The sequence below is a fragment of the Spinacia oleracea genome, chromosome 6, assembly GCF_020520425.1.
Source record: "Spinacia oleracea cultivar Varoflay chromosome 6, BTI_SOV_V1, whole genome shotgun sequence".
Taxonomy (NCBI): Eukaryota; Viridiplantae; Streptophyta; class Magnoliopsida; order Caryophyllales; family Amaranthaceae; genus Spinacia; species Spinacia oleracea.
In genome coordinates this window covers 51,300,503-51,372,591 of record NC_079492.1, presented here as the reverse complement: position 1 = coordinate 51,372,591, position 72,089 = coordinate 51,300,503, and the positions used below count along the sequence as shown (strand labels likewise).

The 72,089-nt window shown below is 39.3% G+C and overlaps 2 protein-coding genes across 3 annotated transcripts; both read right to left on the bottom strand.

Annotated features, from left to right (window-relative positions):
* Positions 1–30,922: 30,922 nt before the first annotated feature.
* LOC110775806 (uncharacterized) lies at positions 30,923–32,612 on the bottom strand. Its single transcript, XM_021980405.2, has one exon. The coding sequence runs from the start codon at positions 32,423–32,425 to the stop codon at positions 31,091–31,093; it is 1,335 nt and encodes a 444-aa protein (XP_021836097.1). The 5' UTR covers positions 32,426–32,612; the 3' UTR covers positions 30,923–31,090.
* A 4,062-nt stretch (positions 32,613–36,674) lies between these two features.
* Positions 36,675–44,849, bottom strand: LOC110775805 (protein STRUBBELIG-RECEPTOR FAMILY 3). 2 transcript variants are annotated; one of them, XM_021980403.2, is made up of 17 exons: positions 44,423–44,849; positions 43,622–43,757; positions 43,356–43,485; positions 43,184–43,255; positions 43,004–43,069; positions 42,836–42,904; positions 42,654–42,725; positions 42,489–42,560; positions 42,332–42,397; positions 42,191–42,256; positions 41,108–41,496; positions 40,636–40,997; positions 39,097–39,368; positions 38,878–39,016; positions 38,357–38,475; positions 38,086–38,242; positions 36,675–37,190 (listed from the first exon to the last, which is right to left on the bottom strand). In XM_021980403.2, exons 2-17 carry the CDS (start codon positions 43,725–43,727, stop codon positions 37,110–37,112), a joined length of 2,238 nt encoding a protein of 745 aa, XP_021836095.1. In that variant the 5' UTR covers positions 43,728–43,757; positions 44,423–44,849; the 3' UTR covers positions 36,675–37,109. The 2 variants fall into 2 exon arrangements, with proteins under 2 accessions (XP_021836095.1, XP_021836096.1); XM_021980404.2 differs by having other exon boundaries at positions 44,576–44,820.
* Positions 44,850–72,089: the final 27,240 nt, after the last annotated feature.

The window sequence follows — 72,089 nt, the reverse complement described above, 5'->3', positions numbered from 1 at the left end:
TTCTCCTTCCCGAACGAACATCCCGTTAAGGGTTCTTTGATATGGGGAAGGAGGGTGGTTTGTTTGGCCTTATTAAGGCGTAGCCTAGACAGGCGGTCAGCAATATCTTCCTCCGTTGGTTCATAGCCTAAGACAAAGGGAGTAGATTTGTTGGGTAAAGGATGGAATGTGCATCCCTTCTTCCTTATGCCCAATGGGGTTCCAGGGAAATAACCTTGAGCTAACAGCATTCTAGGGATGACTCGGGATGCATGCGGGTCTAGGAATGCTGGATCATAATCTACGATGAACTGGATTGTTTCTTCCATTTAAAACCCGTAAAGGTCGTCTGCAGTTTCGGTCGTTCCAACCATAGTACAACTGACATCGAGAGGAGGGGCGCGGATTTCTAGTATTACCCCGTTATGGTTAAGTTTAACCATTTGGTGCAAGGTAGAAGCCACACCTCCTATGTCATGGAGCCAAGGTCGCCCCAAGAGGAGGTTGAAAGTGGGTTTGATGTCAATTATTTGAAACTCTGTGGTGCGTGCCACAGGCCCGGTTTGTATGGTGAGGTTGATTTTTCCCAACACAGGCCTTCGGGAGTTATCATAAGCTCGTACCCCTTGCGTGGAGGTTTGGAAGTCATCATTTCCTAGCCCCAAGCAATGGGCGGTTCGTAATGGGCAAACATTGACCGCCGAACCGTTATCTACGAGCGCTAGGGGGATTTTTTGTCCTTTGCATCCAACCACTAGATAAAGGGCTTTGTTGTGAGCACCCCCCTCTTTGGGCAAGTCTTTGTCAGTGAAAACTATGGCCTTGTCTCCGGCATCTCTCGTGACATGGCTAACCAGTGAGTCAGGTGTGATATCTGTAGGTACTGAGATGAGGTCGAGTGAGCGAATAAGCTTTTCGCGATGTTCCTTTGAAGTACACATGAGATCCCAGATGGTAATTTCGGCTTTGGTTCTTTTTAGTTGTTTCAAGAGAGGATTTTCAATAACTTCCGCGACGGTGGTGTGCCGTCCATTCTCAGGAGTTTTCCTAACTGGGATATCGCCCATAGGAGGTGGGTGAATATCCGGTTGGTATATCCTTCCGGATCGGGTGAGGTTGTCGACCTCGGGCTCCTGAGGGGTGGTGTCAATGAGAGCATACCCGGGCCAAGTTTCAGTAAAGAGGTCCTGGCCCGATGCTTGAGATAGGTAAATATCTTCAGCATCATCATCCCACACACCGCACACTTCTCTCTCGATTCGATCCATAGGGACCACAGCGGGTGGTGCACCTTGGGGCGTAATGTACACCGTAGGGTCGAAGTTCTCATTTTCTGGTTGGTCGAGAGAGATGTGACAAGAGCCGAGTGGGCTCTTGTTTTTGTTGGGTTTGCCAATGTTAGGGAGAGGTATCACTTCATCCTCTATCATGTCCTGGATCGTATGTTTTAGATTCCAGTAGTTTTCGGTGTCATGCCCATTTCCTTGATGGAATTTGCAGTAAGTACCTTCGACCCAATATTTGTTCTTGACAGGAGGGTCACGGGTGGGGCCTATAGGTCTCAACTTTCCTTGATTGGTTAGTCTTTCAAAGGCTTGTACCAAAGTCGACCCGAGTGGGGCAAACTTTCGGTCTCGGACCCATCTTCCAGGGCTTCTTCGGGCGGGAGTCTCCTCTACAGCATGGACTTCTTGGGCTTGGGATGTGTTTCCCCTGTTGTAGGTATTGCTTTTGTATGCGGGTTTACTTTGTATTGTTTTTGCGAGATCATCCTCGATATTTATTCCCACATCATAAACTCTTTTGAAAGTGTCAAGTCCCATGTACCTAAGGTGCTGTCTGTAGGCCGGGTCCAGATTGTCAATGAATTTTTGGACCAATTCTGTTTCGGGAGGCCTATTGATTAGCTGGGCCGCCTGATCCCTCCATCTAGCAAAGTAGGTTGTGAAACCCTCATTTTTCTTTTGGAAGAAAACTTCCAGCTCACGCATGGTGACTTGAAAATCCATGTTCGACGAGTATTGCTTGATGAAGACATTGACAAAGTCTTCCCAAGTGGGGAAGAGCTTAGGGTCCTGGTGATAGTACCATTTGAGCGGCACAGGTTCCAAGGACAAAGGAAAGGCAGGTAAATACATGGACTTGTCCACGCCTTTCAAGTTCATGGCATTCACAAAGCTCAATAGATGATCATGGGGATCATCCGTAGCTTTAAACTTTGGTAAGTCCGATGAACTAAACTTTTCTGGTAGTTTGCCAGGAAAAGGTTCAGGATCGAGGGAGAAGTACTTGCTCCCCATGGTTTGCTGTAGGACCATTTTTTCAATCCTCTTCTCGTTATCGAGGTCGTTTTTGGCTTGCGCAGCCGCTAAGGCTTCGTTTTCCATTTTCAGTTGGCCCATGAGTTGGGTCATTTGAGCCATCTGCTCTTGCAATTCTTCGATGGACATGTTTGAGGGTGCGAATCGAGGTTGGGGAAGCGGAGATCCTTGAAATGAGGGATGACGGACGGAGCTTGGAGTCACTAAACCTGGTGCTGGCGATGTATCTTCGAGGCGCACTAACCGTTGATTTCCTGATCGGCACCAAGTGGCAGGACCAGTCCTATGCATAAGATAAGCTAAAGTTTAGGTCCCAAAGTTTCAAGTATTACTTAGTCTAGACTTCGACTCTCTCTATTCGTTTTTCACTCTTTCTTTAGTTGGTACACTTTTTAGTTTTTTCTTTTGGTCATTCTTTGGATTTTCGAAACACTTGCCCGTGTGACATTCATAATTATTAGCATGTTCGGTTTTTAGTGCCGAGCATTGTCGTCGTAGGAGGCCTAACAACGACGCAAAGAGTTATTAATTTTTTACGAGTCGCTTTTGAAATCGAGTGCTTTTCTTACGCCCTCGTAGCAATTCTTTTTACGAACGTTTTTTTTTTGTGCTACGTATTTTCCTTTTGCGCGGGCACCGAGGCTGCTGCGCCTGACCAGAAGGCCAGGCAGCAACTTCAGCGCCCATCGATGGGCGTGAGAAATTCTGGCGCCCAGCCAGGGGCGCTGAAAATGCGTCCCTGGCTGGTTCTCGTTTTCTGTTTGCGTCTACTTTTGTTTACGCGACTTCGATTTTAAGTGCTTGCCTAATAACGTCCTTTACGCGTTGTGCAGCGTTTGTGGGATTCGTTACAGGCCATCTCGAGCGTCGCTTATTTTTGTGGCAATCGTTCGGGTTTGCGGAACACGTGTTTCGGTATAACTCTTTGGCAAATTGGTTTATGAATGTTTGGGCAATTTTTAAGATCGTTGGTTTTTCTAGGACAGTTTGTCACACACAATCATATATTTCGCTACACATAACTAACATTCCATCATGGGGCAATAATAATATGTCATGTAGTTTATGATAGGCTTCTATGGGTAGTCATTTGCGCCTGGCTTGGTACCGCTTCTATCGTAGATCCAACACATGCCCCGGTCGAGGTAGTGTCTTCAGCAGACGAATTTCGCTCACGAGGCCAACCCGCAAGTGCAAGCCAAGGGGGCATGCAGGCGAGAGGGACCTAATGGGCGAGCGATTGGGTTTGGGACGGGTGTACTACTAGCGAAAGTGCCGGGTGGACAACATTCGAAGCGTATGCACCCCCCGGTTGGCGATACATATCCTTAGTCCCAACTCCCAAGATGAAACACCAAGGGAGCCAAGATTCGTTATGCGGTTCTGTCCGTTCACATTAATATGCTGATTTTCAGGTCGTCCCAACTTGATTGGGAAATAAACGCGGGGTAGGATCGTTTCACCCTTCGGCTATTTTGATTACCTACAAGCACGAGTATTTCCTTCACTATCCCCAGTGGAGTCGCCACTGTGAGGGGGTCGAAAAAGCACGAGGCTAATGCGTGACCTCGTCCCCCATGGGTGTGACGCTTCTTTTTTGTCAAATCAAGTGTAATTGGATTTCCTGTGAGTTTACACCCAATTGACTAGTAATATAGGAGTCGCCATTCAGTTTTTAACGACAATGAGAAAAACTGACAAAACCCGGTTATCGTGACATAAAGGGAGTGCAATTATGTTTGACCACGACGGCCGTAGATTCCCTTGTGATCCCTGGTGGTGGGGATCGCTCAACGTACACCCGCAGGGTAGAGATTGAGGGTTCGGGGGACTGTAACTACCGAGAGGAGTACTCGCTCTTCGATAACTCCAGAGGCAGGATATCCTTACTAGCTCAGCATAAATAATTAAAGGGACATGCGTTAACTATTAAACTAATCTGAGTTGATTTTATCAATATACAACATATAGTACTAGATCGAACGCGATTATCTGACTTAGATTGTTTTAAGGGACCTAGCATGATAATCAAATTTCCCAAAAATATCATATTTATTAAGCATGATCGAACAATCTGATTTTAGTTAGTTTAACAGTTCATAAAAGGGCGAGGAAAGCAATTAAACCATGGAAAAGGGACACATTACGACGCACCCTTGAGAGGTGCGTCACGGTTCTCAGAAAACTAACCACTTTGACTTTGCTATTTCTCCTTTTATTTAACGAATCTCAAATTATGGGACAGGATACGTTCTGTTCGATTTATGGATCGATTGCGACAGAATGCGTGATCAGTTTTGCAGCGTGAGGCTTAGGCTTAGGGGTTTAGAGTCAATACTCAGAATATAATTGTGTGTTGTTGTCCATTTCACGTCGAACTTAAGGCCCTATTTATAGAAAAGAGTTCGTGGAAAGATAGAATTGCAGAACTCTAATCCACGAGGAATTAGGAAAAAACACGTACCAGGTATTTTCAGCGCCCAAGCCGTTTTTCTTAGTCAGATTCGGATTCCTAGAATCCGGAATATTTGAGATTTAATTGAGTCCTTTAGTGCATATTAACCTTGTGACGGGATGCGTCTGGGCCCGTTACGAACTCTAGGCTCGTTAGGATTTTAATTAATACGTGACTCTTACTTTCGAATCATATTAGGAATAGGATTCTCTCGCAATTTCTATCTCATTTAGGATTTATGTTGGAGTGCAACACCTAATTCTGACAGGTTTCTATCTTTTATGACTTGCCACTTTTAACAACTACCCATTACGGCAGTTACTATTTTTAGCACGTTTCCATAAATAGCAGGTTTCTATAAATAGCAGGTTTCAGGTGAAATGAAAACGGGGAATTGAGATTCGTTATTTTATAGGAGATGCGTTGTCAAGTGGAGATTTACGTTTTCATCATCGAACCTTCCCTTTCGGGAATGGGGACAAAAGTAGGTGTCTACAGCAGGTTTCCATAAATAGCAGGTTTCGGGTGAAATGAAAAGGGGTAATGAGATTCGTTATTTTATAGGAGATGCGTTGTCAAGCGGAGATTTACGTTTTCATCATCGAACCTTTCCCTTTCGGGAATGGGGACAAAAGTAGGTGTCTACAGTTAGCCCCAACTTTGACTGAGTCTCGGGATGAGACGATGGTCAAAGTACTGGACGGAGTGCGCCACACAAGCCATGGTGTATGTGACCTGCTTTGCGAGGGTCTCACGAGCCCCCGAGTGATAACATTTGTCTTAAGGGTCATCACTTGAAATGTCGACATATCTCTCACGTGTCATTGGGATTTGTCAACGGATAGTATAGAATACTCCCTCACTTTGTCATTGGAAGTATCTAAAGAGGCGTAGAAACTCCCTCACTTTGTCATTAGGAGTAGCTACAGATGTTTTCGAAATCAAAGCTATAAAGTGTAATTGGGCCTGGCCAAGCCCAACCATGAGGTAAAAATGTTTTTAAAGATTCTCATTTTCAGGGTTAGCTAAACGAGAAAAACCCCCTTGTTTTTATGGGACGTAAAACGAAGGAAAATCCAGCACATCGTTCTTTTTTGGAAAAACGGAAAACCAATCCTTTAATTTTTGGAAAAAGGGAAAACCGATCCTTTAATTTTTGGAAAAAGGGAAAACCAATCCTTTGATTTTTGGAAAAAGGGAAAACCGATCCTTTAATTTTTGGAAAAAGGGAAAACCGATCCTTTAATTTTTGGAAAAAGGGAAAACCAGAAAAGTTATCGCTGCAGCGACTAAGGACCTGCGCGGTTAGTGACGCAGACCCCGCCGGCTAAAGATGGCGAGCCTGTCCGCTAAGGGTGGACACCCCGTCCGATAGAAGTGGACGAATCTGTTTTTGAAATTTGAAGATAAGGACCTACGCGGTTTGTGACGTAGACCCCGCCGGCTAAATATGGCGTGCCTATTTTGAATTTGAAGACTTTATTTTCCAAAAACTGAGGACCTGCGCGGCTAGTGATGCAGACCCCGCCCGTTGAAGGTGGGCGAGCCCTGTCCGCTAAGGGTGGACGCCCCGCTCGCTGGAGGTGAGCGAACCTGAATTCGTCTTTTTGATTTGGGATTCGCGTGCCGCGGTCTTGCCTGATTGAGGTGGACAAGTCCCTATTTCATTTTTTTTCTTGTGATTTCTCTTGAGAATTTCTTTTCATTCATTCTTGCAGGAGCGAATTCTTTCGAGGGATGCTCGGATTTAGTTGCAACCTGAATGTGGGTTGACAACGTGCTTAGACGGACCATTGTCTTGTGGTCATCTTCTTTCATGGTTTTGAGCTAGTCTTTATGGCTCAATTTTGCCATTACCTGGGTCCTTGATTAAGGGACTATGTATAAGTATCAACGGCAACCTTTGTCTTGAGGTCGTAATCCGGTTTTATCTTTTGAGGTTATCCAAACACGGGACTTCGTACAGTGTAGTCTGGGAATACCGTTTTAACTTTGCACACTTTCTTTTGAAATATATATTTTCTTTCGAGCCCCCAAGCACTCGTGCTTGACGGTCATTGTTTGTCAAAGACGTTCCTACGCATTTTGTAATGTCTTTGATCGTGTTTTGGGATCGTGCTCGTAAGTGCGAGCGATCTTTGTAGTGGTGTGCTACTTTGACAAAGTCGTGAGGTGCGACTTTCGGCAATTTTCAAGTCGAATGAGTATGGCAGGGCCCACTAGAAGTTAGGGCCTTTTTTGAGCCTGGGTACATTTTCGGCGCCCGTGCCTGGGCGTTTAAGATTTCGGCGCCCAGCGCTGGGCGCTGAAAATGATTTCTGGCGAGGTTTCTTGGTGACACAGTGGGCCTCTTGTTCGTTCGCTTTCTTTTTTTCCTTTTCGTCTAGAGATTCTTTTTTGGAACGAACCGTTCATTTGAGATCACCATTGATTGGTGAATAATTATTCCTCGAGAAAACGTAGCCTAATAGTGGACCAACGGTGTTTATTATTTCCTTATTCGTTCGCCATTTCTTAGCTTAGAACGATTGTGGGATTAATCTTCAACGCCCAAAGTCGGGCGTGGGTTTTGGCGTCGGAGTTGATTATTGGGCAGATCTGCCTCTTTTCCGTTCGCTTATTTCACTTGGAGATTCTACGTATTCTCTTCTCTTTTGTTTTTCTTTATTTTTGGAACGTAGAATTTTATTAGAGATCACGATGAGCTGAGTGATCGTGATGATTTCTTGAGAAGCCGTAGCCGATTGGTGGACTACGGTGTTTATCGCTTTGGGGCGATTATTTAAAGGAACTATTGCTCTTAAGGTGTTCAGTTATTGCAATAGTCGGGCGAGTCTATATGGCCCGAGGAACATACCTTGAGGTGTAAGACTTTGATCACTCTTATATTTTTTGAACGTGTTCGTGAATGATGATATGTATGTGCGAACGAGCGTTCATAGAATGGCCGTTGTGTGCGGTCCATTAATCAGTTTGCTTGAATCATTTTTTGAGCAATGACTGATTTTGAATAGTTTGCTTAGAAGCTTGATAGGGGTCAGGCGCATTCATGAAGTGGGCTCAAGCATCGTGCCCTTCTTGATCGTTCAAACATTTGCTTCAAGATTTTTATTTTGCTATGGTCATTTCGTAGCTTGGAGCCCTCAAGTATGCACATTGGGATGCTTCCTTTTGGCGTACGATTTTTGTAGGTTCTTTTGAGAAAGATGCCTTGGGGTTCCGCTCGTGTAGGTGCGAGCTATCCCTTCCGTGGTAGGTAATGTTTTGCTACTTTTAATCCTTAATGTAGAAGTAGTGTGGCTTGCATTTTGAATTTGGGCGATAAGTAGTTTTTCCCTCTTTTACACGTGCTCTTGGTCGTGCCTGCATTAGTGCAATATGCCTTACTCTCTTTTTTTTAGACTTGCACCGTGGGATGGCTGAACTTATGGTGCGACGTAGGCTTGTGTGGCCTAACCGCATGGATTAGAACATTTCTCCAGGTGTTGGGATATAACATTAATTTTTTTTGCATTGGAGTACTTCATCACGCCTCGTTCAGGTGTTCGAACAATTGTAGCACCTTCTGTGTGGGTTTGCACGGCTTATTACTTCGTTCGATGCGAGGATTCATAGGTGTTTCTTTCTTATTTTTATATTTGGGCAAAACTTGGCTAGCAGAAAGATTCAGTGCCCAGGCTGGGGCGTTAAAGATATCGGCGCCCAGCTCTGGGCGTTGAAAATGTTTTCTGGGCAGAATTTGACAGTTTTTTTTTTATCCTTGATTTTTCTTTTGCTTTTGCTTTGGAACGACGTAGACTGTGTAACGAGTGCTTGTAGGGCGAGCGTTATGTGCAGTAGTTTGATCGGAGTTTTGATGACTCGCGATTTTCAGTTACCCTTGTTAGTGGGGTGACTTTATATATTCTAAGTAGCGCTTAGAATTCGGGAGGGGTTGTAGCCATTCTAAGGTTCGTTTTACACGATTAAAGCTTAGGATTGTGCCCCTATGTATGTATAGCATTAGCGTCGAGAATTTGCGATAAAATCGTCATTTCGAGCATTTTTAGAGTGTTTTTCTCAAGCCCCCAATTGTAGCTACGGGATTGGCTTGGTGCTATAATGCTTTGCATACGTTTTTATGCATTCATGGTGACACGGATCATGAATAATTTGAACCAGACTCGTTTAGTGCGAGGTATGTTCGAGTAGTGATTTGCTACTTCTCTTGTAAATGTCGTATTGTGCGACATTGCCATGGTCAAGGTAATCACATGTTGAAGTGTGCCTTGACCAAAAGCTAGGTGCCTTTCTTTACCCATAATCATATTTAGAAATATATTTGACTCACTTGCAAAACGCATACTTAGATTAAACCAATGACACTTTATTATGTTCGAAGAAGCCTTTGAAAATTATTTGAAATCTGAGTCCTACTGTATACAATCCGAGGTGTCCTAAGTAGGTTGACTTATAGAAGGGTTCGTACAGGATTACATGAGTGAATCAAAATACTGTTACGATTTTGGAATGCTGTCTAAGGATTTGTTGGAAGCCAGGGTGCAGGCGTCAAGATATTACTTGTGCCCGTGTGGCACATGCTTTGGGCTTTTAGGGCCATCTTTTCCAGAATTGCGGGAGTATAAACCGTTTTCAAATTGACTTAGATTTACTTGGTGTATGTCTGCACAAAAGGTCAAGGTATACTTAGCTCTTTCCCTAGCTCTTTTATTTCAATTTTTAGCCCCCAGTTGCTATTATGTCTTCTCATTAATGATGCTTTCAGATTTCGATTTGAGGTGCCCGTGCTACATGTCTGAGTAGGGTGAGCCTTGGTTAAGTGCCAAGTCCTATTGACAATGTCTGGTTTTTTTTCAAAGGGGATTTGCAAACATTTGAATTACTATGAACGGGTGCCCTGAGTTCGAAGGAACGATGGGGCGATGTCGTAGAACAATCCTCTTTTTTTGCAAGCTTATTGCCTTTACTACTTGCTGGCTATTGTGACTGTGTCTAGTGGTGAAAGAAGGTCTTTAAGTGAGTTAGTTCGCTTTAGGGAGGGTCAAGTCGGGTACTTTAGAGGTCATGGGCGCTTGCGCTAGCCCCCATCCAATTGAGGCAAAGCGATCTTTTGAGTCTTGGCTAAGTGCCTAGGAGTGTGAGTGCTCCTTCTGGCAAGGGTATGTGCCCTTATTATTTTTCGATGTGTGCTCATTAATTTTGGCATCTTGATGACTTGGATTCTTCCTTTGACTTAAATTTTTCTTTCGACTTGGATTGCAAGTAATTAAATTTCAATAAGGGACTTCTATTTTTTATTCTTGTTTTTCTATAGGCTTTAATATTTTGCGAATTGGTTGGACCGAATCATGGATTGCCTACGTATCCGCCTTAAATAGATTTAATTTGGAATCAGGTCTTGCGTAGTTCTTAGCCTAGAAAATGGTTTCTTAGAATGCCGAATTCGATAAGTATGTTCTGAGATGGAAACATATTATTTGAAACGGTAGGATAAGTGAAGTTTATTATTATTTTAATCTGCTGCTTTGCCGTAAGCCAAAAATTTGTTTTATATTATTTTTTCGATTGAGTACATGTATCTCTTTGGTGGTACGTATATCGTGCTGTACCCCCCCAAGTGTTCGTTATTGTTCCGTGTATGTGCGGATAAAATGACGAGCACTTCTGGACAAATTTTAGCAAGCAGAGAGAATCAGCGCCCAGGCTGGGGCGTTAAAGATTTCGGCGCCCAGCTGGGCGCTGAAAATTATTTCTGGGCGGATCTTTTTTTTTGGTGCGCTAAATGCTCCTTTTTCTTTTAGACTAACTTTAGAGGCGCTTTGCAAAGTTCCTTTTTTTATTATTTATTACTTTTTTGTACTTTTCATTTGTCTTCTTTTTTTTTATTCGTGACTCAAGACGGTTTGAAAGACGGGTTGAATGAGATAGGATAAGTTGTATAGGTATTAGTCGAGCACGAGGATTACATCAACCAAGGCCAATGAATAGCATGGGGACAGCTCAAGGGTATAGGATGTATCCACACAAGTTATATGGTCATTATGCTAATGGTGGCGTAAGAACAGGTTTGAGCTTTGGAAATAATGGGTATGACGCACGTGTCAATGGCCGTGCGTGGTTTGCGGTTTGACAACAAGTTCAAGAACAAGAGTCGAGGTAATGGTTTCTTGGGTTATGGCAATGAGAACATGGATGGGTTAAATGAGCTGAACAGGGCCCCCCAGAGCGAAGACGTCTAAGAACATAAGGATTGGAAAGCGTAGACATCAAAGAACTTTATGTAGTTTTTGTGGCATGGTTTGGATTGGTTGACTCAATTCTTTTTCTTTGTTTACTTGGGTAAATTTTGCACTTTGGGAGGTACGGGCTAAGTATTTCATGGCTCGCTCTTTTTGCTTTCCCTTTTCTCTTTCTATTTTTTCCTCTTTTGCTCGGGATTTCTCCCCAACATAAATCCTTCAAATTTTGTTTTATTTGGGCTAAAAGGTAGATGGTTGAGGTCTTTGAGTCACGAGGCGAGACTGAGTGAGCCTCGTTTGGTAGGCCTATAGTGGACCTTTAACTTTAGTAGGCCTAGGGTGGACCTTTAGCTTTAGTAAGCCTAGGGTGGACCTTTTAAATTGTCTTACTTTGCAAGCGTATTTAGTCGTTTCTTAAAATGTGCAAATAGTGTAGATTCAAAATGTTATTTTTACCTTATTGAAATTTAACGAAAGAATTACATCGAAAATATTTTTTTTTTTTTTGCTTCTTTTCAGATTCCAGTTTCTGGGATTTAATTGGAAGTTGTGATTTAGACTCGAACTTTCATTAATCTTTCTGATTATAACCCGCGTAGGAATATAAGGAGGTGGCCTAGACTCAAAATAATGACGTGGCATAAGCCTATAATACTTGACCAAGCGACTCTCAAACTTAGGCTAATTGGACCATAACTTTCGTTGGTTGACACTTTAGATTTTAACCCTTGGGTGTTCATTTTTCATGCGCCATTTTGCTTAATGTTGGTAAGGTAGTTAATTGGGGAGATCGAATTTTCATTTTTGCAAGACTAGAATCATTAGTGCGGCTTCTCTCTTAGTGTGTATTGCTTTTACCCCAATGGTAGTCTTATGGCATGCCGATTTGGGTATTTTCATGGTTCGTCATGTTGTATTCATGGAAAATCTTTTAGTCCGTACTTAGGAGCACTTCAAGGAGCGAGTGGCTCGAGAGGACTATGATAGTCGTGACCCAATGTGATCATAAGCCTTGAGGCCATTAATTTTTTGCCAATGGTATTGATACCTTAGGTTCACTTTGGGAGTTGTGCGACTATGGGGGAATGATTTTCAGAATGTGACTGTTTCCATTTTGCAAATACATAACATATTCTTTTTGTGGGTGAGAGAGAGTATTGAGGCCGTAGACTCTTAGCAAGGGATGACAATTACATATGGGTGCTTATTGATTTAAATGTTAGGAAGGGAGACTCAATATGGTTTAACCTTTTGACTTGCAGAACAACACCAAGCATTAGGACCGATTCTATGGATAAGACAACTAAGACTTAGGATTTAGATTGTACTTTTGGCATAGCCTAGTCTAGACTCGGATTTATTTTTTTATTCGAACATTATTTTTCTTTAAAGGTTCTATTGGAACATTATTTTTTTTGAATACTTTGCCCATGTGACATCCAAGGTTATTTCGATTAGCGTGCTCGGTTTTGGAGCCGAGCATTGTCGTCGTAGGAGGCCTAACAACGACACAAAGAGTTATTAATTTTTTATAAGTCGCTTTTAGAATCGAGTGCTTTTTCATACGCCCTCGTAGCAATTTTTTTCACGAATTTTTTTTTTTTTTGCTACGTATTTTCTTCATGCGTGGGCACCGAGGCTGCTGTGCCTGACCAAAAGGCCAGGCAGCAACTTCAGCGCCCATCGATGGGCGTGAGAAATTTCGGCGCCCAGCCAGGGGCGTTGAAAATGCGTCCCTGGCTGGTTCTCGTTTTCTGTTTGCGTCTACTTTTTGTTTATGCGACTTCGATTTTGCGTGCTTGCCTAATAACGTCCTTTACGCGTTGTGCAGCGTTTGTGGGATTCGTTACAGGCCATCCCGAGCGTCGCTTATTTTTGTGGCGATCGTTCGGGTTTGCGGAACACGTATTTTGGTATAACTCTTTGGCAAATTGGTTTATGAATGTTTGGGCAATTTTTAAGTTCGTTGGTTTTTCTAGGATAGTTTGTCACACACAATCATATATTTCGCTACACATAACTAACATTCCATCATGAGGCAATAATAACATGTCATGTAGTTTATGATAGGCTTCTATGGGTAGTTATTTGCTCCTGGCTTGGTACCGCTTCTATCGTAGATCCAACACATGCCCCGGTCGAGGTAGTGTCTTCAGCAGACGAATTTCGCTCACGAGGCCAACCCGCAAGTGCAAGCCAAGGGGGCATGCAGGCGAGAGGGACCTAATGGGCGAGCGATTGGGTTTGGGACGGGTGTACTACTAGCGAAAGTGCCGAGTGGACAACATTCGAAGCGTATGCACCCCCCGGTTGGCGATGGGTATCCTTAGTCCCAACTCCCAAGATGAAACACCAAGGGAGCCAAGATTCGTTATGCGGTTCTGTCCGTTCACATTAATATGCTGATTTTCAGGTCGTCCCAACTTGATTGGGAAATAAACGCGGGGTAGGATCGTTTCACCCTTCGGCTATTTTGATTACCTACAAGCACGAGTATTTCCTTCACTATCCCCAGTGGAGTCGCCATTGTGAGGGGGTCGAAAAAGCACGAGGCTAATGCGTGACCTCGTCCCTCGTGGGTGTGACGCTTCTTTTTGTCAAATCAAGTGTAATTGGATTTCCTGTGAGTTTACACCCAATTGACTAGTAATATAGGAGTCGCCATTCAGTTTTTAACGACAACGAGAAAAACTGACAAAACCCGGTTATCGTGACATAAAGGGAGTGCAATTATGTTTGACCACGACGGCCGTAGGTTCCCTTGTGATCCCTGGTGGTGGGGATCGCTCAACGTACACCCGCAGGGTAGAGATTGAGGGTTCGGGGGACTGTAACTACCGAGAGGAGTACTCGCTCTTCGATAACTCCAGAGGCAGGATATCCTTACTAGCTCAGCATAAATAATTGAAGGGACATGCGTTAACTATTAAACTAATCTGAGTTGATTTTATCAATATGCAACATATAGTACTAGATCAAACGCGATTATCTGATTTAGATTGTTTTAAGGGACCTAGCATGATAATCCAATTTCCCAAAAATATCATATTTATTAAGCGTGATCGAACAATCAGATTTTAGTTAGTTTAACAGTTCATAAAAGGGCGAGGAAAGCAATTAAACCATGGAAAAGGGACACATTACGACGCACCCTTGAGAGGTGCGTCACGGTTCTCAGAAAACTAACCACTTTGACTTTGCTATTTCTCCTTTTATTTAACGAATCTCAAATTATGGGACGGGATACGTTCTGTTCGATTTATGGATCGATTGCGACAGAACGCGTGATCAGTTTTGCAGCGTGAGGCTTAGGCTTAGGGGTTTAGAGTCAATACTCAGAATATAATTGTGTGTTGTTGTGTGTTCTTTTCACGTCGAACTTAAGGCCCTATTTATAGAAAAGAGTTCGTGGAAAGATAGAATTGCAGAACTCTAATCCACGAGGAATTAGGAAAAAACACGTACCAGGTATTTTCAGCGCCCAGGCCTGGGCGCCGATGGTTTCGGCGCCCAGGCCTGGGCGCCGATGGTTTCGGCGCCCAGAGCCACGCGTTGAAAATAGGGTCTGGGCTGTTTTTCTTAGTCAGATTCGGATTCCAAGAATCCGGAGTATTTGAGATTTAATTGAGTCCTTTAGTGCGTATTAACCTTGTGACGGGATGCGTCTGGGCCCGTTACAAACTCTAGGCTCGTTAGGATTTTAATTAATACGTGACTCTTACTTTCGAATCATATTAGGAATAGGATTCTCTCGCAATTTCTATCTCATTTAGGATTTATGTTGGAGTGCAACACCTAATTCTGACAGGTTTCTATCTTTTATGACTTGCCACTTTTAACAACTACCCATTACGGCAGTTACTATTTTTAGCAGGTTTCCATAAATAGCAGGTTTCGGGTGAAATGAAAAGGGGTAATGAGATTCGTTATTTTATAGGAGATGCGTTGTCAAGCGGAGATTTACGTTTTCATCATCGAACCTTTCCCTTTCGGGAATGGGGACAAAAGTAGGTGTCTACACTATTGTGTTACCCATACCAATTTTTTACCCGTCCCATCTCAAGTTTATTTTCTTGAAATCAGGTTTGATCAAATTCATAAAATTCCAATTGGGCCCTATTAGATTTAATCAGGTCCAAGTCCAGTAGCTTAAATAAGTTCAGATAAATTCAAAAATATTTATTTCAAATAAGATGAAAAGAATGCATCCAACATCCATTTTTCTTTGTTCCACTTACTTACTATACTAGTTGTTGGCCGACGCGCTAACGTGCGCCGTCCCCCTAGTTAGCAAAAAAAAGTTGTGAAATTATTAATGTCGTCGTAATTCAGTGTTTACAGTTTGAAAGCTTTTCAAGATTATTATTATAGTATTAATATAGTAATTACAATAGTGATTTATGATATTTTGTGCAAAGCGGGAGCATACAACACATTGACAACGTAAGCTTTTCGCCTTGTTCTTCACAAAACGACACAGTTGAAATTGTACAAGGAACTAAAGGGATTGCCAACATAGTTAAAATAAGTATAGGAAACAATGAACTATTCTCTTCCATAGCTTCCATCTCTACTTGATAAGAGGAAACTTGTATGAAACCCTTATCCCTGCAAAAAAATTTACAACGAAAAATCTGTCAGCATCATTCAGTTTGAAGCACTAACAGGGATTCTCAATGAATACAATACCAAAAGACCGATCAAAAGTAACAAGCCTGCCCCAATATCTTATTTTGCAAACTAAAATGCTAACACAATGTCACTGCCGATTCTGGATCCGCCACTGGGCGCAATGAAGCTACTATATGAGCGTCACTCAGAAACAATGGCCAACATATGACTTGGATAAGTAATTGAATATATCTAAAAGTATGGGAGCCCAACTCCCAGCTTCAACTCTATGCATTCTACTCACTAGGTTCTTTAACCAGAACACTAACTCCCATGATACTAATATGTCTTTGATCGAGCATCATCACCAGCAAATTCAGCCTACATTGAGAAGTTATCAATGAACTTGGTGCGAATAGAAGTAAAATGGTTAATGGACAACATGGTTTAAGACATCTATGTCAGATAATCACTACTGCGAGTGCCCAACCAAAGTACAAATATGAGTGATATGACATAACCAATGGTCATACTCCTGAATTTCCCATAAAGAATCACGTACATTAATTCAATTCACCCCCCCCCCCCCCCCGATACCATGAATCATGATACCATCATTGTCCTTAAATCCAAATAGCACACTAAGCCTATAATTTATTCAAGGGAGAAAATTTTACCTTAACCATTCCAGTTCCATTGTCACAGACAAGGGGTTGAATATCCTCACCAGCTGCTGCTATCAATCACCTGATCAAAGAAAGAATAGTGTAATTAATATCTTGATTACAAGATTTAACCTTTTAAACAAAATTTTACATTTTAAAAACCATCATTTTCAATAAACAATGATCCAAATAATAAAGTTCTCTCGCTCTGTCTCAAAGGCCACATTTTTATTCCGAAATTCCCCAAATAATAGGCCACTCCTCATATCTTGTAATTTTTGGTTATAAATTTCATATGTTTCTGTTACAATTTCCTAATATCATAGATGCTTCTTCTAACAAATACACTTAAACAAACCCATCCAAATGTGGTTTCTAACCTCTTTCATCAGGAGGCCGGTTAACCGTTGTTAATGGACGTAGTGTCAATGAAGCATCGTATCCGTCCAATGTCCCAAGAACATGTACTAAACATAACACTAACATATACGGAAGGCATCAGCCAAAAGAATTGATGCAGAATCGGCATGTCTCTTCTAAGAAAAGGAAATCACGAGTACGATATTTGTACCTTAATACTATGTAAATAATTTTATACTATATATGTGAATCATTTAAACAAATCTGATACTTCTATTCGATCTTTACTCCCTTCTCATATTTTTAGTGACATTTAGCCACTATATTGATGCTTCATTAAGATACTAACAATTGCCTTTAAATTTCCATTTGACAAGCAGAAACTCTGGAGATCAATTCTTGAAGCCTCAAATCCCTTAGTTAATCATACAATTGGCAGGACTTGACGAATCTCATCAGAGAAAACTTACGTAGATTCTGCAAAAGTGTAAAACCTCAGTCAAGAGACATGAGTAGGTGAAGAAAAGCATATACCAGTTAGGGTGGTTGTAACAAAATTTCATATATATACCAAGTAATAAGAAACAACTGCATAGTCACATTAATAAACCGTACACGCTCTAACCAAACACACATTTAGCAACCCTAGAATTAGAACCCCTCATATGGTAAATGCAGGATACAACCCCATACAAAGAAGTAAGATCAGGCTCCCAGCCACAAACGAAATACATATTGAAACAACAAACATAGAAATGCAAAGGAAACACCTAAACTGAAGCAACGAATTGATGCAGGGAAAGGCACAAGACAAGTGAGGAAGAGGATAAATGTGGTACCTAGTGACAGTGGGCAGCAGATGGAACAGAACAACCACCGCACGCAAAAACAATGCACTCTGTAAAGGAAGAAAATACAGTCAAGTTACCACTTCAAAAGTCATGACATACCAAACAGACGTCTCCAAACATACACTGGACAACAAACCCAAGACCTAAAATATAACACGAGCAGTAGAAAAACACCAGGATCATGGACTCTAGTACGTTTATAATTTTGCAATAGAATAGAGGGCAACCCAACATAACTAACCGAGATGCGATCATCTCTAGATAACCGCGCAAGACAATAACTGGGTGATTTTGGTTTATGACTTAAGACCACTAATTGACCCTATCATCTAGGCCCTCCAACATTGATGTCACACTTCCAATTGTTTTGGATTTTTAAACTTAGCCAGAAAAGTATATATTCATGAACGTAAATTAAAAATGATGACACAAAGTTATAGTTTTGATGATTCTCATAACCAAGATAGGATAACTAAGCGCAATAGATACTAAGTACAATTAGTACACAAAATAAAAGAGTTAATGTAAATAAATAAAAAAGGTAAGTAAGTGAAAGTAGAGATTAAGGCAACAACTACACAATAAAGTGGGAACGAACTAAAGTAAGTAAGCTAAAGTGTAGATTAAGGTAGTGGCTACACATTATTAAAGGAAAAGGTTGGATTAACCGTGCAACTCTCAACAAGTAGCTAAAAGCCGATTGTGAAATGTGTATAAGCAAGTTACAATAGCAAGGTAGGCCGTATTTAAAAGCAAGTTACGCAACTTCGAGATCAGTAATGTTTAATTGAACTTAATATTTCCACTTTTAGCTTCTCACGGATCTTCACTTCAAATTAACTCCAATCATTGCTTCAACTACGAGATCAGTAATGTTATCATCCTAACAAAAAAAAGAATCAACTCCAATCAAACACCAAATATCATTCAGTAAATCAAATTAAGCAAATAAAACATCCCTCGCATCAAACATTCAACTAACAAAACTTCACCAGCTAAATATAAAACTCTGTATAAATCCTAAATATAAACCTTAAACCTAAAGCTAAATCTAATACGAATCCAGTGATGAAATTAAGAGAAATCCACGTAGTTCAGTTGATCAGATGAGAAGATTAACAGTGCATGCTTCAAGTACATGTACACACAAGGAAACAACACATTAGACTCTAAGACGGACTAATTTTGAAATGAAAAGAATGATTTAGATGCTCAGACTCTTAAAAAATCCTTTTGAAACTTTACCGGTTGAACCCGACAGTATGACTTACAGAGGGATCTCAAGAAGAACATGAACCATTGAGCCCTAATGAGAATCATAAAGGTAAAGTCTTTACTTCTAATCTTTTTCATGAATTACAAGCACAAAAGGAACCCAAATAATGAAACTACATAACATATGCAGCAGGGGGGACAAGAAAAAGATAATAACTCCGCAAAATGAGCTACATGTGTGGTAGAGAGTTGGAGACACATACATCACTATTTTATCTAGAAACATTATACTTGCATACTTCGTTGTAGCTTAGTAGCAATCTCAGTGACAAACACAGAAAACTAAAGATGCCCAAAAATCTGAAGAAATAGAAGACAAAGTCCAACCATTCTACTTTTGTAAGCAGCAGATAAATGAATCAATAGATTCACACATACCAAACTCGGCCAGTTGAAAAAAGAGTTAAAAGCACTCTCACAGGTAAGAAAATTAGTTAATTTAAGCAAAATAAATATAGGTAAGTAACTTAAAGTGAAGATGTAGGTAACGACTACACAATAAAGTGTGAACGAGCAAAAGTAAGTAAGTTAATGGGGAGACGCTAATTGTGTTATATTAATATCTGAATTGATGTCAGATATTACTTTAGGCATGGGCGTTTTTTATAGTAGGTAGTAGCAGTACCCCAGCCATGCTCGATTTTAATAGATTTGTGAAAAATTGTTGTAAAATCCAAGTGACTAACTCATCTCTAATTTCTACGTAGTCAATTGCTAAGAAACTTGACAAGTCACATTGCAGCTTCAACTAAAGGTTTTGACATTAAAGACAAAAGTTACTCAAAATTACTCACCTGATACTTTGATAGATTAATAACTGAAACAACTGTATTAGGAAAAGGTCAATCAAATTAATATATATTTCAAAATAAATAAATCATCAATCCTAAAATAAATTATTGACAAACCCATAAATCATTAAAAAAACTCCATTCGTAGAAATTTCATCAACTCTAATCAAACTAAACTAACAAAACATTCCTCACATCAAACGTTCAACTAACAAAATTTATCAGGTATATCCAAAATCCTATATAAATCTTAAATATGATCCTTAAACCTAAAGGTCAACCTAATCTGAAGGGAACGTTGATGAAACTAAGAGAGATCCACGTAGTTCAGTTACTCGGGCAATTGAAAAGCAAAAAACGGCATCGTATGCATAGAGATCTGGAACAATTTGGGCCAATGTTAAGACAAAAGAAACAAGAAAACATGTTCAAGCAATAAACGAACCCAGGGTAAACCACAATTGCAGATGATAAATAAACAGTAAACCACAAGAAAGGACGAAAGAGAAACGCACCAAGGCCTAGATATACCAAACCGATTCCGAAAAAAAAAAGTTCCCTAAAAATAGTAGGAAATCTCCCTGGCACGCTCCCGAGATCTGATTTCTGGGAGACTCTTGACGCAACGCACGCGACCCAATGCATTGCGTCCACATCTCCGGTAGGTTTCCACCGAGCAAAAACAGAAGATGTCGACAACGAAGAAGAAGGTCGCGCCTCCAAGGACATCAGATCTGCAGAGAAAAGGCTGGAGGTGAATGAGAGGCGAGGGAGAAAGAAAGGCAAACCCGATAACAAACCTTAGATGACAATAGCAAAACAAAGAGAGGATGAAAAGGAGGGCGGATTTTGAGAGCAGAGTATGGAGGTGAAGGAGAAGCAAGGGAGAGAGTAAGGAACACAGAAGTAGGTCATGGGTGAGAAAGAGGAAGGCAGTCATGTGAGAGAGAGGAAGGCACGTGTGGACAGTTTAGAAAGGGAAAATATGTTAATGGGCATAAAACGAAGGGCTTTTTAGGGATAATACTATTGCATGTATAGTTAAACTAAGGTTCTCACTTTTAAAAGGTTGTAGATATGTGGTCAAAATAATAAATAAATAAATTATTGATTGTACTTTGTGGAGTGTATATAAAAGAAAGAAATTAAGTTTGCTAAAACTCAAAACCAAAACCAAACCCACCACATCATCAGAGGAAACAATTTTATATCTATACATTAATGCCCATAACTCGTCGAATCACTACTTATATATTCCTGTCTAAACAGGGTGGAGACATACAAATATTGAATGACCCCACTTTACAGATTTTATTATTTTAATTGTGATTTAAAATATTTAAAACTTTTTAAATAGGAGACAACCATATTATATTACAAACTGTTTAGCTATTGAAAAAATAATCTCTAATATTTAATATCTTCTAATAAAATTATAATTGTTCTGGTTTGACATAATATTAGAGATTTATGCACATGGCCTAATACTCATAATATTTAAATTCTTACATACAGTTTCCTATTATTCTGCTAGAGTGGCCATTTTATACATAAATTTAGGTTTATGCTACACGGTTTATGCATGTAATATTGTATTATTTTATCCTTACACGGTGTACTTTAATCAATAATACAATACGGAGTTAGATTGTTGGTTATTTGATGCAAATCGAGTCGACTCGGAAGTGCATGCGGTTAGCCAGATATGTTGCGAGCAATATAATAAAAACAACAGGAACACTACTTTTTAGTTTTATTTTATTTAGTTGGTAATACATTGTTAAACTATTTCGACATTTGCTACATAGCTGATGTATACTTTTTCTTTAGAAGAACTTTGCGAAATATTTTTTTCCCTTACAAATTGTTTAATGTTATAAGATGCATGTAGTATCGCAATTTTGTTTTCTAATTACCTTCCCACGCATCGCGTGCATATAAGACTTTCCGAATTGGTCCTTTGTAATTGTCAACCTGAAATACAAGTAATCTATACTACTCCCTCCATCCCTTAATACTCGCACCGATTTGACCGGTGCGGAGTTTAAGACATTTGAATTGACTTTTTAATTTAATGGGTGTTAGTTGATAGTGAGGTGTTTTTTTCAATATAGTTGGTGGGAAATGTGTAAGGGGTGGGGAGTGGTGAGTGGGGGGTGTGAATTTTTAAATGATTTTTTGTAGGGAGTAGAGGTGTAGGTGAGGTAGTAGGTAAGTGTGAGAAATAATATGACATAGGTAAAAATTTCCATTTATAGAAGAGGTGCAACCGTGCAAGTATTAAGGGACAACCCAAAAAGGAAAGCGGTGCGAGTATTAAGGGACGGAGGGAGTAATATTTTAAAACATAGTGTTTTATTTGTCACGTGTTCACTTCTTGATTTTCTATTTTGTTTTCCTTTTAAAAATTGATTTACCCTTGAAATTCTAAATTTATCTTTATTCTGTAAGGGAACTCTTGAGGTCAATTTAGTAAATGGTCTTTTGGTGTCCCTCTATATGATAGACTATAATACCCCTTAGTAATTTTTAAACTTAACTAAATAAATTAAAAAAACTGAATTGCAATAATTCTAAAAATTAAATATTTAATGTCATATTGCAAATAAGGAAATAAAATATTTCATACTTTAGTACATTAAAGACATTTGCAATTTGACAGCCAAGAGTCAACAACAAATTTCAAATATTTTTCAACCATATTAAATATAAATCTTAAATTCTAACCTTCGTAACTTATGAAAATTTCTAATCCCTTGATTCTCTTTTCCTTAAATTTGTAATCCTTTTGTTGTCTCTTTAATTCTTACGGAGTACAATATTTATTTGCTATCAGCTATCATACCTCATTTTGTAACCTCTTCTCCTTAAAAAAAAACCTGTAAGGGTTAGAGTTATGATCAAAGTCCTCCTTTTTACCGTAGGATTGGTAGGAACTTGGAAGCATCATTTTCACGGAGTTTGCAATATCCATGAAATGATGGAATCGCAATAGTGATTGGGTTGATAAGAAGTTATTGGCAATGACTTTAGATCACATATCGCTAACTGCTGTACCCGGGTACAGCCAGCTCTGGCTGTACCCCCCAAAAACGACGCGCTCATATTGTTTGTTCATACTTGTCGACTATTTGTTCTTTTTTATTGTACTGTTTGTTCATTCTTATTGTATTGTTTGTTCATTCTTGTTGTACTGTTTGTTCATTCTTGTTGTACTGTTTGTTCTTTCATGTTGTTTTTTTAAATTCATCATCAAATTTTCATAATTGTTGTACTGTTCTTTCTTCTGGAATTTTATGTTCTTTTTTATATTGTTTGTTCTTTCTTGTTTATTTGTTTGTTTATAATAATCATATGGTTAATGTTCATAATTAAACTCTTCATTAATCTTTTATTCTTTCTTTTTGTATTGTTTGTTCTTTCTTGTTGTACTGTTTGTTCTTTCTTGTATTCATCAAACTTATTGTTGTATTGTTTGTTCTTTCATGTTGGCTTTAAAATTCATCATAAAATTGTTCATAATTGTTGTATTGTTTGTTCTTTTTTCTGGAATTTTATGTTCTTTTTTATATTGTTTGTTCTTTTTTGTTGAATTATTTGTTCTTTCTTGTTTATTTGTTTGTTCATAATAATTATCTGCTTTATTGTTTGTTCTTTCTTGTTGTATTGTTTGTTCTTTCATGTTGGCTTTAAAATTCATAATGAAATTGTTCACTGATCATTGGTCTTTTATGTTTTTACAAGCGCCTATATTGTTTATTTCCAAATAAATAAATAAATGTTCATTTCCAAAATAGTAAATGTTCATTCGAATAAATAAATAAATGTTCATTTCCAAAATAGTAAATGTTTATTCCAAATAAATAAATAAATTTTCATTTCCGAAATAGTAAATGTTCATTTTTGTAGTTTATTTCCAAATAAATAAATAAATGTTCATTTCCAAAATAGTAAATGTTCATTCCAAATAAATAAATAAATGTTCATTTCCGTAATAGTAAATGTTCATTTTTGTACCAGTATTTGTTCTTTCTTGTTGTATTGTTTGTTCTTTCATGTTGGCTTTAAAATTCATCATAAAATTATTCATAATTGTTGTATTGGTTGTTCTTTTTTCTGGAATTTTATGTTCTTTTTTATATTGTTTGTTCTTTTTTGTTGAATTATTTGTTCTTTCTTGTTTATTTGTTTGTTCACAATAAATATATGGTTAATGTTCATAATGAAATTGTTCACTTCATTGGTCTTTTATGTTTTTACAAGAGCCTATATTGTTTATTTCCAAATAAATAAAAAAATGTTCATTTTCGAAATAGTAAATGTTCATTTTTGTAGTTTATTTCCAAATAAATAAATAAATGTTCATTTCCAAAATAGTAAATGTTCATTCCAAATAAATAAATAAATGTTCATTTCCGAAATAGTAAATGTTCATTTTTGTACCAGTATATTAATGTTCATTTTAAACAACACAAACGACATCATTTTGGATGGGGGTACAGCCAGCTTTAGCTGTACCCGGGTATAGCCAAAAATTTGCGTTAGATCACAAAATCCAACTTACTGTAACTAAAGACCAATGGCTTATTGGCTACATCTCGGCCCAATACACCACTACGGGCTAACAAACCCAACAACCAACAAAATATCCACTATCGTGAAATTTGGCATTTGGAAATAAAGAATATGTTTTCTTTACTTATATTAGGTGTTACTATTATTTGAGTTTTATAAAATTTGATTTGGTTTAATCTGAATTTTAATCGTATTTGTATGTTAACATATAACAAAACATATATTATCAACTGCCATCTTGTTAGGCGAGAATATTAACCATACAACCGCATATCTCTTGCAAGGTATAACCAATGCCATATTTAGAAACATACGAAGTATGTTTAAAAGATTCAAGGACATACTCAAATAAATAGCCTTGGTTATACCTCTTGCTCATGATACAACCATTTGCACATAGAAATTGGCTTTTTAGATTCACCTTAATATATATTTTTCAAATGTCTAATTTACAAAATTATGTTAATACAAAATCAAACACAAATATAAATTTGGTTTGAAATTTTTTAGTCTAGCCTAGTTTGATTCCACTCCATTAAAAGTAAATAATAACTTATAAAATAAGAAGACGAGGACAAATCATTTCACTCCCATCCTCCTAATGCATATTCCTCATCACCCCATGATTATTAAAATAATAATTAATCGACCTCTCGAACTCAAATCTCTTCAAATAGAATTAAAACTTCAAATCCGCTACTTTTTTTTTCTAGCAGTCGCTTCTTTAATTAACCGCTGATTTTCCAACTTATGTGTTTTCGCTTTTGAAATTTGCTAACCGCTCCTAATCTTTTGCCCTTAGGAACACTTCTTTAAAAAATAAAAAGCAAGTGTCAATTATATTCTAGTTTTCAAAACGGATTTTACTTACACTTGTAGTCATGATGTTAAGTCATACCGTGCCAAGTGATCGGCAACGGGTATTGTCCTAAGCAATGAACCGCGTCGAACCCTCAAACGACCCATCTAAAATTAATTAGGAAGGAGGTAATTCTCAAATATTACATTTCTTGACCGGAAAATGATTTTGATTCACCTTTTTATGAGTATAACACAAAAAGTTATATTGTCACACATAATGTGCCAAAATATTTGATGTTCGGAAATCAGTTTTCCATTAACCCCTATAGTCAAATTGTATCGAAGCATCACATGGTAACCTTGAGTGGTTCCTAATAAAGGGTCCCCAAATAATAATAATTTGCATGGCTTACTTTTATTTAGTCTGCAAAGTTTTTGTCAGTTTGTATGAGACCCACGTACATAATAGACCATCTCTACATTTCTACAAATATTTGCACTGCTTAATTCTTTGGCCCTCTTTGTATAATACAACTACAGACTACAGTAGATAGATTGTTGTCCGTATGCGCCATGCAAACATCTACTATCTACTCCAACCTTGCAAACACAAGATCTTTTGCAATTATATACCGTGATACTCGGAGCTATGTTCTTATTTCCTCCTTATAAAAATAATTGGTGGACTTTGATCTGTATCAGATACGAAGCTAGAAATCTATTTTAACGGGGTCGAATAATTCCTTTTATTTTTAATAATATTAAATACTCCTTAGTCTTATTTTACTTGTTTCATTTGACAAAAAAATCTCTCAAAAAAACTTATCTCTCTAAAAAATTAAAAATTAAAAATTATAATATTATAAGTAAAAATAACACTTCTAATTCAAATGCTATATTTTCTTTTTAAAGGTAAGAGAAATTATCTTAGGAGACCCTCACGAGGGGAACTCCTAAGAAATCATTATGAACAATGGAAGCTAACTCGGGACTATTACAAGGATCAATATATATACATACAATTACCAACTAAGTATCCAACATTAGAAATCCAGTCTGCAGCTCTATTTGTTTCTTTATAAATATATATGTTTAATTTCCCAGGTGTCAAAAGATGCCAGAAGTGCTAGAATGTCGTTGATGATGTGATGAAGCTTCCAAGGGGTGGACCAATATTTCTTGATACAGTTGATGACAAGGAGATTATCACCTTCTATTAGAATGTGTTTTATCTTGAGCTTAATAGCTTCTTGAACTCATTTATGTAGACCAATAGCTTCTGCCATGAAGGATTGTGTAGTACCGAGATTGAAAGTGCAGGAAGAAATTGACTTGCCGGTTGTGTTCCGAAGAATGATCCCTGCCACTGTCGTCGTCGCCTTGCTAGAACCATCAAAATTTAGTTTGAAGATGCCTGACCGAGGAGGAACCCAATTAACGAGGATAGTGGAAGTGGTAGTTGTTGAAGTAGGAATGTTGTTGGTGATGGAGAACGGGATACCCAAATTATAATGTGAGACAATTTTAGTTCTCAATTACACTCAGAGTAGAGTGAGGCAGCTTTTTTATATATTCCATAGGGGTTAAAACATGCTCTATTGAAAACACATTTATTTCTCTCTTTTCATAATTCCCAACATAGGAAAATTGTTTTTTCAAGAGTAGCTGGGAATTTCCGCAGATAGATGAGTAAGTTTGTGAGGATTAAGGAAGGTAAGCGGTAATCTAGCCAAGTAGTTAGCAATGGTAGATCCCACATAGTTCTCGAGATGAGACAGTGAATAAAGAGGTGGTCAATATTTTCTAAATAGTTGTCACATAAAGGGCAATTGTCAAAGGGAAGAATATGTCTTTGGTAAAGAGTTTTCCGAACTGGCATGCTGTTGTGGCTTTTGATTTTGGGTGGAATATCTAGTTTCCAAATCCAATAAAAAGGTCATTTGGGTTGGTCTAGAGGTAGGTTATAAGGGAACAAACTTAAAAAATTTACTCTGTTAAAAAAATACTAAGGAAATACTAACTCAAGGAAAGAAGTGTTTATTACAAAAAAAATCTTTAAAGAAAAGAGAAGGGGAGGAAAGAAGAAAGACAAAATATGAGAGTCGAACCCTTCACCTCCTTGTTTAAGGCTCATGTTCTCAACCACTGCAGCATACATTTTTCCTTGTTCGTTGTTTTTAGTATTGTTACTATATACAAATTTCCTGAATGTGACAGGGTCGTGGGCTCAAGGTAGTTTCGTCTCTAACCGACACAGAGTTTAATAAAGGTGACTTGGTTTTATTAAATAAGATGTAAGTGATCAGGTAAATGAGGAATAAATAATGCTTCCGTCTCATATTACTCGTTACACTTTCCTTTATACAAAGTTTAAGGTGATCAATGTTTATTTGATTATCAATTATTATTTTATTAAAAAAGTGGAGGTGGTAAGAGTTAGTGGAGTATTTTTTTTTTATTATTGAATGAAGGAGGGTGTGGGGACCAAGTGAGAGAGAGACGATATTATAATTGTGGAGTTATTCATAATTTAGAAGTGTAACAAATAGTGTGGGACGGAAAAAAAACAAAAATGTGTAACAAGTAATGTGGGACAGAGGGAGTAATTGTAACAAAAGGTATTGGGGGTATTAAAATATTTAAAGCAAAGAAAAGACATGAAATAAATGATAAAAAAATATTACTACTCCCTTTGTCCCTGGAAAATTGTTCCATATTCCTTTTATGGATGTTACTTTAAATTTGCATCACACCTTAAATGATAAAATTTCCCACTAGCATGTTCTCTCTCTCCCCTCAATGGGCCACATGACTACCAAATCATGTTCATATTTTTCACCCAATTTTTAATAAACTGATTTTTTTTTTACTATGGGACAACCTTAATTTTAGGGATGGCGGGAGTACTAGTGGAATCATTGGGAAAGATATGATAAAATAAGGGGAAATTTTTCTATAAATAAAAAGTGCACAAATCATTAAATACGGTCCATGAAGAAAAGTGCACCAATCATCTCTATACGGAGGGAGTAACTCTTATCCGTCCATCGAGTATTCTAGAGAACGGAACACGATTAAAAAAACACATACGCCCTGTTTGACGATTAATTGTTACGGAGTAGTTATTAGTGAATGTGAGTAGATGGAACTGTTTATGTTAGCTGATTTGATTATCTGATTTGCTTATCTGATTTGATTATCTGTTTGAATTACCTGCAAATACAAGATATTTTGTAATTGTATAACGTTATAGTCGAAGCTATGTTATCACTTTGTAACTCTTATTCATCCCTGATTATACCGAGTCTTCTAGAGTGGTGATATACGATTAAAAAACACACATGTCCTATTTGGCAATTATTTAGTTAGTTTGACTAGATAATAGCTATTTATTTGACTAGCTGTTTGAATTAAACTTGTAAATACAAGATTTTTTTTGTAATTGTTGTTCGATATAAAAAAAAGAATAATGTTGCAACAATAATATACTATGTAATTTGAATAGACTTATCGCTATGTTGTGATTGACGAGCAGGCCAATTGTCGCGTCATGGTCGAATCACTGCTCTAAAAGACAATTACGTGCTATCCCGGTGCAGTAGAACGCTTGCGGTTGTCATCTAGCTAGGGTTAACACGCATCAAAGCTGTGTGCCTTCACAATGCGCGATTGGAGTCCAAAAATACTTGCCCAAAAACGGAAGAGATTTTAGAGAAAATATGAGTGTGTTTCGTAAGTAGATGGGAAAATCAATAGCCAAGACTCAAGGGAGAAGTTACAAAGCAGAGAATAAGTCCCAACGGTTATGGAAATAAATGGTGTAACAACCATAAGATTCCTAAAAACAATGACCAATCAAAACAGATAGGTAGGCCGGATGCCCACGACCACCCAAGGCCCAAGCCCGATCCGATCAACTTGTGAGTGTGTCCACCAAGCCTCCCTACTACTTTCTCAAACAAATAGTATTACCAACCCCCACTAAATTTAGGTGACACTTGGTATTTTTTTCCATGTGGGAGAAAAAAACTGCTTTCTTTTTTCACTCTTATTTGTGGGTTTCTTTGAACATATAGAACTTCCAACAATTGTATATCGTGATAGTCTGGGCTATGTTATTAACTCTGATTCCACCCTAATTATATCAAGTATTCCAGGGAGATTGAACAAGATTAAAAAACACATATACTTCCTCCATTTCTTAAATATTGTACTATGACGTTTTCCAACACATAACTTTGACTCTTAATCTCTCAAATTATACATAAGTAAATATATAAAAAAGTTAATATTTAGAAAGTATATATATCTATACTAATCTAACAAGATCCTACATGATTACAGATCTTCTAACGTGTATACTACAAAAGATAGTAAAAGACACAACGTGAATAATATAAAAGTCAAAAGAGTGCGATATTCGTGGAACGAATAACGTATATAGAAGTTGCTTATGGGACTATGGAGCTTTACACAAGTGTTTCCTGTGCTGGGGCATATACTTAAGGCAGTTACCCAAAATCTCCTCGCATCTGAAGTAAATAACATGTTCTATTTTACAATTTGATTATTTAAGTACCCCCAACGTCTTTTGTCTGTTGCTTTTGAAGTTTGTAGACATTTGTTTCTAAAACGAACAATACTGTCAGGATTATGTTTCTTTCTCAGAAAAATACGTTCAACCCTGTGGCTTGGGTTTATTTTGGGCCCTTGACTGTTCTTGTTCCAAAGGCCAGTCCTATACCAGCAAAGACATCAATATAATGAAGGCAATCATAATTTCAGATTCGCATCCAGAACTGATTCACTAGATGATCAATACATACAAGTGTATGTAGAATGTAGAACACTAAAAAAAGCTAAAAAAACTTGGCATTTGTCTCGAATCTCATCAACTGATTACAAATAGAACTGTCTTAAGACTGGTCATTTGAAAAGAAAAGTTTACCAGGGTGCAAGGACAATAAAGACTGTCCAGGTGAGAATCTTGTAACTGAAAAAGGATGAACAAAAGCAAGGCAACAAGCCTAATAAAGGAATATCCTGGTGCATTTGACTCATTTGATCTAAACTTAACTTATTTTTCATAAACTAAACTGGAATAACGAGGCAGAAGAGAGGGGAATAAAGGCATATGGACCAAATCATTCAGTCAAGAAAGGCACATACTAGTACAACAGATTACAAGATTATTACCAAAGCAAATAAAGGCATATGGACCAAATCTTTCAATCAAGAAATTTACTCAAAAACAAAATACTGCACGTAACGTAAGTACTCAAATCCTACGCAGGGGTTCTATACTCTTTAGCAGAATTAAGAGTACTAACCTGGACTTACTCCACCCAAGAACTGATTCCCCTGTTGTTTGAGCGATACCCCGGGTTGTTATTTAGTAGTCGAAAGAGTAGATGAGACGGGTATAATCCATCAAATCAAACTCACAGGTTGCCAATTTGACAGCAGAAGGAACTACCAGAACCTAACTAGTTATTTCGAAAATTCGATACAGAACTATCAGGTGATCTGGTGTTCAAAAATTGCATATTCGTATTTGACTACTATTTCTTTTTATGACAAGAATAGAGTTCTTAGCAAAACTCATCAACATCCATTTCTTCATACTACCTGCGTTGCCGAAGGTGCGTTCTATTCACCTGATTTTTATTTATTCTTTAAAATGAGCCGAAATAAGGTGAATAGAACAGAGCTCAAGTACTCACTTCCTCTGTCCCAAGAACATTGCCCCATTCCACGGTTTACTCATATTAAGGATTTAATTTATATTAGGAACCGAAGGAGTACTAAACTACTTGCTCTTCTATGTAATCATAAACTTAGTACCAAACAGAAGTACAAAACATTAAAATAAACCAAGTACAATTTCATAATCCCAGATCTAAATAATGTTTGTTTGACCACATAATTAACATTATCATGACCATCATCTCATACATAAACTATTGGATATGAATCTATCCAACAGCAAAAATCGAAACTCGGAAAATTACCCATCCATACAAATTATACCCAAAATTCAAGAGTGTAAAATTACTAAACAAAATATAATCAGAAATTACCATAATAATAATAATAATAATAATAATAATAATAATAATAATAATACACATTATAAAGAGTAAATAAAAAAAACTACCAAATTAATGTTAACCTCTCATTGATAACAGTGAAGGAATGGCAGCTAAATTAGGTGTTCCATTGCTGTTTTTACTATTTCCATTGGGCCCACTTTTTGTCATACTTGTTGGTGTGGGCTTAGTAAATGCTCTCATTGGGCTAGCAAAAGCCCATCCCCAACTCCTACTCCGCCCATGCACTAGCGACGGCCCAGCCGGCGTCGCTGTCGGTCCATTCGGTCTTGCGTCCCCGGCCCAATAAGACGAAGACGAGGATGTTGAGGAGGAAGAGGAAGTAATGATGAGACCACCAAACAAACCACCGCATCGGACTTTCTCTCGTACAGTATCCCCAGCGGCGCGTGAAGTTGAGTGGCGATGTTTGCTTCCTTCACGCTGTGATTCCACGCGCCGTAGAGTACAGTCCCCAAACCCCGTTGAAATCCTCTCGAAGAAATCCCCGGAAAAACTCCTGCTCCCACACCCTACAGATCTAGATCTGGACACTTTACGACCAAACGACGACGTATTACTCCCGCCGCCTCCACCGCCGCTGCTACTGTTGGGACTGTCGTCTTGACTCTCATCCACCACAACCACCGCCACTGTAACAGCTTCCGGCGCAGCTGCGATAGTAGATGAACCTATAAGTGGGCCCGGCTTTTCCGCCGTCGTTGTCGTTGTCGTTGTCGTTGTCGTTGTAGTCGTCGTCGTCTTTTTATGGTGATTGAAGTCGTTGTTGTGACTGCTGTTGGAAAGGTGGAGAAAAGACCAAAAGCCCCTCCGTCTAGGACTGAAGTCTTGAGAGTAATCGCCGTTAAGATAACGGCCGGATCGCGGCGTAGCTGTGGATTTACTCCGTTTGAGAACGGAAGTCGTCGTAGTCGTAGCAGCTGAAACAGTAGCAGTAGAAGAAGACAGATTATCATGAGGTGGAGCTTTTTTCTTCTTCTTTTGAGTGAGTAGAAAAGGTATGCGGGCCCTCCTATGATTATTATGATGACTTTCTTGATGATGTTGATAATGATGATAGCGACTTCCACCACCACTACCACCGTTGCTGGCACTAGCAGCTACGACATTTGAAGTAGAAGTGGCGGCAGCGGGTGCGGCAGAGAGAGAAATAGACATGGAAGTTGTAGCGGCGGCGGTGGTGGTGGATGAAGGGACATCAGATCTGAAGGAAGGGGAGGAAGAGGAGTTGGACCCAATGAAGAAGGAAGTGGAGGAGGAGGAGACGAGTTTACCGAGTTTGTCTTGGAGGCAGAGAGCGCAGATCCCTCCGCCGCCCGGAGAGGTGGTTCGGTATGGGTGGTCTGTGCATTGCATTCCGTCGCCGCTGCACATGTCGTCGTCAACCGCCATTAGTGTGGGTTGTGATGGGGGATTGGAGAGTGTGTTTAGGTATGCAATGAATGAGAGGAGAGAGAAAATGAGTAGAAAAATGAAGCAAGTTGAAATATACTGAAATGGTGGAGACTGGAGAGAGTGCTGCACTACTACTCCATCACTTTAACTCATACGTCTGCAGCGAGTGCAAATATAAAGCGCGTGGAGAAATTAAACGTGAGGGAGAAATTATCTTAAAATAATTATCAACACCTCGTCCCTTTGAAAACTAAACCACCATACAATAGATCCACCACTCGTCCTCCTAGAAACACCACCCTACCATCCACCCATGTCCGTGCACTAATTTTTATTTTAGTCGGTTGCATTGGTATGAATAAGCCACGGAGTCGATATACTTCCTTCGTCTTTTAATACTCACAACGTTTGTTAGTTTCACGTATGCCAATTCATAATTTTGATCATTTATATCTTAACTTCTCTTTATGCAAAAATTATAAAAAGTTGATATTTTGAAATACACATTGAGACGAATCTAACAAGATCCCACATGACTATGTTTTATCTTATACAAAAAACACTACAAATAGTCAAAATAGATTATATAAATAGTGGCAAAAGTCCAAACGTTGCGAGTATTAAAAGACAGAGGAAGTATTAATTATAAATGGGGGCGGGAATTCAAACATGAGACATATTTCACACATGTTTTTTATCTTAACCAACTGAACAAGACCTCATTGGTATAATCTTAGTAGGATAAATAGTGCTTCTATGCTCTTTATTACACTTTATCCTTCCTTAAATATCGCACCAGGTTATTCACTCTATTTATCTTTGACCGTCTTTTGTAATTTCAAAAAAGAACAAAAATGTAGACATGTGAGATATTGTTAAATTCGTATGGAAAAACACTTTATGAATGTCAACTCTTTAATAATTTTTAATATTCAAGATATTAAGTGTAAAAGTCGTGCATTTGGAAACGTAAAGCTCTAGATGTATTCCTAATATTTAGGAAGTAATCCATATTATATAGGCTAACTTCTAATGTGTTTGGTGCACACCTAAAATATCTAAAAGGTACTTATTTTTTATACAGTGTAGTCTATTATAATTACAGATGTCTCTGACACAACACGATTGAAAACAACACGACACAGACACATAATTACTTAGAAGAAACACGAAGTTGACAACACGACACGAGAAGACACATAACCAACTTGAACACAACCCTTTTATTTAGTTTAATTTATCATATCTATCTATTATCTATTACTATATACTAAAAGAGACACCAGGAATGACACGTGTCAATTTCTGGTGCGATTTTTTCCCGCCAAAAACCACTTTCCCAAAAAGTGTATCTATTTTATTTTATTTTTAATCTCTACCTTTTTTATTAACTATTTATGTATAGAAACAAAATTAAGTTTATAAATTATGGCAATAATAGCTACGACGTAATAATAATTATTCTAAATTAGTAATATTTTAGTCAAATCGCTATATTAATAATAGAAAAATATATCACTCAATATTTTGATCAAATTACCATATTAGCATTTTAAATATGCATATTAGATGAATAAATTTAAACGAGTATGTTAAAAATGTTATAACTATGCAATAGTTTGGGAGATATTCAGTTAAATATTTTGTGAAAAAATTGTCAAAATCCATGCGTGCACGGGATCTAATCTAGTTATTTAACTATTTTACACGTCATGACACGGCACATAAACAACATAGAATGAACTTGACACCAAAAAACGAACATGACACGACATGACATCTTTGCCAGCTGTGATTAAAATGGTTCTCATACCTGTTTTTATTGAAATTGAATCATGCATCATATGTATATAGTTCTAGACTTCTAGTTATTATGAACATGACATTCTTCTTATATAAGTAAAATTGAGATACTTAAAATTGTTACTTCCTCCGTATTTAATTAAGAGATACACTCTGACCGGCACGTAATTTTAGAAGTGTGAGTTATATTTATTAAAATAAGAGGAAAGTGAGGTAGTTTGTGAATTATTTATTGTAGTAAAAAAATGATGTGAGTAAATATAGGGACTTTAAGAGGGAGGTAAACATTAATATAATTGGAAGTGGACCATAACATGTCAAAAAAGAAAAATATACTTTCTCCATTTTTTATTTTTATTATTGCACCGTTTTCCTTTTCCGGAAGTTGCATATTAATTGCACCATTTTCTTTTTTAGTAAATTTACCTACATGAAATGACATTTTTATCCTTATATGGGTGGGAGGGACCAACCCCACTTGTTTTTTACCTAAAACTTGTACTTAATCACATGGGTATTTTTGTCAATCTTTCACCTTTTACCACCTTTCTTAATTCTTGTGCCCAATGTAGATAGTGCAATAATAAAAAAAATGGAGGAAGTATCTTTTAATTAAATACAACCAATTATATGAAATGTACTCCCTTTTAATTAAATACGGGAAAATTTTGGCAAATACAACCTAATAAAGTTTCATATTTGCCAATAATAACCTCAAATTTCTAATTCTATCAATTACAACCTTAAACTTATACATCCATTTTAAATCACAACCCAAAGTTCTTTTCCAGCAAAAATTACCGAAAAATGATGTCATAATGTTACTATAAAAAACAATTACATAATCTATAAAGAAAATTAAATCGAAAAATAAGAACTAAAACAAAAAACTCGAAAAATAACAATTAAAAAATTCGAAAAATGACATTATCTTCCGGTGATTTTTGTCGAGAAATGACTTCGGTTGTAATTTAAAATTGATGTATAAATTTGAGGTTGTAATTGGCAAAATTAAAAGTTTGGGGTTGTAATTGGCAAATAGGGAACTTTACTGGGTTGTATTTGCCAAATTTGCCTAAATACGGAGACAATATGTTTCTTTTTCTTAGAGTATGATGCACATCGTGCTTGAATATTAAAATAATTTATAAACCCTCAAAGCAACTAATCTAAAATAAAATTCAATCCAAAATCCTACAATAATCCAATAATATAATTAGAGCGTCACGTAATGGTTCCGGCCAATGAAAAGTAAGATTTTGAAATTATTTAATTTTGAATTAAAAAAGTCGAGTGCCACGTAAATATTTTTATTAATTAATTATAAAAATATTACGCATATACAATTTCATCCACAATCAAACATTTTAATAATTAAAAAAATAAATCTAAAATGAAATTTAATCCAAAATAAAAAAACTAATCTAATCTAATAAATAAAATATAACCGTTGTTCTATGTTGAAGTTTTATTTTAACTTAACAATTTAACAGAATTCGTGCATTGCACGGGCTAAAATCTAATCTATAAATTATTTGAGCACTATGAGTCCAACACGTGCATATGGCGATAGAGAGTGTGGTGTCGGCAGTACTCAACTCAATCACACGGTGGTCAAGAAGCGGCTGAAGCGGCGGCATGAAATTGGATGAGGAGGAGAATTGGGTTTAAGTTTTGGGATTAAACTATTAAAGGGAGGAAGAAAAGCCCAAACGCAGAGATGTAGAGAGTGGAGTGCGTGTGTTTCAATTGTGGGCCAGCTAAGCCCTTTTAGTTTGTCATTTAGTTAGTTAGACTGCTGACAAGCTTTTTCCAACATTAGTTCCCGAGTAGGGAGCTTGCTATTGTGTTCCAAAGAATCTAAACTTTCAATTGTGGGTTTGGTTTTGTGTTTGATTAATACTTTTTCATATGAAAAGTTTTTGCAACTTTATTCTTTTGACATGAAAAAGTTAATTCATGTAATATTGTTCATAATTTATTAACATTTCAAATAGGTATAATAAAACAAAATATCAATAATACACCAGAACATCTATTATACACCCGAATATATCTAGTTTTAAATACGCTCCATCATACACCTTATTTCACATGTATAAACCTTTATAGTTATTCGTCAATAACCAATATTTCGATGAAGGATTTAGATCATGTTTTTCCTAGACCAAACCTTGAAAAAACTTCCAACAATGAACATATTAAGGGCTAAGATTAGATTATGTACTACATATATGCAACGAGTATGTATGATACGAGGTTAGAACTAGGTTAGAGTCTTCATTACTAGTAGTACATTTTTATTATATTCTCGGGGTGCAATTTTACACTCTTCTATCTCCGGTTGGATAACGCTTTAAGTTGAAGCAGACGGAGTGATGAACACATTGCAAGCAGAAGTACTTCGTTCATAATACTCTTAATAGCCAAGAACGCGAGCACGTGAAATTAACATTCCTTCATAAATAATCGAACATTTAGTTCAATAATTGAATTTAATCAATCAACATACAAAATCACAATAACATTACACCACACCAATGGAATAGCAGAGAGACCATAACCCTAAAAATACAACATACACCCTAGAATGCCCATCAGTGTAATGAGCAAACTCTAATAAAATTAGCTGAACTCTATCAAGAAGCAAACTAGCATCCCAATCTCCCCTCCTACATAAAAGCCTTGGTCGTTACATACTACGAAGTATGTACAAAGGAACACGTGTTAGCTTATGTTACATAGCTAGCAGTCACTTTGCAAGCGGATAAATTATCCGTCCCTCTAAAACCATATCGACTACCTGATTCACCAACATGCATTGGCATTGGCATTGACTGGCAAGGCTTCAGACGATTTGAAATTTGCATCTGATATGTTAAGGTCTTGACTCTCTCTGAATCATGTTTAAGAGGTCCTGCGCAATTTCTGACATGGGAGGCCTGAATTCTGGCTCGGCCTGAAACAAAATCAACCAGATATGAGTCGCGGGGTATATGTAGTTTGTAAGAAATAACAGCTTATATATATATTTTTGACTTCATGATCCATATTGGATTTTCTTAATCTACCCTTTTCCCGTCCTAGGTGAAATTGTGAGAATGCATTTAAAGATGTTTCCAATTGGCAATTTATGGCAGAGATTCGCATGAAAGCAGCAGCAACAACAACAACAACAACAACAACAAAGCCTTAGTCCCAAAATGATTTGGGGTCGGCTAACATGAATCGTCGTAGGAGATCGTCATTGTCACCAATCAAATCAGAAAGGAGCAGCAAGTAAAAGGAAAAAAACAAGGAAGAGCAAGTGGAATTAATGAAAGTAAGATAAGAGAAAAATGTATATACATTATAGAAGAAATATTGTAAGAGATAATAAAAATAAGTAAAGTTTAAAATGAATGAATAAGTAAAATAATTACATTTCAAAATAGCATGTAAAATAAAAAAAATTTAAAGAATTTTTAAAATAAAATAAAAATAAGAATAAAAAATAAAAAATAAAAAATAAAAAATAAAAAATAAAAAATAAAAATAGAGATTTGCATGAAAGCAATTTGGGAAAATGGGTTGGTACTTGGTTTCAGGTGTGATTTTAGACTTTTAGTTCAATTTCGGTTTAAGCTGGAATAAATATGAAAAAAACATGCTATAAGTTCAAATTACGATAAATGGGTCAAATCGAGTCAAATTCTGGTTGATAGGGTTTGTGTTAAGTCGAGTTTGTATTTTCCACAATATCTTCAAGTTAGAGATCTGGTTCGGAGTATTGCAGCACGTTAAATATTGTCATACAAAAAGATACGGAGTATGAAGGAGAATCATGAGTGTGAAACTGTGAACTATAGACTGACCTGAACACAGAGGGAAATTATATCTGCAAAACGGGATAACGATTTAGATGGATACGATCCATCTAGTGAAGGATCTACCATCTTTGATAACGCATCTATGTCATGCAACTGAGTAATTGCCCACCTCACAAGAAATTGTTCTCCTCGAGGTCGTGTACTACAATATCACAAAGGATTACATCAATTAAAACTCATACGAAAGTGCATTTTTTGGGGGGCAGATGCAAGAAAAAATTTTGAAATATGGAAATCTTGCGTTTATTTTGCCAACCTGTCATAGGATTTCCTGCCAGTAAGAAGTTCTAGCATGACTACCCCGAAGCTGAATACATCACTTTGTTGAGTATATGTTCCTAGCTCGAGTTCTGGAGCACCATACCCACCTGAAACCTGCTTGGAATGACATCATACTAAGCAACCAATACACTGACGTCTGACCCATATAAAACATTATCAAAGTACTCCATTCCATATTAAGGAAAGGAAAGACTCCCGGAGTGTTGGCAAAATCAATAAATACATCCCGAATCAATGTATTTTGTGTTGCTATTTCATAAACACATTCAGAGAAAACAACAGCAAATGAAAAAGGAAGTACTATATACAGCATGCTCAAGTATCATGCTGCTTCTTCACAAGTGGTGCATTGCAGACCAATAATCATATATATTAAAAAGGATATTTATTGTCTTTTATCTTATTAGTGACATCCTTGTATTTTGGCAGATAATTCATCATGATGAAATAACCATTTTTACACCGTAAGATGAGGATGGCTGGAATAGGAATTACCTGAGCTGTATAAGTATCTGATAGCAGATATGCTAAACCACAGTCTGAGATTAGAGGCTCAAACTTATCATCAAGGAGAATATTGGCGGATTTGAAGTTCATATGTACAACAGGGGGTTGACAATCCTCATGCAAATATCTTCACCACAAAACAAAATAACAAAATTAATACTTTCTAATAAAGGTAAACGAACATGCAGTGAAAGGTGTAGAGCTTACTCAAGGGCTTTTGCGGCTCCAAGTGCAATTCTGATACGTGTATTCCATGAAAGTTTGTTATGGATCTCATCATCAAGATGCAGTGCTTCATACAATGTAGCATTATCGCAGTACTCATAGATGATCAGTCTTTGCCCATACTCGGAACAGTATCCAGCAAGCTTGACAACACTTTCATGTTGAATATTAGAGATAGAAGAAACTAGCTGAGAAAATTCGTCTTCACTCTGCTGGCTAGAAGTGGTGTTGTTGAGTTTCTTCACTGCAACGAGCTACAAATATACAGGCAAAGGAAGTCAGTCTTAACCCTCCCAGGAAAATAGATGGATCAATGAAAGGGGGTAACAGGCACAGGAAAGCATAGCTCTATACAGATATTATGTCATTATCATTACCCCATTGCCTCAAAGAGGCTCCCATAAGAAGCGGGGTAAGGGGGGATCGGGTGTACGCAACCTTACCCCTGTAATTGCAGAGAGGTTGTTTCCAATTGACCTAAAAGCAATAACGGGACGACAACGGGAAGACCATCTTCTACTTCATGGAAAGGAAGCAAAGAGGTTTTAACAAAAGAAAAAAGAAATCCAGATACAGATATTATGTAACAAAAGAAAAAAGAAATCCAGAAATTTGTTAACCTAGCATAATACATTAAGGCTCCGTTTGTTTCAACGTAAAACATTTTCAAAGGAAAATGATTTTCCCATGGAAAACAATTTTCAAGGGAAAATAGTTTTCCTTTGTTTGTTTTCTTACAAGTAAAATTATAAAGAAAAAGAACATACACGTGGGAATGAGAGGAGATAAAAGGAAATGTAAGGGATTAGAGTGGAAAATGTGGCATTCCCTCTTTTGAAATGGAAAGTTGGTTTTCCCCTAGAGAAAATTGTTTTCTATCCTTAACAAAACAAACAAAAGAAAATGAGAAAATAATTTTCCGTCAAAACAAACGGAGCCTAATACTAATGGTTAAATCCAAAGACAAACTGATGTGCAGATGTACAAATGAGCATACAAACAGACACAAACATAAAAAAAAAACAAAGATAAGAGAATACGTTTTTTTCTCTTTATATACTACAATTACCACCCACAGTCTAATCAGGCCAAGTGAAGGGTTTTGGGATGAGGAGGTATACGCCTATACGGTATACCCAACATTAACTCTTTTTTTCTAGGAAGAGACCATTTAATGGAGGTCATGAGTCATGGCTTCAGATCTTTGATCTGTCACAGAAGCATACACAGGACAGCCATGGAGTTATCAGCGAAGTAATACTTATCCATATGATTTATCTGTAGTTCAAACACATGGTTTAGAGTGAAGCCTGTCAAATATCTGAAGAAGTTCCCCAAATAACGAATGCAACACAGGACTTTTAACAAAAGCATAAATGTATCCTACTATCCTAGGATGGAAATGAATATTCACAATGACATACAGTGATATTTATGAATATTCACAATGACATACAATGACATACCCAAGAGTGTTATTTATGTAATTTATCCTCATACAACATAGGCAGTTGAGCGTACCTTTCCATCAGGAAGTTCAGCCTTATAAACACTTCCTATCATGCCTTCACCGATAAGATTTTCTTGAGAAAAGCTATTAGTGTACTGCTGAAGTGAAGCAATGGTGAAAGACTTGACAGAGCTTGGAATGGTGGACTTGTGAGTTTTAGTCACTACAGTCGGCATGATTGGTTTAAGCGTTATGTTCTCATTAGAAAAGTGTCGAGGAGGTGGTGCTGGTTGTGTTGACATAGAACTCACAGCAGTCCTTGTCATGTCTATAGAATGAGCATCCTTACTCATGGCAACTTCTTTTACACCTTTCACCTGTTTCTGATCTACATTGCTCACAGTCGGGATCTTTAAAGATGTCTCCTGGAATGCTGGATAAACCAGAAATATGCTAGCCATATTAGTATGATTCAAAAAGAGCGCAAAAATAAATGAAAAATGTAACCTCCCAAAAAAAAGAAAATTGCCGTGCAGGGCTCACCTTTACCAGCTTGATTATGTGTTTGAGGTAAAGAATCATTATATCTTGGTTTTTCTCCTTTCCCTTCATATAAAGGTTTTACATTCCCCTTGGTAAATTCGTCACTTGCTTGCCTTTTCTTGCACCATTTCGCAATACCAAACCACAGACCTAGTACGATAGCTAGAAGTATCAACACAGCAATACCAGCACTAACTATTGGCTTTATGTACTTTGTTGATTTTGAGGAATTTGATGCTTCAGAAACTGATGGTTTATCTTCAGGCTGCTTGCGTGTTTCTCGGGAAGGAGACTGTCCAGGTAAAGATGAATTTGTTGCTGGCGCTAATGTTGGGGATGCTGCTGGAGCTGATGGAAGAACACTGGTATTGAAAGGGTTTCCAGTGCTTCTGCAAAACCAAAAAGAAGCTTAGCTGTGTGCCATAAATGACTGAACATGCATTCAAACTAAGCTCCTAAAATTTGCATGCAAACTTTTGAACAGTGAATTAGACACTGCAGAAAAAAATGATTCAGAAACACAATGCATTGTTTGAGAAACTAGATCACGGCAATGAATTAAGAGTGCGTTTCCGTTTCAGCTAACACTTATGTCACACAGTAGTACTGTAGTATCACATAACAGTTCTCCAATCTTTTACAATTATGTTGCAAATCTATCAATCAGTGTCACAGAGAGGTTCCTTTGCAGTCTTTTATAGTTATTTGTTTTCTTCGTTGAGTTTTTTGCAAGGGCAAAGAATCCGAAAACGTGAAAACCATATTCATCAGCCAGTTGTTCTATAAAGCAAAACTGAGCATATCTTTAGCTACATTATCTCCAAACACAAATTCAGGACCTCTAGCACTGACACGCAAAAAATGCTTAACAAACCGCTCAACACACAGCATTACAGCAAGGTGGTTAATGTAACCCTACATAGCAGCTCCAGTGCAGAAATAGTTGACACCATGGATGCAATGGCCGGCCTTTTTTATTACTTACAATTTTCAATAAACTTCGAAAACTCAGTCATTCTCATATTCAGGATTCTCATATACTCATATCAATTCAACAAATTATGTGAGCTACAGAGACCTCACCTGAAATTTGGAATAGTCAGCAGTCTGGGAGGTATAGGGCCGGAAAATAGGTTGTTCTCTACATTTCTGTATGATAAGCAGTAATTAGAGAATAATCATTAGGTATAAAAGTATTGAAGGTAAAACTTTTCTATTCCTTACAAATCAGTCAGGGGAAGGTCTTGTATAACATCAAGGAGTCCTGTGAGCTCATTATTCTGCAAGTGACTGCAATTGGAGGAGAATGGGGGATAGCTGAGTACGTGCTTAAAACAAGATAGAATTTTTTATCAAATGCCACAATGAAACAAACACTCACAGAGTCGTAAGAGATGACAAACTCCCCATTGAAGGTGGCAAAGGACCACTTAGATTGTTTTCAGAGATATCCCTACACCAAATGAAATGGCATACGAAAAATTACACCAAAAACAAAGGTTCACAAACGTGTTAAAAGGAGAGAAAACACGAGACAACTTATTACAAGTTTATTAAACCAGGGAGTTGTTGAAAGCTATCCGGTAATCCCCCCGTCAAGTTATTCTTGTTTAATGACCTGAATACGGTAGCAAACCATGATTTAGAAGAAATGTCACACATAAAATTGCCAAACAGACCTTTGTATAGTGAAAACAGAAGAAAAAAAAAAAATCAAGTAAAGCTTACAGGTCTGTCAACTGACTTAATACAGATAAGTCGGGAATGCCTCCAGTTAACTGATTGTCAGAAAGGAACCTGAGATAGTAGATAAATGATGCCAGAATTTTAGCAAACACTAACAAAATGCTCGTAATATTTTACTAAGAATAGCAACAACAAAAAAGTAGCACATACAACGTCCTCACTGTGGGAGGTAAATTGGCAGGAATGGTACCCCCAATGTGATTGCCACTGAGGTCTCTGATTCATATGATTAAATTTGTATTAGTCACCATATGATTCAAAATATTCAATCATTCTTCTTGAACGTTCAACGCGTAAATCAAATGCCGTAACTCGTAAGAAGAAACTCACATTGATATAATTGCAGAGAAAGAATTCAAACTAGTACCCATTTCTCCTCCCAGACCAGCATTGTTTAGTGAACTGTCAAAACACAAAAGGGAATATGATTCGACTAATTCAAAAATAGTATAAAATAAATGTTATTATTTGCTTGATTATGTGATCAAATATTAAGACTTACATTTCAGTAATGTTTGAATTAACACAAAGTACACCTTGCCAAGCTTCCACACAAGGGTCACCTCCAAGTGGAATCCACCCCGGTAATGGTGGACTTCCCAGAGCAGCATATAAACTATTTATTGCAAACACTGGTAATAAAAAGTAATAAAATCCAAATAAAAACGAAGTATAAATTAATTACCAAATGCATTGTATAATTTCAGGTGACATGCTGACATCTAACAAGAAATCAAAATCACAAAATACAAAAACAATGAACTTTACCATCACGGGGATCAGTATATCCGCTACAAAACGACACCGTTAAGGCCATAATCAACCCTACTATTACTGTCCACTTTTGATGAAGATTCAAATTCAAGAACCCCATTTTTCTCTCTCCAACTTTCTTGAGTAATTTCTGCAATGGAGAATCAAACAGGCAAGAATTAAGAAAAAAATCACAATTCACATTCAAAGAATCAATACGGAAAAAGATTGCACCTTTGTCTCTTTGAACATTCAAAAAAGCAAAGCATCATAAAGCAAAAAAGCAGAAGATAAAGTAAGCAATACCCAGTAACAAGCTCCTGTTAAATCAACTGAAAGTGAAGAAAAAAAGTGAAATTTGGTACCATAGATTGAATCTTGGAGATTTTACATGAACACCCACTGTCAAATTCCTGTTAAATTAACTAAATTTGAAGAAAAAAAGAAGAGAAATTTAAAGATAGAATCTTTGAGAATCTACAAGAACACCCATCATCAAATTCATGTTAAGTAATTTAAAACTGAAAGGAAATAAGAGAAATTTGTAGCAAAGATTGAATCTTTGAGCATTTACATGGACACCCTGATACAAATTCCTGATAATTTAACTGAAAGTGAGAAATTAGTAACAAAGATTGAATCTTTGAGCATTAACAACAACACCCTAGTACAAAATCCTGTTAAATTAACTAAAAATGAAGAAAAAGAGAGAAAATGTGTAGCAAATATTGAATCTTTGAACATTTACAAGAACACCCACCATCAAATTCCTGTCAAATTAACTGAAAAATGAGAAAATAGTAGCAAAGATTGAACCTTTGAGCAACTTGCATGAACAAACACTCTGGAATTTCAGCACCAAATTCGTAGTTCTTGGAGTTACAAAATTATTATGGAATTCATAAAATTAACAAAATTTAAGAAGAGGGAACCACAAATAAAAAAGGTGAAAGAAAAAGGCAGAAAAACCTGAAGAAAATATAGAAAATGTTATATAAACAAAAAGGTGGAGTTTTTATACACGCTCCCTCCTTTTTGTGTCTCTCTCCACCTCTGCTTGTCTCTGTAAATTAAATTAGTTGAGACTACAAACGGCTAGCAGGATTAATTATGTTGTTTAATTGAATGGTTAAATAGTTTATTGATAAGTTTGATTGGGAGAAGAAATGGTGTACAAGGAGTATCGTGTATGATATGATTTTGTAGTTTTAATTTGCGTACAAACTTATCACATTTTATATGATTTGTATATTACTGGGAGGGTTTATGTAACCATAAATGCATATTGCCGTTGGGACTTTGTCACTTGTAGTATTTTATGTTTGTTTAAATTTTGTAACATGCATGCAAGGTATTAGAGATGAGTTCAATAGCTAAGGGAAATGCCAATGGATGTTACTTCAATTGACAAGTACTAAACCGGGAATTCGAGACTGAATTGGAAAATTGAAACCTAATCACAACTTTACAATTTTTTGTGTAGAAAGACCCGCAAAGACAAGGCGATAAATGGTACAGACGAGATTCGATTTAGGTCTTGGGCATCACCCCTTCAAGACTTCACGAACTAAGCTAGTTGATCCACATCACAATTCACAATTGATAGAATTTTTTATGCAATTATCTCAGTCGATAAAATACGTTATGTGATACGGAGTAGCATTTTCCTTAATGTTATCCATAATATATAGTAGAAGTTTATAAGACTTCGGAAACCTATACTAAAACTTTTTTCAAGGGAATTCTCGTGATTCAATGTTCTAAAATCATGGCTCAATAGAACCGAGGATCGATGATCTTACTCTAAGTGGACACAAATTTTTATTAAAAGGTGATGTACAATAAATATTGTATATCGGAGTAGTAGTTAATTTAAAATGGTTAGAAGTTATCCCGACATATATAATATAAAAATTAATTACCTACTGTACTTTTTAGTGATAAATTTTTTCATTTAATAAAAATTATTCCTTCACAGTCACTAATAACGTATAAAGGTAATTATTTAACCCTTTAAAATGTTTATCCATCAATTTTTTATAATATAAAAGTTATAAGTGCAGTTATTGGTAATGATGTGAAGACCAAATTTTAGAAGCATAGTTGGGCCATAAGCGAACCATTATTATCACTCGCAACCACGCTGCCTCCAATAGCAATTCAAGATGACTCGGTGGAAGATACGTGGGTCAAAAATTGTGGTTGGAAATATGAGTTATTTGCCGACATTTTACCAGCCCATACCCTTCAAGAAATTATTGCTCACGAGTTGTTGGAGGATGAAGAGGCTGTGGACGAGGTGTTCTAGAATGGCAGCTTGGCAGGTGGCTTCTCAATTGCATCATCTCTGAATATCATGAAGAACACGAACGCAGTGAGTGTTGAAATGATTAGGGGATGGAGGAAATCTGGGGGGCGGAAGTTCCACAACGTATAAGGATGTTCTTGTGGTTAGCTGCTCAAGATAGATTAATGACTAATGTTAATCATTTTCTTAGAAAAATCACTAATGATCCAAGATGTTTAACGTGTGGTGAAGGCGAGGAGACAGTGGAGCATATCATGCGATTTTGTCCCGCTGCCAGACTGATTTGGCGCATGTTGTGGTGGGGTGGGCAGTTGCTGACGTTGCTAGAGGGGTGAGCTGATAAATTAGTTGATTTCCCTAGTCCGAGGAGAAGAATGGACTAGAATGTTTGGGGTGACTTGTTGGTGGTTGAATAGGTGGCGTAATGCTCTCTACTTTGAACGCGATACCCAAATTCTAGTAGACCAAATTGCTTTTCTATTTACTCGAGTTGAAGAAATAGAGAGAGCAATGCAAGGGCACTCACTTATTAATTGTGGAGGAAAAAGAAAAGGAGAAGAGAGGTTCATTAGATGGGAGTATCCACGGGAACATGGGTTCGCTTGAACATGGATGGGGCTTCTAAGGGTAACCCGAAGACAGCTGGCTTCGGGGGACTAAGCAGGGGTTATATGGGGGAATTTCATGAAGTGCTTGTGTGAATTGCGGGTTTTGTGTATGAAGGCAGAGTTATTGTTAGTCCTTCTTGGGTTAGCTATAGCCTGGAATGTCTGTCATCGAAAGGTCCAATTGACGGTCGATTTAGAGGTTATAGATCATATGTTGGTGGAGGAAATCCCGCCCCACACGCCTTACATTCACATCCTACGCAAATGTAAGTCTCTCTTTCCCCGCAAGGAATGGGAGGTGATATTACGCATACCTACAAAGAGGCCAATCGAGCGGCCGATTGGCTAGCCAATTTCGAGGTTAATTCCGAACAAAATTCGGTTATATTTGTGGCGGTCCTGATAGACCTTCAAACCGTTTTATTGGAGGACATGGGGGGCCTTGACGAAGTCTAGGTTAGTTCCGATGGGAAGGCATGTTTCTAGGTGAAACTCGAAGCTTGGTTTGTTCGTGGAGAGCTGGAGTTTTTAGTTGCTTTCCTGTGTTGGTTGCTTTTGGTTATTTGCAATATTGTACGTTTCTTCTTTTTTAGGGGCCTACCACCGCTTTTTCACCAAAAAAATATGTACTTCGTAGTATTGATAATATTGAGTAAAAAAAAACTCTGGCATGTGGGAGGAAAAACCGAAACAACCGTTAATCTTGATTGATTGAGTTAGGATGTGTTTCATACACCTAATGTTCACTTACTTTTTCTGAATTTATTTTATCTGAACTTATCTGAACTTTTTAGAACTTATCAAAATTTATTTTAGTTAAAATTGTACATGATACCTTATTTTTCCTAAACTTATCTTATCTAAAATAAGTGAAAATGAGATAAATAGAGCAAATCCTTAGTCTCTTCATCAAAGTATTATAGGATATGTTATCAATAATTATCATCACCTTATTACTTACTCTTATCAGAATTAGACCCCAAAAAATCATATTAGAGAAAACCATTTCTTTTAATTTTCGTTTGCTTATTACCAAAATATCTTTAAATCTAAATTAATAAGTTTTTTTTAACACAATGAGAAAGAACTTATATTTTTCAAATTAATAAATTACTCGTATGAATGTTAGATATATATTTAAAACTTACACATTAATACATATATCTAACGAGATCTCACTTGATAACATTTTTCACTTATACTATATTATACTATGGTCACATATTATTCTTTAATTACTTCATGAATCTTAGAGATATCAATTATTGTGCCCCTTCTCTCTCTTTCTAAAAATTCTTTGCCTTCTCTCTTCAAAAACACCAAACCCTAGCCAACATGCTTGTCGGCGGCCTAAGTTAGCAGCTCAACTCGGATCGTCGGTGAGCATCAATATATAGTTGGAGGAACTTTTTTAACCAGATTTCGAATTTGTACAGGCTAATATCTTTGGATGAACTTTTTTTTAACCAGATCTCAAAATTGGAGCCCCTAGTTATTAGTTTTTGGGTTTTCGAAAGAGAAGAGGAAGAAGGAGTCAAGCGGTTAGATGGAATCGTCCACCTGCTCTTAGTGCGCCGCCCTTATCGGAAATCACCAGAACTAGGGTTTTGCTCTTTAGGTCGTTCAACCAATCAAGGGGGTCTTGGTTCGTTTTCTTTTGGTGGTTATTGGTCCAGAATCACAACTTCATCTATTCCGACTATATCTTAATCGCCGCCACTTTTAATCGCCGGTAAAGGTAAAGCACCTCCGTTTTTAAGGTAAAGGTTAACTTTAGGGGGGAGGGTTTCAATTTCGGGATAAAACTCATGGGTTTGGGTTATGTTATGTGTGTTTAGGAGCTAAGGCTACTGTTTTCTAAAGATTTTTCTAACTATTATTGTCTCTTAGTGTCGGGGAAATCCTGATCTTGTCGGTAAAGATAAAGGTTAGGTTTGGGATTCGGTTCAAAGCTAATTACTTTCTCTTATTCCGTAACCTCCATAGTTATGTTCTTGTTAGCTTGTTTGGTTGTTCCACTGTGTTTGTTATGCACGCATAGACCGTTGGGTGTAGCTGAGTTGCTCGTTCTTTTTGTTTTTGATGGTAAAGGTTCTTCTCTGATGATTGACTGTAGTGGTAATAAATTGTGGTTTCTAGCTCTTTTGGTTATGTACTTATGTGTGTTTCGTTATGTTGTAGTTTGTGGGTATGGTTGTTTAGGATGAATGGAGTAACAATAAGTTTGAAAAATAAGTAGTTGGGAGGTTAAGAATTATGATGTTCTCCTATCTTCTGCAGTAGGTGTTCTTCTGTTAGAGGAGTTGGGTGTGTAATGGAGGAGGATGTCATCTCCCAATGAGGGATTGGATCGAAGGTGGGCATTCATTTAGCTTGACGGGGGGAAGGAGAAGTGGGTTTTAGGGGGGGTCAGGATATTGGGGTTCTAGTTGTTGTGTGGTCCGAGACTCTGAGGGTTAGCTTTTGTTAATCCTCTTTTTAGATTAGCATCAAGAGTTGTTCTTGACGCTTTCAAAATCCAATATTTGAACGTTGTTCCCCAACTTTTGGGGTTTATAGTATGCTACCCAAGTCACTTTCAGTTACTGTAAACACTTGTGGACTACTACTTTTCACGAGGTTTAACCAAATTTCCCATTATTTTGTTTCTCATGCTTAGCAGGAGCTCAGAAATTATATATAGGGGGAGGGGGGGGGGGTAAAATTTAACTTATAATTTTTATAACAATGAAAAACAAAAATGTTTTTTGTATAAAAATGAGGGAGCTAAGATTCAAACCTTGTACCTCCAACATTTAACTTTTAATGGAAAATAACCACTTTAGCTGAGATGTGATTTTGTAGTACATATTTAATTGTTAAACATATCATGAGGGAGCCCATGGCCCCCGCCAGCCCCCCTAAACTGCCCCTGATGATCAGGATATTTAGAGAACCTCATATTGGTAGCCAATTAAGCTATTATCTAATATTCTGCAATGAATCACAACCACGAATGATCTTGGCACGACAACACTTTGTTGGGGGGTGTAAACAAAATATCAACAATCAAGTACCGCTACAGAAAGAGTCGGATGCTCTTGCAAATGTTAAGCTTATGCATTTAGTTTGTTTCCTAGTATAACGGTATCACTACAAGAAAGCGCTTGATTACCGACTAATTTTACCGACCGCCAAAAAAGTAGTTGATAAAATTAAATTTACCGACCAAAAATAAAGCAGTCGGTAATTTACCGACTGATTTTTAAGCGGTCGTTATTTTTAACTTTACCAACCGCTTCTAAAGCAGTCGATAAATTTAGCGACTGCTTTTCCTACCGTTCCGACTAAATAATAGTCTGTAAAAAATCAGATTATTTCAAAAATAAATTTAAAATGTTACCAACCGCTTATTTAATATATACGACCATTAAACGGTCGTTATTTATTTCAAAAAAAGTTGGAGCGAATTGGGTTTAGTCGACCAGCAATCCCAAAAAAAAAAAAGAACGGAGCATTGAATTGAGGGTTTACTCGACCAGCAAATTGGGAGAAGCGAACAACCCTCACCGACGCCGCCAGCCCCACCCCCACCCCCAGCGCCGCCAGCCCCAACCTCCAGCGCCGCTGTTACTCTTTCTCGCTGTTAGGTTATGATACATATAACTGAATATAAATCATGCGGAAAAACCATAAAGCCAGGAATCCAAATTAATTGCCACATAACAATTAGCATAATTTAGGATGCATACTCTTTGTAGCGTGCCCTCCCTAGCTGCGCCCGAACCGAACAAGAACAAGTCTAGGACTCCAAATGTCGTCCCTCCGTAGATAGTCCACATGTAACGCCCCGACCTCTAATTCAATTATTAAAGCATAATTAGCAGCGGAATTAACCTAATTTGGTCGGGACATTACCTGCCGTAACTCCCTATTGGGAATTACAAGGCAACCATCAATCATAAGCTATTAAATCCCAAAAGTTATTATAATAATCCTTTATATTACCGAAATAAAAGTACATAACTTACTAAGAGTCTTTAATTAAACTATTAAAACATTAAGCATAAACTAAGTGAATATTATTCAAGTGAAATTCCTCGCCACTACTCGTCTCCATTGATCCCCGCAGTACCTAAAACAGAAAACAAAACGGTGAGCCGAAGACTCAGTAACGAACTATTCTAGCAACGTAAATTCATTTCAATTCATTTTATTTAATAACACAGGGAGAATAGAATAATTTAAAACATTTTATAAAGTCCTTTATTTAATTCATTCATAACTTTTGGGTGCACATGCTAGCCGTGGCAAGTATGACATGGTGGAACGTCTTCCACGATGGACCGCTGTCCATAAAACATGGGGCCTTGGCCCGAAAACATGAGAGCCTTGGCTCAATGGGCGGATGCCCCATGGGTACATGCATGACCGAGAATCGTAACCTGTGAACATATACTGCCAAACGGACTAGGTATTTCACTTTCATTTATCATGTTTCGTTTAATTTTACATTTTAGCCTTTTTACTTCAGTTGAAGTAACATAAATCCTTTAGATCATGAGATCATGATAAAACATCATTTAGACCCTGGGATCAAAAATATATCAATTCTTTCATGGCATTGCATAAACATCATTTCATTCATGGTTTCTTATAAAGATCGTTTGATAAGAATTTCAATCAATCATATTATAATAAATAATGCAATCAAATCACATTTCATTTCCCGCAATTCATAAAACATGACAAAATATTCAATTCATAAATAAATCATAACATTGTAATTTCATAAACGCATTTATAAGGGAATTGCGGGTACTAGTAATAGCCGTTACCTTAATTCCGCGTTACGTTAAGCTTTGTCCTTGGTTCGTTCTTTCTGAGCTCCGAGTCCGATTCCTCTTCTTTTTATATTAAAGTGGATATAGCAAGGTAAATGAGTAAAATTAATAATGGTAAATGCATATATTTTAGTTTTCGAGAAAATAATTATACTTTTTAAGAAATATTAATTTCCAAAACAAGGAGATATGTCTACCAGCTTAAATCTTACAAAGTGTATGGAGTAGTATTATAACTAAGTACGGTAATGTTTAAAGAAGAATGAAAGTCATTATTTAACTAAACATTAAGGCTTGTAAAACAAATTGATAAAAATAAAAACAATTTGATTAAACACTTACCCAAATAAATCAAGCTTGGCCCAACATCTAGTAGTGGGCTGACTTATAGCACAAAAGAAACCAAGTTCCAATAGAACTTGCTCCCTGTAATGTTGGAACGCAGGTTAGCAGAGGAACAGCAAGGGACGCACGAAGAACGGAGGAAATAAAAAGAGTGGTGGCTGTTGGTGGGGATTTTGGCCGGATTACTGGACGAAGGTGGGAGGTCGGAGCATGCCTGCAAGCGACACTGGTGGTGTTCGCTGCTGGGATCGGAGGAGAGAGGAAGGCAAGGGAGGGGACCGCGGAGAGAGAGGAGGGAGGCGAGCAAAGGTTGCGGTGATGGTGGTCGGAGGCTGAGGGTAATTTGGGTGATCAATGGTGGTGGTTTTCGGTGGAACAGTGCGGCAGCAGTAAGTGGTGGTGGTGGTGGAAATTTCTTGAATTAATTTTAAGGAATTTTAATGGAGAATTAGGAATTAGTGGTTAATCTGATTTGTGTTTCATTTGGGATGGTTGAGCAGCTATTTATAGTTGTTATGGTGCTCCATAGATGCAACAACTCAGCTTGATTGTATTGACAAGTGGAAGAGATTGAATCAAAGAAATTGATGAATAAGATGAGCTATTCTAGTTCTAGATTTCCAGATATTCAAGTAGGTTTGATGAGTAAGGTTTGAATTGCAATATGGTGGTGATAAGTAGATTGAGTTGCCTTGAGGTGGTGACAAGTAGAAAGTGGAGCTTTTGACTTCCATGGCCAAAGTGAGGTGAGGAAGAAGAAGAGAAAAGAGAAGCTGACTTTGTTTCATTTAGGTGCTAATAAGGGTAGTTTAGTAATTTTTGGGCTAATTTTCAGAATTAAATTATTAATAACTAAAATTAAAATAGCGATCTTGACTAAATTAATTTCCGAAAATAATATTTATAACGTGCAAGTAATTGAATTTATTTTCCGAATAAGTCGTTAACGAAAACGTACGAAATATTTAAAACGTAATTATTCTCGAAAATACGAGATTAATATAATCTGAAAAAAAAAATCGTGAAATAAAACTTTTGTAAAATAAGTTTAGTTTTCGAATAAAGATAAGAACGTTTCGAAATCATTTAAAATCCGAAAATATTAAGATTAAGCTTTTAAATATGAAATTAAATTATAAATCTAAAAATAGTAATTCGTGTAACAATATTAAAAATTCAAACGAAATAAAACTTCGTTAATTACAATAAAGTTCGAATTTAGGATTTAAAACGATTTTAAACTAAATAAAAATACTTAAGCATAATTAATCGAGTTTTAAAAATTCGGGGTATTACACTCTTACCCCCTTAGAAAAAGTTTCGTCCTCGAAACTGGAGCTCAGTTGAACTTGCCATTCTTAGAAATCATACATGTCATCGTTCTATTCGTTATACAAACATGGCGGAAATAACATTATAACACAATCATTCAAATAACATATTAAAATTCATACATCTTATCGTTTCTAGACGAATAACTGGGGATATTTCGATCTCATTTGCGCTTCGACTTCCCATGTAGCTTCAGATGTCAAGTGATTGGCCCACAAGACTTTAACCATTGGAATTACTTTGCTTCTAAGTCGCTTTTCTCTTCGTTCAAGAATTTCAATTGGTTTTTCCTCATATGTAAGATCGGTACGTAATGACAAGGGTTCGTGCGTAATCACATGACTTGGGTCAGGAACATATTTTCTTAACATTGACACGTGGAACACATTATGCACCTTTTCCAAGTCGGTTGGTAAAGCTAGCCGATACGCTACTTCACCTATCCTTTCCAATATCTCGTACGGTCCGATGTATCTTGGGCTCAATTTTCCAGATTGACCAAATCTCATTATTCCCTTTGTTGGTGAAATTTTCAAGAACACGTGATCTCCAACTTCAAATTCTAATGGTCTTCTTCGTTGGTCTGCATAACTCTTTTGCCTACTTTTTGCTGCCTTCATTCTTGATTGGATTAAACGAATCTTATCAGTAGTTTCTTGAATCAATTCAGGTCATATAACACGTGCTTCATCAATATCACTCCAACACAACGGTGTTCGACATTTCCTTCCATAAAGAGCTTCGTACGGTGCCATACCAATGGTGGCCTGATAACTATTGTTGTACGAAAATTCAACCAAAGGTAGAAACTTTTCCCAAGTTCCTTGAAAATCTAAAACACATGCTCTCAACATATCCTCAACAATTTGGTTAGTGCGTTCTATTTGTCCATCTGTCGTTGGGTGAAATGCAGTACTGAAGTTGAGCTTTGTTCCAAGAGCTTTCTGCAATTCCTTCCAATAGGTGGATTGATATCTCGTATCACGATCAGAAATAATCGAATTAGGCACTCCATGCAATCGCACAATAGTATTCACATATAGTTCAGCAAGTTGATCTAAACTCGAATTGTTCTTCATTGCTAAGAAATGTGCTGACTTTGTCAATCGATCAACAATAACCCAAATAGAATTCATTCCCTTGGTTGACCTCGGTAAGCCCAAGATAAAATCCATCGACACGGAATCTCATTTCCATTCTGGCACATCCAGAGGTTGTAACAAACCTGCTGGTCTTTGATGTTCGATCTTGATTCTCTGACATGTCAAACATTTAGCCACATAATCTGCTACTTCTTGCTTCATATTGCTCCACCAATACATTTTCTTTAAATCTTTATACATCTTATTTCCTCCAGGGTGAATCGAATATGGTGAACTATGAGCTTCTTCTAAAATTCTCTTTTTCAACTTCTCATCATTAGGCACACATAATCTTCCCTGAAACCTTAACGTACCATCTTCTTGAATGACAAAGCCGAGTGACTTTCCATTTTCCACTCCACTCCTTATTCTTTCTAATTGTAAGTCTTTACATTGCGCTTCCTTAATCTCATCAATCAAAGTTGGCTTCATTACCATCACATTCAAACAAGCACTTCCTTTCCTGATAAACTCAATTTCCATCTTTTGTAGATCATCTTGGTTGGCTCGAGAAAAAGTTAGGATTGAGCTTAGGTGAGATTTCCGACTTAATGCATCGGCAACAACGTTAGCCTTTCCGGGATGGTATTGAATATCAAGGTCCTAATCTTTAAGAAGTTCTAACCACCTACGTTGTCTCATGTTGAGTTCTTTCTGGGTTAAAATATACTTAAGACTCTTATGGTCAGTGAAAATTTGACACGACGCTCCGTACAAATAATGTCTCCAAATTTTGAGAGCGAAAACAACAGCTGCAAGTTCGAGGTCATGGGTAGGGTAGTTTTGTTCATGAACTTTGAGTTGACGTGAAGCATAAGCTATAACTTTTCCATTTTTCATTAAGACACATCCTAACCCATTCTTAGAAGCATCACTATAAATCACAAATCCCTCAGTTCCAGATGGAAGGGTAAGAATAGGGGCAGTGGTGAGACGTTTCTTAGATTCTTGAAATGCACATTCACAATCATCGTTCCACACAAATTTGGTATTCTTCCTAACTAATCGGGTTATGGGTGAGGCAACCTTAGAAAAGTCTTGAACGAATCTTCGATAATATCCCGCTAAACCCATAAAACTCCGTACTTCAGGTACATTGTGTTGTGGGCAAAATTACCGCGCCTTCGTGTACCAATGAGGACGTGACACATGGCACGTATTGCGCCCCCTAAGCAGAAATCATACGAAGTCTACTCCGAGGCATGAGTATTAATCTAGGTATCTACAATGTATGTATTTAAGTGTGTATAAATGTATGTATAAAACCTATACCTGGAAAGGGGCTTAATTAGTATGTATCCCAAGTGAATGACTAAGCACAATAGGCCCAAACAGCCCACTATTGCCAAAAGGGACCAGAGAATTGTAAGGAGAAAGGACACGTGTCCTCCTCCCATTCCCCAGCCAATCATGTAAGGGGAATATTAGGTCATTCCCCCCAAAACCTAGTACTATAAATATTCCCACTTCCCTAGAAAAAGGGGTCACAATCAATACATTCTAGAGCAATTGCTGCTCTGCCTTCTCTCTACTTTCTCTCTCTATAAAAATACAATCTTGTTTAATCTTTAAAAGTTACCAAGAAACCTCCAAGGTATCTCACCGGAAAAACCCCACAACATTTGGCGCCGTCTGTGGGGAGGTACGGTAACATGGAAGATCAACGACAGGACAACGATGCTGGGCGGCCTACGCGAGTAGAGCGGCCACCCCTCGAAAGAGAAATGCCGACTGAACATCATACGCCGGCCACAAGAATCACCGAAGATGCCGCGCGTATATTTGCGGCCGGGCACACCCCTCGTCACACTGCCAAGGTAGAGGTGCTCAGCGAGGAGGACGACCAGGCCAATCGCACCCCTCCTGGAGGACACCTGGATCCTCGGGTGGATACAGTAATAGAGGAGAACCCTGATATGCCTGTCTCTGTGGGTGCTCTTCGGGCTATTTTGGCTGAGTTCCAAGCTGATGTGGGAAAGACAGTTAATGCTGAGGTACAGAAGAGTATGCTGATCTACACCACTGCTGTGGCTGCAAATCATGAGAGGCCGGCAAGCAATAGGCCAACACTTTCTTTGCGCCCCCCAAATGTCTGGACCAGGCTGACAGGCGAGGACCTAAGGAGACAGCCGCCAACAAGTCAGCCCAATCAGGCAATGTCTTACCTACCACGCCGAATGCCACGGCGGCTGATCGGAGAAACGTCCCGAGGACGTGAGCAGCCACGCGCAGAGCAGTTGCCTGACTCTGAGTCTGAACTTTCTGACACTGGGTCAACCCCCGTCATGCCGGATAGACCTCTCCCTCATCCAACTTATACGCATCTGAGCCAGGCGCGTCCAGGGGCCACCCGTCCAACCCGTCAAACTCGCGGACGCGAGTCCTCCCAGCGGCTACCCTACTCAAGGCGTCAAGACCCTGTATATCACATTCAGGAGGGGGTGTCCAACATGGCCCTAGGGCACACCACTCCTTTTGCAGACTCCATCATGAGATCCCCGAGGGAACCCAAAGTCAAGCCGCCCAACATTGATGCTTACGATGGTACCACAGATCCGGACATGCACCTCTTGGTTTACCGGCATCACATGTATGTCCAAGGAACAACTGACTCAACCTGGTGTAAGTATTTTCCGGGCACACTCAAAGGAGTAGCCTCTAAATGGTTCGAGAGACTTCCAGCCGGAACTATTCGCTCTTTTTCGGAGCTCGAGCTATTGTTCTCTACTCGGTTCATGGCTCACAAGGAAGAGAAGAAGACGAGCATGCATCTGAGTAGGATTCAGCAAGGGAAGGACGAGTCCCTGAGGAGTTATGTGAAGAGATTCAATCTAGAGGCAGGGCAAGTTCCGGATTTGCCAGATGGTGTTGCATTCGATAACTTCATTAGAGGGCTTAAAAAGGGCTCTTTCAAGTTTGATCTGGTAAAGAAAAGCGTCCGAACAATGGCAGAAGTGCTGGATGAGGCCGAGGCCTTCATTCATGCAACAGAGATTTGCAGCGTCCCGAAAGACCCCAGAGGAAGTGATACCGCCGAGCTAGCGGCAAAAAAGGAGAAATTCGAAAAGAAGAACCGGCCTAACGGGACGTGGGCTATTGCAAAAGAGTCAGATAGGGCCCCCGGAGCGGCAGGTCAGAAACGGCCCAGAACTTATGATCGGGAGCGATTCGAGTATAACACAGACATGTACACAATTCTGATGGACGTCGGGTCCAAATATGACATTGATCGTCCATTTCCCATGAAGTCGCCACCAGAAAGTAGGGACCCCAAACTGTACTGTCACTTTCACAGTGACATTGGGCATGACACCAATGAATGTAAGAGCTTGAAAAGGGCATTGGATGGCCTAGCCACCAAGGGGTTCTTAAAAAGTTATATCAGCAGGAACACGGGAGGTTCTGGCAAACCCTTCTACAAGAAAAACAAATCCCCTCCCTCGGAGGAAGATGGGAATCGTACCGACCCAGAGTGCGTGGCAGTCATCTCAGGAGGATTGGCCGCCGGCGTGCCGACCATGCGGGGCCAGAAGGATTATGCCAAGCGATTGGGGCAAGTGATGCTGTCCGGCAAGGCCACAGTTGACCCGTTTCCAAAAGTTGAAATCGGCGAGGCCGACCGTGGGAAAATCTCCACCCCGCATGACGATCCTTTGGTAATTGAGTTAAAAGTTGCTAACCTAAGGGTTAGGCGTATTTTGGTTGATACAGGAAGTTCGTCGGACATAATTAGTCTAGAGTGCTTGAATCGGCTGCAACATGATTCCTCAAAGATTGAGAAAATCCACTATCCCATTATAGGCTTCGGAGGTAGTGTCATCCACCCAGTCGGCATAATTACCCTTCCTCTGAGGATGAGAAATAAAAAGGAATCTCGGCAAATGGATGTCCGTTTTCTCATAGTGAAAGATCTGACGGCATATAACATCATCTTGGGGCGTCCTACGTTGAATAGGGCAAAGGCTGTCATTGTGACTCATCTGATGCTTCTTAAGTTCATTTGTGACGATGGGAGTGTCAGCACTATACATGGTGACCAGCAACAAGCTAGAGATTGCTACCTAACCACCTTAAGTCCAGAAGCATGGGGGACGGGTGAAGAGAAAGGGACATCGAGCAACAAACGAAAATGTGGCGACACGCAACCCAAGGTCGTCAAAGAAACATTAACTATCTCAGCAGGGCACATGGAAGAGAGACGCCCAGAGCCTGTTGGCGCCCATTTCAATGTGGTTTTAAACACAGATAAACCTGACAGAGTAGTGCCCATCGGGATTTCTCCTGACGACCCGCTGGCGGCAGAGTTGGTCCACCTTTTGAGAGAATTTGAAGATATCTTTGCTTTCACGGTGGACGAAATGCCGGGTATTGACCCTGCTGTGGCCGTCCATAAGCTGAATGTGGACCCAAACTTTAAACCGGTTCGTCAGAAGAAAAGGAACCATGGGGAAGATAGAAATCAGGCGGCAGCCGCGGAAATACAAAAGCTGATGGAGGCTGGGTTCGTCAGGCCTAGTCAGTACCCCGACTGGGTTGCTAACGTGGTCCTCGTCAAAAAACCTAATGGTACCTGGAGAATGTGTGTTGATTACACCAACCTCAATAAGGCATGTCTAAAGGACAGTTTCCCATTGCCCAAGATTGACCGGCTCGTCGACTCTACAGCAGGGCATGCTATGATGAGCTTTATGGATGCCTACTCAGGGTTTCATCAGATTCCGTTGTGGCCTGACGACTAGGAAAAAACGTCATTTGTTACTGAACAAGGCCTTTACTGCTACAAGGTGATGCCGTTTGGGTTAAAGAATGCACCGGCCACCTTTCAGCGTCTTATTAACACCGTGTTCATTAAGCAGCTCGGCAGAAATATTGAAGCTTACATTGATGATATGATCGTAAAAAGTAAGCTGAGGGCGGCGCACATAACTGATCTCAGGGAGACATTTGAGACTATTCGAGCTTACAACATGAGGTTGAATCCTAAGAAGTGTGTGTTCGGGGTGACGGCAGGCAAATTCTTAGGTTTCTTGATTGATGAAAGAGGAATTGAAGCCAACCTAGACAAAATCCAGGCAGTAATTGATATGAGCTCACCAAAGACAGTGAAGGAGGTCCAGCGGCTCACAGGTTGCTTGGCCGCCCTGGGCAGATTCCTTTCCAGGGCTGGAGACAAGTGCCACTACTTTTTCAGGTCTGTCAAAAAGAAGGCCAAGTTTGAATGGTCGGACGAGGCCGAGGCGGCATTGGTCAGATTAAAGGAGCACTTACATACCTTGCCTCGTCTTGTTAGCCCCTTGCTAGGAGAGACTTTGTACATATATCTCGCTGTGTCCGAGCACTCGTTGAGTGCCGTTCTACTGACAGAAAGGGAGGGAATACAGATGCCGGTATACTTTGTCAGTCATGTTCTTCAAAATGCTGAAATTAGATACCCTACAGTGGAAAAGTTTGGCTTAGCTCTATTCATGGCCAGCAAAAAGCTCCGTCCTTATTTCTTAGCTCACAAAATAGTGGTCTACACAGATCAACCGCTCAAATTGCCTTTCACAAAGCTGGAGGCGTCAGGACGAATGCTAAATTGGGCAATAGAGCTGAACGCCTTTGATATCACCTATGAGCCGAGGAAAGCTGTCAAGGGGCAGGCATGTGCCGACTTTATTGTTGAAATGACGAGGCCAGACTTTGCCAAGAATACAAACACGGTGTGGACAGTGTATGTAGACGGCTCATCCACACAGAATGGATGTGGAGCAGGGATAATCTGTCACTCCCCAGAAGGAGATACTTTTGAGTATGCTATGCGATTTAACTTCCAGGCGTCGAATAATGAAGCCGAATATGAAGCTCTGCTTTGTGGCATTAAAATGTGTAAGGCGGCAGGCGCCGAGGATATTGTAGCACTATCTGACTCCCAACTGATTGTGAGCCAAGTTAATGGGACCTACGAAGCTAGGGATCCGACTATGGTCAAATACATGCAGGACGTCCATCAGGAAGTAGAGCCACTGAAAAGTTTTGAAGTAAGGAAAGTCCCTCGCTCGGAAAATAACCAAGCTGATGCCCTGTCAAAGTTGGCAAGTTCCGCGTCTTGTGATACCCCTCGGCACGTATTTTGGGAGGTAAAAGAGCACAAAAGTGTTGAGCAAATGGAGGTGGAAACTCTTGACAGAACGTCCACATGGATGGATGACATAGTGAACTTCAAAATGAATGGAGTCTTGCCCGAAGACTCAAGGGAAGCGGCAAAACTTCAAAAGAAATGTTCTTGGTTTGAAATGTGGAACGGCGCCCTCTATAAAAAGGCCTACTCCCGTCCTTTGTTAAGATGTGTAACACCTGAGAAGGGGCAGGAAATTCTAGAAGACCTTCATCAGGGGTTGTGCAGCTCGCATATTGGTGGAAGGGCTTTGGCTGAAAAGGCACTTCGAACCGGCTATTACTGGCCGACTCTTAAGGAGGACGCAATCTCACTGGTCAAGAGGTGTGACAAATGCCAGCGCTTTTCTCACCTAATACACCAACCAGCACGAGTTCTGACGCCCATTACAAGCCCAATTCCATTCGCTAGATGGGGGATGGATCTTCTAGGCCCATTTACGACCGCACCAGGAGGAAGGCGTTATGTCATCGTTGCTGTTGATTACTTCACCAAATGGGTGGAGGCAGAAGCGCTCAAAAACATAAAAACTACTGATGTGAGAGCATTCATTTGGAAGAACATCATGACTCGCTTTGGGATTCCACAGGCTATCGTCTTTGATAATGGGCCCCAGTTCGAGACGCCTAAGCTGAGAGAGTGGCTGGCAGATCACGGTATACACACTTGTTTTGCATCAGTCGGACGACCCCAAGCCAATGGTCAGGTTGAGGCGTTCAACAAAATTATCTCCGAAGGAATGAAAAAGAAGCTTGACGAAGCCAAAGGTCTGTGGGCGGATGAGCTGCCAAATGTCTTATGGTCCATCCGCACTACGGCTAAGAATTCAACCGGTGAAACACCCTTCTTGCTAGCCTATGGCGCCGAGGCTGTCCTGCCCATAGAAATGTGTGAACCGACGTTGAGAGTCATGCTGTACGACGAAAATGCTAACTGGGAGACAATGAAAGCAGCCTTGGACTTTCTGCTCGAGGTTAGAGGAAATGCAGCGCTCAGACAACAGCTGTACAAGATAAGGATGGCAAGAGTATACAACAAGAGAGTCTCTAATAGAGTGCTCAAAGTGGGAGATTTTGTCCTCAGGAAAATGGAGTCCACAGGACGAGCAAATGAACAGGGTAAGCTGACGCCCACTTGGGAGGGACCTTACGAGATCTATGATGAGGTTAGAGATGGAACCTACCGCATTCAAGACATGCAAGGCCGCCCTATTTTGCGCACTTGGAATGCCGACAATCTCAAGAAGTATTTCTTCTAGATATGTGCTAAGCCTTGTCTTAATTACCACGATCCATTGCCCAAGGGGCGGCCTCTAATGGTCATAGTAGGGTAGTAATTACTTTTGTAACCGGCTAAATTCGCCTTGCAAAGTTATAAATAATACTACTCTATTTGTCTCACAATATTTATTTCTCGAACAATGAATATAAAAATATACACTCCAATGCATAACCAAAGCCTAATTGTATGACGGCCTGAGAAGTGGCCCATATTAGCAAAAACTCTCGGCAAGACTAATTGTTTGAAGCCTAAGAAGTGGCCCAGATTAGCACCAAGTTATAGGCTGATCACCTATCCAACTCCCTTCCCAGTATAGCAAGCCGCTGGCCGACCAGTACGACATAGTAAGTGCCAGCGGCACAAATAAACCATAAATCATAGGTTGTTTGCTCAAAAGCTCAGCGGCATGAACAACTTTGAAACATAGGTTGTTTGCTCAAAAGCTCAGCGGCATGAACAACTTTGAAACATAGGTTGTTTGCTCAAAAGCTCAGCGGCACCAATAACTTTGAGGCAGGTTGTTCGCACAAAAGTGCGGCGGCACGAATATTTGGCCGTCCAGTCCATTTGACGAGCATGCCTAGCGGCAATCATACCTATTGATTGACTTGCGTCAATCAATAACGTTATAGACATGCTCGCCAAAGAAAGAGACGACCCCAGTAGTGCCTAGCGGATGATCGGTTGCCTGCGGCACCAATAATTTGAGGCAGATTGTTTGCTGAAAAGTGCGGCGGCATGCACGTTTGGCCGACCAGTCCATTTGACGAGCATGTCTAGCGGCAATCATACCTATTGATTGACTTGCGTCAATCAATATCGTTATAGACACGCTCGCCAAAGAAAGCGACGACCACAGTGAGGCCTAGCACATGCTCAGTTGCCTGCGGCACCAACAACTTCGAAACAGGGGTTGTTTGCTCAGAAGTTCGGCGGCACGAATATTTGGCCGTCCAGACCATTTGACGAGCATGTCTAGCGGCAATCATACCTATTGATTAACTCGCGTCAATCAATAACGTTATAGACACGCTCGCCAAAGAAAGCGACGACCACAGTGAGGCCTAGCACATGCTCAGTTGCCTGCGGCACCAACAACTTCGAAACAAGGGTTGTTTGCTCAGAAGTTCGGCGGCACGAATATTTGGCCGTCCAGACCATTTGACGAGCATGTCTAGCGGCAATCATACCTATTGATTGACTCGCGTCAATCAATAACGTTATAGACATACTCGCCAAAGAAAGAGACGACCATAGTAGTGCCTAGCGCATGCTCAGTTGCCTGCGGCACCAACGTGCTTAGTGTACACTCAGTTGCACCTTGGCTACCATACCTATTGATTAAGCCTATAGACTAAGGAATAATCAAATTATGAAGAACAAATAAATGCGAGATAAAAGAACAAAAATAGCCTATTTATAGAACAACGCCCGCAAGAGGCGTGCAAAGGTGGCCAAATATTCAAAACAAATTGTTGAGTGCTCAGCAGGCACAATGGTACAGACGCCAACGGCGCCAAAACATAACAAAATAATTGTTTTTGCCCTTAGGCATGAGAACACTTAAATAAATTTTTTGCTGGAATAATACAGAAGGAAGCAAATCAGGGAGCGGCCGCATCGTCCTCGTCATCGGAGGATACAAACTCAGGGGGCGGCTGACCAAGACGTTCAGCAGCCAACACAGCGGCACTATGTTCCATTCGCCGCTGGAACCACGCAAGATCATACTCTGACATGTGGCTCTCCCAGGCGTGCTTAACAGCGTCCTTGGTCGCTTGTTCCCCCTGATCATAGGATTCCAGGAGACGCTCACGCAAGGTGCGAACTTGCGATCTGGCCGTCTCTAGCTCCCCACGAAGATGCTCGGCCTCCTCAGCCGCCTCTTTGACCTGAGGGTACTCCCGCAACTGGTCCTGAAGCGTCCGTATTTCCGCCGCCGCTGTCTTGGCCTCCTCGACCATTGCCACCATGTCTTTATCTTGCGCCAAGATCTTCTTAAGCAGCTCGGCCTTGTCAGATCTCAACGCAGCCACCTCCTTTGCTTGAAGGTCTATGGTCGTCTGCATCTGCAGGCGGACCTCTTCAATGGATTTGAACGCATAGTCGCCATGGTGGGTGGACTCAGCCACCTGAGCTTTGAGCTCCTCAGCAGTGCGGGTCTTCCAACTCTTACAGAACTCCATGCGGCAGAACAACTGCAAAAGGAGCTACATGTTAGTAAATGACTAAAAGAGAAGATACAAGCAAGTTGGAAATAGACTTACGTCGAGAAGAGTGGCATGGATCGCACCAAACTGGGCGTCAGTCTTGCGGCCAGGAAGAGAAGCAACATACTCTGCGGGGACGGCCTTAAAAACCTTGCGGCATATAGCCACCCTATCCTTTGACGAATAGTGGGGAGTAGCAGGTACGTTCTCGTCCTCTGCAGCAGCTGCATCCTTCCCTTTGTCTTTGGCTATAGGAAAAACAACGGCCTTAGGATGACGCGGAGAGTAAGAAGAACTGTCAGAGGAGGCTCGATACGTCTGAACGACGTTCGAATAATACTTACCGCCCGATGACCTAGATCGGCGGGCCACCTCCGCAGGTATCTGAGAGCGGACGTCGGCCGGGATTCCAGAAAGAGGATCTTCCAGCTCGTCCGGATGCCCACCGGACCTCGATTTGGACACCAAGTCCACCACTAGAGACGGCTTGTCCACGCCAATCTCATCGTCATCAGGGCATCCCCCCTCAGCAACCTTCGACTCGTCTTTCTTCATGAGACGGCGGGGTAGGGGTTTTGGCTTTTTGAAGGTACTCGGAGTCTCCGAGCCAGCTGGCACAGCTCTCTTCTTCAGCTGGGACAGAGTCGTCCCCTTCTTCTTCCCTGACGCCCTAGCCGCGTCCTTAGCTTGCTAAAAAAGAAAAAAGAAAGAAAGTAAAGGACAGTCAAATATTGGGCCTCGTCATCAATCACAAGTCACTCACAGAATAGTGGCTCGTCATTAAAAAGGACGCCCGTATCAAAAATGACGAGGCGTACCTTATCAATCACAAGTCACTCACAAGATAGTGGCTCGTCATTAAAAAGGACGCCCGTCTCAAAATGACGAGGCGTACCTTATCAATCACAAGTCACTCACAGAATAGTGGCTCGTCATTAAAAAGGACGCCCGTCTCAAAAATGACGAGGCGTACCTTATCAATCACAAGTCACTCACAGAATAGTGGCTCGTCATTAAAAAGGACGCCCGTCTCAAAATGACGAGGCGTACCTTATCAATCACAAGTCACTCACAGAATAGTGGCTCGTCATTAAAAAGGACGCCCGTCTCAAAATGACGAGGCGTACCTTATCAATCACAAGTCACTCACAAGATAGTGGCTCGTCATTAAAAAGGACGCCCGTCTCAAAATGACGAGGCGTACTTTATCAATCACAAGTCACTCACAGAATAGTGGCTCGTCATTAAAAAGGACGCCCGTCTCCATAGTGACGAGGCGTACCTTATCAATCACAAGTCACTAAACAGTGGCTCGTCATTAAAAAGGACGCCCGTCTTAAAAATGACGAGGCGTACCTTATCAAGTGCAAGACACTCACAGAAAAGTGGCCCGTCATTAAAAAGGACACCCGTCTCGAAAATGACGAGGCGTACCCTATCAACCACGAGTCACTTGTAAAAAAAAAAAGGGGTGGGGGTGGCCCGTCTTAAAAGGTGACGAGGCGCACCTTGGCAACCACGGGAAAAACACTAACAAAGGGGCCCGTCATTAAAAAGTGACGAGGCCAACCTTAGCAAACACGGGTCACATGTCAGGATATCGGCTCGTCACTAAAAAGACGTCCACTGTAGACAATGGACGGGGGAAGCTTAACTTGCAAAAACAACCTAAGAGAATACTCACCTTCTCCTCCAACTCGGCCTTGGCCTTCTGCATCTTGGCCTCATAGATGTCCGCCATCCAATCGGTCATATCGCCCTTCCCGGTATCCGCCGCCGACAACTTGCTCATTCCTTCCTCTGTGAACAAAAGAAATCCAAAGTTAGAAAAATGAATAAGACCAAGGCAGAGCGGCACATAAATTGACATACAACCTCGAGTCATGGAATATCCTAAGCCTACGGCCGCTAGAAAGGCCTCGTTCCGAAACTGGCTAATGTGCGGCAACCACTCGGCCGGCACATGGAAACTCTTATCCACTGTTAAGTGGTAAGTGTTGGCCCTGAACAGGACCATTATCTGATCCCACTCTTCGGCAGTAAGGGGTGGAAGGGGCTCGTCACGATCCATGAAGTTGGCGTTGCAGTTCCAGCGGCTCATTCTCTCATACATCTCCTGGTCGTCCGTGTAAAACACGACCCACCTCTTCCTCCACATATGCCACTTGCTGAGCTTGCCGACCACTATCTGGTAGGTACCACGGCTACTTAGATTAAACCACCCTTTGGCGGCACCGGGGGAACGAGAGAGGGAGACCAGATGCAGAAAGGCGTTGAAGGACGGCTCCACGTTGTTCAGCGCACATTTGGCAATATAGCCAAAGATATCCGCCCATGAGTTGGGGGTCAGCTGGGCCACCCCAATATTAAAACCATCTAACACCTCCACAACGAAGGGGTGTGGAGGGAATCTCATGCCGAGTTTGATGGACGCGGCATACACAGGGAATTCTCCCTCGGTAAGCAGGCTGACGGTCGAGTCCAGACCGGCCGGCACGCGCATTTGATACCCTTCCCCCACACAGAGGTCATCCCTCATCTTGGCTCCGTGCCTGTCTAGCCACCGCATCCAGCCCACGTCTGGGTGAATCTCTGACGGAAGCAATTGGGCCTCCTCCCGTCCTCTGGGCCTAATAAGCTGGGGAGCAGCCTCTTGCTCCCCGGCGGCCGTTGACAATGGAGCGACGCTTGGCTCCCCCACTGCCTGGCTCGCTGTACCCTCCGACGAGCTTGCCGCCTGCTCCCCCGCCTCGACATACTCGTCGATCTCTTGAAAGAGTTCGGCAAATTCTTCGTCGACTGCCGAGGCAGTGGAAGAATATCTCTCCCTAGGGGGTGTCGATGCTTCTTCCCGCAAGCGCAGGCGCGTAGGATCTGCCGTTTGCTTGGTTCTAGCCATGCCTTCTGCATAGTGAACGAAGCACGGCTTAGGAGTGACCAACAATGAAGAAAAAGACGCGATTGAACGTCCGCCCCGACAAAAGATGAACGGCGGAAAAATCTTAAATAAAACCTTCAAACCCCTACTAAGAGGTCGGCCGCTAACAAAGAGAAAAATGACGAGAGGATAACAAAAACAAGAAATAAAGGCGAAAACTAACCTCGAAAGATCTGCGAAGTACTCGATGAAGAACAAGATGAGTTTCGCGAAGAACAGGATGAGTTTCGCGAAGAACAGGGTGAGTTTGACGAGGGAAAGGATGAGTCTCGTGGTGGCCGGAAATCGCCTGAGGGTGGTAGGAATACGCCGGAAATCGCCTATGAGACAGCTCTGAGAAAACGAAATGTAAAAAAATGAAATTTACCCCCCCTCTATATATAGGGAGGGGCAAAATGGAGAAAGGTGACACGTGTCACCATCTCAACACCTGACCCAAAGATGAAGATGCAAATCAAGAGTCAAGAAGCGATACCCGGAATGTGTTTCCAGAAATGCCCTTCTTGAGGGGCAAATGTTGTGGGAAAAATTACCGCGCCTTCGTGTACCAATGAGGACGTGACACATGGCACGTATTGCGCCCCCTAAGCAGAAATCATACGAAGTCTACTCCGAGGCATGAGTATTAATCTAGGTATCTACAATGTATGTATTTAAGTGTGTATAAATGTATGTATAAAACCTATACCTGGAAAGGGGCTTAATTAGTATGTATCCCAAGTGAATGACTAAGCACAATAGGCCCAAACAGCCCACTATTGCCAAAAGGGACCAGAGAATTGTAAGGAGAAAGGACACGTGTCCTCCTCCCATTCCCCAGCCAATCATGTAAGGGGAATATTAGGTCATTCCCCCAAAAACCTAGTACTATAAATATTCCCACTTCCCTAGAAAAAGGGGTCACAATCAATACATTCTAGAGCAATTGTTGCTCTGCCTTCTCTCTACTTTCTCTCTCTATAAAAATACAATCTTGTTTAATCTTTAAAAGTTACCAAGAAACCTCCAAGGTATCTCACCGGAAAAACCCCACAACACATTGGTTGGTCTAGGCCATTCCACAATTGCTTTTATTTTCTCAGGATCAACAGATACACCTTTCTCGGAAATAATATGACCTAAAAATGATATTTCCTTAAGCCAAAATTCACATTTCGACAACTTGGCATATAACTGGTTTTCAATCAACATATCTAACACTTTTCTCAGATGCTCCTCGTGTTCCTCGTTACTCTTAGAATATACTAAAATATCATCAATAAAAACAACTACAAACTTATCGAGGTATGGTTTGAAAATGCGGTTCATTAAATCCATAAATACAGCTGGCGCATTGGTTAACCCAAATGGCATCACGACAAACTTATAGTGACCATATCTAGTTCTAAAGGCTGTCTTTGGAATATCCTCGGGTTTAATTCGAAGTTGATGGTATCCAGACCTCAAGTCAATCTTTGAAAACACTTTTGCACCTCTAAGTTGGTCAAACAAATCATCAATACGGGGTAAAGGATACTTATTCTTAATAGTAATCTTGTTTAACCCTCTATAGTCTATGCATAACCTCAAAGTTCCGTCCTTTTTCTTCACAAACAATACAGGGGCTCCCCAAGGTGAAACACTAGGTCGGATATATCCTTTTTCAAGTAACTCATCTAATTGTTTCTTTAATTCTTGTAACTCAGCTGGTGCCGTTCTATATGGTGCCTTAGAAATAGGGGTGGATCCTGGGATTAATTCAATGCTGAAATCTAATTCTCTTGGTGGGGGCATACTAGGTATTTCTTCTGGAAAAACATGTGGGTATTCACAAACAAGTGAACAACAGGTATGTCAGTAATGGAAGATGCAGGGGTATTTAGGTCAACAACACTACATAGATAACCAGATAAACCACTCTCAATCATTTTACGTGCTCTCAAAGCATGGACAATTTGAATCGTTGGTTTTCTTACTAACTTATGGAATGAAACTCTATCTCCATTTGGTGTTCTAAGGGTCACACTTTGCCTCGAACAATTAAGGTTAGCTTCATACTTAGTCAACCAATTCATTCCCAAGATTACATCAAATTCAGATAGGTCAAAAGCTACTAAGTCTGCTAGAAATTCTACTTTTTCTATTACAATGGGACAATCTCTATACATGGTTCTACATTTCACTATTTCTCCACTAGGAAGGGAAACACTCATAGCATGAAAGTCACAACATGGTTTCAAACTTAAACATTTAGCAAACAATGGTGAAATAAAGGAATGTAAAGCTCCAGAATCAAAAAGAACATGGGCAGGTAAAGAATGGATAGAAAAGGTACCGGTGATAACATTATCATCCTCATCTGCTTCATCTTGTCTCATCACAAAAACTCTTCCAGTTGGCGGTGGTCGAGGTGGGTTGCGGTTTGAACCTGAGGCATGGTTGTTGTTACGACCACGATCGTTGTTAGTTGGAACTGGTCCTCTCATGGTTGACGTCACTTGATTTGGGCAATCTCTGACGTAATGATCATGACTTCCACATCGGTAACAAGCATTTGTGCCCACACGACATTCACTCTCAACATGACTCCTTTTTCCACATTTGGCACATCCTTGCGACCGATTGTTCCTTCCCTGAAATCCTTGTCCCCTATTATTTCCTTGATTACCATCGTTCCTCCTTTGATTTCCCTGATAACTTTGGTTAGGCTTCTTTGCTCCTCCTTGGCTTTGGTTATCATTTCTCCTTTATACCCAACATTCTTCGCTTCTCGAAGTAATACCACTCGCTCTACATTAACTGTGATATCGACCAAATCCTGATATGAAGTAAACCTTTGAGTGGACAACCTATCCTGGTACTTAAGGTGCAGACCTCGCTCGAAACGGTTCATCCTGGACTGTTCTGTCGACACCAAGTCTGGTGCAAACCTTGACAACTCCATGAACTTATTTGCGTATTCCAGCACGCTCATTGTTCCTTGTTGCAGGTGGAGAAATTCATCTTCCTTTTGTTTCCTTAAGGATGGTGGATAAAACTTGTCTCTCATTAACTTCTGGAGTTGGTCCCAACCAAATCCTGACACATTATTTTGTTCCTTGTTGACTTTCCACCATAATCCTGCTTGGCCCGTTAAATAAAACACCGCAAAGTCAACTTTCCATTTCCCCGGGCATTGCAGGGTTTCAAACAACTGATCAATGCGACTTATCCAATCCTCGAATTCAACTGGATCGGGCTTGCCATCATAGGATGGTGGGTTGAGCGATGAAAAGTTCTTGAACATCGTTGCGCTCTCGTTCCCACTTACATCTTTCTTTTTCCGAGAATCATGGACTAACTCGGCCAACATTGCACTCACATTTTCCAACCGTTCCATTCTCTCCTCATGTCCATCAATATGGACATTCTCCTCGTGGATAACATTGTTATCATCATGAACATGGTGCTCATTGTGAGCTCCGTTGGTAACATCGTTGATAGCATTGATAGTCGACATTCTGCGTAACATATCTTATCAGGTTGAAGCGAAATAATAATATAAAATAAGCCCTTTGATCCCGTTCCTACACTCACACTCATATTCATTTTAACTTAGTAAGATTTTAGAACATTCTTTTTAACTCATTCCTTAAAACTCTCTACTTAAAGCCTAATGAATTCTATTCGTGCGAAAAAAAACCCGTAAGGTTTAGAACTTATGGTTTAGAACCTTGGCTCTTGATACCAAACTGTAACGCCCCGACCTCTAATTCAATTATTAAAGCATAATTAGCAGCGGAATTAACCTAATTTGGTCGGGACATTACCTTCTGTAACTCCCTATTGGGAATTACAAGGCAACCATCAATCATAAGCTATTAAATCCCAAAAGTTATTATAATAATCCTTTATATTACCGAAATAAAAGTACATAACTTACTAAGAGTCTTTAATTAAACTATTAAAACATTAAGCATAAACTAAGTGAATATTATTCAAGTGAAATTCCTCGCCACTACTCGTCTCCATTGATCCTCGCAGTACCTAAAATAGAAAACAAAACGGTGAGCCGAAGACTCAGTAACGAACTATTCTAGCAACGTAAATTTATTTCAATTCATTTTATTTAATAACACAGGGAGAATAGAATAATTTAAAACATTTTATAAAGTCCTTTATTTAATTCATTCATAACTTTTGGGTGCACATGCTAGCCGTGGCAAGTATGACATGATGGAACGTCTTCCACGATGGACCGATGTCCATAAAACATGGGGCCTTGGCCCGAAAACATGAGAGCCTTGGCTCAATGGGCGGATGCCCCATGGGTACATGCATGACCGAGAATCGTAACCTGTGAACATATACTGCCAAACGGACTAGGTATTTCACTTTCATTTATCATGTTTCGTTTAATTTTACATTTTAGCCTTTTTACTTCAGTTGAAGTAACATAAATCCTTTAGATCACGAGATCATGATAAAACATCATTTAGACCCTGGGATAAAAAATATAGCAATTCTTTCATGGCATTGCATAAACATCATTTCATTCATGGTTTCTTATAAATATCGTTTGATAAGAATTTCAATCAATCATATTATAATAAATAATGCAATCAAATCACATTTCATTTCCCGCAATTCATAAAACATGTCAAAATATTCAATTCATAAATAAATCATAACATTGTAATTTCATAAACGCATTTATAAGGGAATTGCGGGTACTAGTAATAGCCGTTACCTTAATTCCGCGTTACGTTAAGCTTTGTCCTTGGTTCGTTCTTTCTGAGCTCCGAGTCCGATTCCTCTTCTTTTTATATTAAAGTGGATATAGCAAGGTAAATGAGTAAAATTAATAATGGTAAATGCATATATTTTAGTTTTCGAGAAAATAATTATACTTTTTAAGAAATATTAATTTCCAAAACAAGGAGATATGTCTACCAGCTTAAATCTTACAAAGTGTATGGAGTAGTATTATAACTAAGTACGGTAATGTTTAAAGAAGAATGAAAGTCATTATTTAACTAAACATTAAGGCTTGTAAAACAAATTGATAAAAATAAAAACAATTTGATTAAACACTTACCCAAATAAATCAAGCTTGGCCCAACATCTAGTAGTGGGCTGACTTATAGCACAAAAGAAACCAAGTTCCAATAGAACTTGCTCCCTGTAATGTTGGAACGCAGGTTAGCAGAGGAACAGCAAGGGACGCACGAAGAACGGAGGAAATAAAAAGAGTGGTGGCTGTTGGTGGGGATTTTGGCCGGATTACTGGACGAAGGTGGGAGGTCGGAGCATGACTGCAAGCGACACTGGTGGTGTTCGCTGCTGGGATCGGAGGAGAGAGGAAGGCAGGGGAGGGGACC

Coding starts and splice junctions, on each gene's coding strand:
- LOC110775806 (XM_021980405.2), bottom strand. CDS start 32,425: ATGGCGGTTGACGACGACATGTGCAGCGGCGACGGAATGCAATGCACA.
- LOC110775805 (XM_021980403.2), bottom strand. CDS start 43,727: ATGGGGTTCTTGAATTTGAATCTTCATCAAAAGTGGACAGTAATAGTA. Junction 42,905..43,003: donor CCTCCCACAGTGAGGACGTT/GTATGTGCTACT, acceptor CTACTATCTCAG/GTTCCTTTCTGACAATCAGT. Junction 42,398..42,488: donor TTGTCATCTCTTACGACTCT/GTGAGTGTTTGT, acceptor CTCCAATTGCAG/TCACTTGCAGAATAATGAGC.